Raw genomic sequence first — 71,120 nt, 5'->3', positions numbered from 1 at the left:
TGTCTCCCTGCGTTTACCATCGAGTTCCTACAAACACCAATACCCCTCCGAACAAATCACCGTCCCGGGTGCCCCGTGACGGGTTGCCGGTGGTAAAACATCAACAGCTGGCGTGCCAAGTAGGGGTTCTCGGCGCTTTGTGTTCGAGAGCTCGGTGGACCTCAAGATCAAGATTTGCCTCGGTTCTCGTCGGCCTTGTCGACTAACTCGCTACGGCTCTCATCGGTCCTCGTCGACAACTCTCATCATTATCGGCGTGGTTCGTGTGTCTTGTAGTCGCACGTTCCATGCATGCAAGATCCAATATACATGCAAGAGTAACTGGCGTCGGGCATGCACGTACCATCAAGACACACAAGAAAGCAACATGTGCCTGTTAACATCCACACGACATGCACATATAAAGCTCATGTCCGCAACAACTCAAGCTCTCCAAACAACTCGAGTGCCACATCCAGAGTTCCAAGTGTCGGCTCCAACTCCTTCACGCCGAATCAGATTACGCCCCTACAACAAGTAAATCAACTCGCCGAGTCCAACACTACCGGTGCCGACTTGATCGACTTCAACTCACCAAGTCTGACTAATCTCCAATCTATTTTTGTCGAGTCTGATTCTATTTCTACCCGGTAATTAGTTGGGTCAATCAAGGATATATACCAGAGGACAGTTCAAGACATTCAAGCTACGTATTTGTACTGTGCACATATACTCATGGGACTTGGTGCGTGTACTGGAGCTAGTGTGCATGTGTACTCGTGTGCCTACAGCCAACAAGCTTATAGCAAGCAAGCTAACAAGAAAGCAAGCTCATGTGGTGCCCAAACTGAAGAAGCAAGCAAGACCAAGATATATTGGGCTTCAATTTACAATCAGCCAACTGCTAGAGTCTAGGTGCCAACTCTGACTGACTCCACGCACAATCAAACAAGGACATGTCAACAGCAGATAGCAAATCAATTTCCAAACAGAGAACAAATCTCCCCATATGCAGTAGCCACACATGACTTACTAGCGGCTTCGAGGCAACTCATCCCTCTACCGTTTCGAGTCCAACCCAGACACAAGGATTGTTGTACATGCGAAGAAGACTCGTACAAGATCAACTGTCACAACGACTACGACAACTCGTCGGCTACTCCACCAAGATCCTCAATAAACTACTTCCAACTACTCGGGTGCGGCGATCGACAACGTGGCCACGAACCAAGCTAAGTCATGCCTCATTTTTTATATATTCCGGATATTATTCGTATGCCTCTGTGGCCATATCATCTTCCCTTAACGGCTGCTAATTTTCTCGGATAGTAAGCCTTAATTCGTGAAGCTTGTTTTCTCGAATGGATGGTCACGTCAATGAACCTCTGAACCATACGGATGGTCACATCAGAACCTCTGAACCATACGGGTGGTCACGTCAATGGACCTCTGAACCATACGTGAGATTCAAGTGCTTAAACGTAACAGGCTACTACCCAGAGAATTAACCGACCTAGCAAGGGAAGACACAAAAAATCATCATGCGAGCAAACATAGTGCTCTAAAGTCAAATCATCATGCGAGCAAACATAGTGCTCTAGGTCTTCTCTTAACGGTCGCCGAATTCCTCAGGTAGAACACGCCTTAATCCGTGAAGCTTGTCTACTCACATGGATGGTCACGAACCGAGTGCCAGGCTCACATGGTCACATCATGAACCTCTGAACCATACGCCAGAGATTCAAGTGCTTAAACGTAACAGGACACTACCTGAGGAATTTGCATGGCCTAGCAAGAGCAAGATGCAAAAAGTTTATATACATTTCATAATGCCGGGGTCCGCCCCTGATTGATTATTCAAATATGGGACATGCTCCCGACTTCATATCCGGAATGTCATTTACAATATATTTTTTTATGTTTAACATGCAGGAGAGCTACATCTATACCATGAGATCGGGGAAAACACGCTCTTGAGAGCTATTTTACTCAGACAAGTCCAGAAACAACCTGGATTGATAAAAAAAGAACCCCGACAAGGTGCGGCAAGGACCAAGATAAGATCAGAAAGAACCCGGATTGATAAAAAAAGAACCCTGACAAGGTGCGGCAAGGACCAAGACAAATTCAGAAAGAACTCGGATTGATCAGAAAACAACCCGGATGAGGTACAGACAAGATCAGAAATGACTCGGATGAATAAAAAACAACCCGAATGAGGTACATACAAGTTCAGAAAGAACCTGGACGAAGTGCAAACAACCTGGAAGAGGTACATCAAGAACCAGAGAAGTCTAGAAACGACCCGGATGAATAAAAAACAATCCGGATGAGGTACATACAAGTTCAGAAAGAACCTGGACGAAGTGCAAACAACTTGGAAGAGGTACATCAAGAACCAGAGAAGTCTAGAAATGACCTGGATGAATAAAAACAACTCAGAAGAGCATCACGGCTTAGTCAAACACTAAGCTCAGGGGCTCGGCATTCGCTTCAACTACGCCCGGGGGCTCGAATTCAAGGATGAAAGACCAAGAATACAAGTACTCAAGACTACAACAAAGACAACACATCAAGACCCTTCATCCGATTTCTATTCTAAAGAAAAGTACTCGGAAAAGGCTCGGGGGCTGCGGGATACATACCCCCCCAAAATTTTTTAAAGACAAGAATCTGGACCCTCCAACTTTTGTAAGCAAAAGCAAGAGGCTCGGGGGCTACACTCAGTGAGTGCAATTTTTACGAAAAATTGCACCCACCAAAAAGAACTCAGAGCAACCAAGAAGACTAAAGGGACCCTCTGGCTTCTTGTCCCAACAAGCAAGAGGCTCGGGGGCTACACTCACTGAGTGCACTTTTGTCCAAAAGTGCACATCAGCCGAAGAAAAGACAAAGAAGACCATCTCAAGGTTTCACTTCAAGAAGAACCTGGAATGGATTAACAACAACTCAACGAAGACCAAGAAGAACAAGAAGGCTTCTGAAGCTCATCCATGAGATGCTCGGGGGCTTGTCGATACGGGACCCATGGGGTTTCCCACGGAGAAGAGAGAAGAAGACCTAGTCCAACTAGGATTCCCTACATGTAATCCTACTAGAATTAGTTGCACGTAATCCTACTAGGATCTCTACTTTGTAACCGACTAGGACTCCCACCTCTCCTAGACTATATAAAGGAGGGCAGGGGTCCCTAGATCAGGACAGATATATAACCAACAGAACTCACAACCACAACATACATCGCAAACACAACAAATAGCGTAGGGCGCAATATACTATCCACACCACACTGGACGTAGGGCGCCGTGATTTTTTGGCGTACCGAACCAGTATAAATCGTTGTCTCCCAGCGTTTACCATCGAGTTCCTGCAAACACCGATACCCCTCCGAACAAATCACCATCCCGGGTGCCCCATGACGAGTTGCCGGTGGTAAAACATCGACAGTTGTCTCTGTTGTTCCTTTCCAGGAATCTTTCTTTCGTTTTTTCTTCTGCAGTAATCATCTTTTCTACTGTTCTTCTGAATTCTTCGTTATTTCTTGGGTTTTCTTTGCAGATGTCTTGGAATTGCCACCTAGCCATGATTCCATGAGAGAAAGCTTCGATTACTTCTCGTTGTGTGATGTCATGTACTTGAGCTCGTAGTTCGCCAAATCGTTGATAGTAATTTCTAAGACTTTCACCTCCTTTCTGCTTGAGTCCTTTTAACTCTACGTGGGTGATTGGATGTGTAATAATTCCCGCAAAATTTTCATAGAAAGCTCTTTGTAAGTCTTCCCAATTTTTGATTAATCTAGGATTTAATTTGTCAAACCATTGAAGCGGCATGGTTTCTAGGGCCATGGGGAAGAATAAGGTTTTGATGTCATCGTCTCCTTTGGCTAATTCAATCGATTGAGATAAGATCCTGAGCCATTGCTTTGGTTCGGTCTTGCCATCGTATTTGGAGTGGTTGGACGGTTTGAACTTATGAGGTAGTCGAATCGAAGCAAGTCTGTTTGTAAAATAGGGAAATCTATCGTGCGTTCTGGCTTCTGTATATTCTGACTCTGCGCCCCCTTCTTGCCAACTGTCGTCTTAGTGAGAGTAGCTTTGCGTGGCTGTCCGAGTAGGTGCTCTGCTTCTGTCCTTTCTTGGTTGCTTTACTTGGTTATTTTGACTGTGATTTCTTCGGCTTCCTCCGTTGTGACTTCCACTTGGTCCTAGTCTATCGAAAGCAGACTTCCTTTGATTTTGATCTTCCTGTTCATGAGATGTTGCCTTTCCATCATTTGTCTTAAAGACTGTTGATCGGAGGAAATCTCAGAGCTATTCTTGTTTCTCATTGGGATGTGAGGTCACCCTGAGTTCTTCTAGTGCTTCCCGGATCTTATCGTAGGGAGTATTCGTTGCTCGTCCTTCTTTGATTTCTCATTCTGATTTTCTTCTATTATACTCTGCCAGGTCTGATTCGTATTTGATCCATGTGTCTTTCCGCTGTTTCACACGACGTTGTCATCCTTGTTTCAATTTGTTCTTTCTTTCTCTTGCTTGCCTCTGGCTCTTAGTCTCACCATCGCATCCCTGGATAAATGGTGATATATTGGACTCAGATTCGTCTAAAGATCTTACGTCGAGTGCTTCTAGGGGGATCAACGGTGATCGAAGATGGCGAATCATGAGTACTTCTCTAGCGTGAGTTGTTCTGTCATCGTTGTTGATTTCCGTACTGGCAGAGCTATTGATGACCTCAGTAGAGGTCTCAAAGTCATAGATGGAATCTCCTTCTTGGTAGGGTAGAATTGCTGTTGTCGTGTCATCGACTAGTTGGGCGTCGTTATCCTCAGGAACGGTTTCTGGCCAGTGAATGATGCAGTCTTGAGATGTTATGGTTAAAATGAGACCTTCCTGGGCTCCCTTCAGTGGCATTCTAAGCATGGGATAAGTGGATCCTTCGTGCCATGACTAATAGGATGTTGCCATGTTGTGGAGTCCGAACGGAAGAAGACCCGACTTCTTTGAAGTATTCTGGGCGTACTCCGAGTAGTATTCTTGATAGGTTGACGTCATGTCCCAGAGCTTTGTTAGAAAAGAACTCGGTCTTCCGAAAGAACTCGGATAAGACTTCCTTTCGGAAGTGGAACTTGAGTTTGAATCGGATATGTGATCTTACGAGAACTGAGTCGGATTGAGCTGTGCGAATCTTCCGGCAAGTTGATCTGTCATTATCGTCGAAATAGGATGATCCTGATGATGATCTGATTCTTCAAGGAGACAGCCTTGGAGCTTGCCGTCGTCGCCTGCCTTGCAGATCCATGAACCGAAGATGAAGGTCGATCCCTTTGAGAAGATTATGTTGTCGAGGTCCATCAAGCTCTCGGATGCAAAGTCGCCGAAATCCCCTACCTGGCACGCTAGCTGTCGATGTTTTACCACCGATAGCCTACCATGGGGGTACCTAGGGCAGTATGTTTAGGCTTTGGCGTATGCTGAACTCGATGGTTAACGTAAGAGACAGTCGATTTATCCTGGTTTAGGCCCTCGATCACAGATCGAGTAATAGCCCTACGTCCAGTCAGTGTTAGCTTTTGCGTTGGATTGATTATGAAGTCTTATGTCGTACAATTGCTCTGTCGAACTCCCGATCCATGGTGCCCTGTCCTCCTTTATATAGTCAGGAGGCCAGAATCCTAGTCGGTTTACAATGAGAGTTCCTAGTAGGATTATAGAGTAATACTACTACTAAGATTACAGGAGAGAAAACCTAATTGGTCTAGGTCTTCTTCCTCCCTTGCGAGGTATCCTGTGGGTCCCATACCGACAGGAGCCCTCCGCCTTTAGCGCCGGAGACACCTGTCAGCCGAAGCGGGGCGGCGTCCGCCTGAGCGGCCGGAGATGCCCATGCTCGGCCCGGGCGGGATCCGCGACAAGCTCGCTGATCCTCATACAGTGCCCTACAAGCATAGCCAGGAAAGTTCCTTTAGTCAGTGCTAGATCTCCGCCCTAAGACGGTCGAAGGCGCCTTGCCGTCGGAGGCCTTCGCCACCCGCCGAGGCTGTGTTACAACAGTTCCCCCCTTTTGAGACCACAGTTCGCCTGAGCGTGCCGTGAGCTCAAAACGCCTTGACCAAAGGCGTCTGCGGGGGCGGAGGCCACATGCATTGGCATCTCCGAGCGAGGCCCCGCTACTTCCCCCCTGGCCCGCTCTAGCATGGCCGCTGGTCTCGTTGATAGTAGCCATTGGGTAGCAAATCTAGTCATTGTCCTACACTGTGGCCGTTTATGCCGTATCGCTTTCCGTTGTATACCTTGCGGCTTCTTCGGAGATGACTATTGTGCGGCAAGCGAATTCTCTGGAGATGACCGTTGTATGGCGGGAGCCGGACCACCCACCCACGGCCTATATAAGGGCGGGGTTGGTGGCGGGGTCCCTCCCGCATTGCTCATTCGCTCTCCTTGCCTCTAAGAAATCGCTCTCTGCTCTCTTCGCTTTCGCCTTTGCTGCCTTCGCGCGTTCCGTCTTTCCGCCTACGTCTTGCGCCTAGGCTGCCGCCGCGGTGGCTTTCTTTTCTGCCTCTGCCCATACTTGTCGGCCTGCCTTCTTTGGACCCTATCGCCACCTTCTCGGCGTTAGGGTCGCCAGCTGGGGTGCGCGCTTTGAGGAGTGCATGCTTGCCTCCGCCTCTGCGTTGGAATTTGAAAAGCTAGTGGAGGATGATTTGGGGAGGGTCTCTGCGTCCATCGGAGACATGATCGCTGCAGATTCCAAAGACATGGCGATAAAGTCATGGGATTTTGGCCCCTCCTCCATTACTGAAGAGGCAGTCACAGAGATGTTGAAGGAATCGTATTTTCCTTCTTCGAGGGTAAAAATCCCTCCGCCTGGCCAGACTGTTTCAAAACCGGAGGAGGGATATGTGGTGGTGTTTTGGGACTTCTTCACCTGCAGCCTCCGCCTTCCTTACATCCCCTTCCTCCACCGGGTGTTGGAGACCTTCAATGTCTAGCTCCATCATCTGACTCCTACTGCCTTCCTCACGCTCAGCAAATTCTACTGGGCGTGTGTTTCTTATGGTGTCGAGCCAGATGTGGACACCTTCTGCGCTTACTATGAGCTGCAGAAGCAGCCGAAGAAGAAGAAGGAGATGCAGAAGGGCAAGGAGGTGGAGGTGACCTACCACTATGGTAGCTGCACCTTTATGTCGAAGAGGAACCAAGGCGTAGATCGCCTGGAGATTTCCTTTTGCCAGAAGGGCAAGTGGGACCGCGACTGGCTTGAGCAGTGGTTCTACGTGAAGACCTATGGGGTCCGTGGCTCTACCGAGGATGGTGTGGAGGTCACGGAGTATCCATTGACTTCAAGAATGGAGGAGATGGCACCGCATATGCGCATGGATCCACCGAAGGAGATGTCTCCGACGAGGAAGGCTTGCGACCGGGCTTTTGCGGTGGCGTGCCGCTACTCCGGGGGCCGCGACCTGGTGGAGGAGATTATGGCCTCCAACTACTGGCCCCTAGGCAAAGACAACCTAGCCTTTTAGCTAGAAAAGGTGAAGGTTCCTATTTTTGGGCCAAAGGCTGGGATTCCTTTCCCCCGCTTTGGCCGGTCTTTAGGAGAGGGGGTGATGGAGGACAGCTTCGTTGCCGACGTCGAGGAGGCCACCGTCAGGTTGGTTGGCAAAATTTCCGAGCGTGAGTACATGTCTCAAAGAGCCATGGCAGGTACCATGCCATGGCTCAATCGAGTTTTTGAGGAGCTCAGGATCGTCTACCGGGAGCGTGAGGTTCTCGCCGAGGTCCTGACTTCGCTTGACAAGAAGAAGAAGAAGAAGGCCTTCGCGAAGAATGTTATGGCACAGGCCAAGTCCAAGAAGAGGAAGGGCGCCTCCTTTGCTCGGGCGCCTGCGAAAAAGAAGAAGAAGAGCGGTGCTCTAGTGATCGTGCTGGCCGCGTCTTTGGCCGGTAGTGCGGGCGTTGCCTCCGCTGATAGTGAAGACGTTCAGAGCTCCTCTGTCCCGTCAGTGGACGTGCGGGTCGCGAGCAAAGAGGATCGCGGCTCTCCTGGAGCTCTGGTGTGCCCTGTGAGCAGCACTGTGAGTAGCGCTGTGAGCGGTGCTAGGCGTCCAGAGGCCAGCACTGCTCCGGCGCGCACCTTGCATGGTGCTACGAGTGTCGGCGAATAGCCGGAGGCTAGCGCCGCCGATCCTATGCCCAACATTTTTGGCGAGCTGTATTCAAGTTCTGAAGAGGGCGCGGAGGCTGTCTTGCGGCATGCTCCTTCATCTCCCACCGTTGTTGTGCCTTCGCCCGCGGCAGCGGCCGACGTCGGGCAGCTGGAGGCCGTGCTTGCTGAGTAGGCCCCGGCGGCTCAGTCTTCTTCGAGCCCTCCACTCGTCAGGCTGCTGGCTGAGGAGAGCCGGCCCTTTGGGCATTTGCCGCATGATATGGTGGAGACTTCTGCCTAGGGGGCTCGGCATGCGACCCAGCCTGGGCTTTTTATGAGTAAGTTTGTTTGGTGCACATTTTTGTGTTTACTGTCTTCGCCCGGTTTATTTGTTTATGTATTGTACCAAGTGCTAATACCATGTACTTGTTGCTTTGTAGGTGATATCATGGCTGGACTCCTCACCCCAGAGGAGCGAGCGGCCGCTGCCGACGTCAGGTTTGGTCTGGGGCAGCCAGGGCTAATGGCGCTGGGTCCAAGTGAGTATAGAGTGTTTTTATTTTACTCATCTTTTGGCCTGTTGTTATTGCCTATTTTTGATCGGCCCTCTGACCTGAGTTGTTGTTTTTTTTGCTACGTAGGCTCCTCCGACACTTCTATCTCAGGTTGGGAAGAGTGCTATCTTGGGGTTCTTGGAGACGTCGGAGGTGGTCTTTGGCAGTTGGTGTATTTATTGTGAGATTTGCTTTTCTCACCTTATTGTTTTGTGTTTGTTTGTTCTTCTTTGAACAGATCGCTTCAAATAGCGTCTGAGGGACATGGATTTCTTCCAACTTCTCCATGTTCATCTAGAACACCAGAGCTTGGTGCGTCTTCGGTGGTTTGCCTTTTTTGGTGTATGTTCGCCTTTAGACTTGTTTTTGTTTCTATTGCTTATCGCCTTGGTCTTCTTCTTTCTGATCGTAGGGGTATCACACGGCCGTTGTTATGGAAGAGTGCTGCACTCGCGAGGTCTCCGACCGAGATACTGCGATTGAAGCACTCAAGGCGGAGAACGAGCGCCTGGAAGGTGAAAAAGGGGGTTTGTCCAACTCCCTTGCAGCTCTCTGCCTTTGTCTGGCAGAGAAGGAACAAGAAAAGGATGGTTTGAGGGCCAACCTCGCCAAGGCCCAGGATGCAGAAGTTTTGTTCGACGAGCAGGCCCACAGGGCGAACGAGTTGGCTGAGGGTCTCCGGCGAGAGCTGGCCTCTGAGAAGGAATCCGCAGCTGCAGTGGGGGAGCAGCTGTCTTTGATGACGAGGCATTTGGACTCGGTCAAGGGGGTCCTTGCTGCAACCATTGGCCAGTACCGGGCCATCGTCGCCGAGTTCGAAGGTGAAACCTTCGCTCCTCCGGAGGAAGACATCGTGTACGCCCTCACCTCCTGGCTAAAGCATCACCTTGAGAAGCTCCCCGGTCTGATCAATGGCTGCACGGACTACGGGGCACTGGTGGGAGTATCGAATTACGCCAAGCTTTTGGTGCGCGGTGGGTGTACGTATACCAAAAGTATTCCAGAGGGAGCACTGCCGGGTCCGGAGGAGCTTGGTGAGACTTCTCTTGGTTTGCGAAAAACCTTGAGAAATTTCATTGGGTACTTTTGGGCTCCATTTGGGAGACCTGCTGCCCGAAAACTGGCGGAGGAAAAGAGGGTGAAGGTATTTCTAGTCTTTGTAGCCGCTATTTTTGTCTCCTTGCTTTTTGTGAAGCTGCGAAGGCTTTCGTTGCCTGTGCCCCTGATATTTTAGCCTGTGCTACAGGATGCATAGAAGAGTCTTGCGGGTAGGCCTCCGTCGGTTCCGTGCTCGGCGACCACGGCGTTGCCTCCGCCACCGCTGGCGCTCCTGTGGGCGCTACGATCGGCGGTGGTGATGGGCCGCAGGCGCCGTGCCCACCCACAGTTGATGCGGGCTCCGTTCTAGGGACTTCTGCTGTGGCCGATGCGCCAGAGGTCTAGGCTCTTTGTAGCACTTAGTTGTTTTGACTTGTATATTGTAGTCCAGTTGGACTCTTGTAAATAAAGTTTCTTTTGTTCTAAATGGTTTTGTGGGAAATTTTAACCTTGCGCAGGTTCCGAATTGGGAGCCTGCGCAAGATGTTGCGCCTTTGACTCTCTACAACGACGGTATTTATGTGAGCGGAGAGCTTTGGGAGTATTGGCGTTCGGCCTTTCCCCACAGCGTTGCACGCGACGTGTTTGAGTCAGTTAAGTTTCACATAGACGACGAGCGCACTGGGTTTACTCACGCGCTTGCTTGGCGTGGACCTCTGCCACAATAGTTAGGATTTTATTGTAAGTTTGTGTCCTATAAGAATGCTACTTGACGCTTTATGGAATACAAAACAGGTTCACTTTCTTGATTGTTTGTGTGGGAGCTTATGTCTGTTGTGCTAGTTTACATATCTCGTCTAGTCCCAAGCTTGCACACCGTTGGCCTTTGTTTGGGTGAACATGCGCGATACAGAGGTGGTGGCCAGGACCTTCGCCCCATGTTCTCTCCTTCTCTATGCTTTCTTGATGGCCGGGGTAGAAGTGTTGGCAGTTTTTTGGCCGGCGGAGGCGTACTTGAAGTCCGCCTAGTGAGGCTTGCTGAATTGGTGTGTGATCCAATAGGAGGTTTGGCGCAGCTTGTGCAGACGGCGGAGACTTTTGGTATTTCTTTAGCTAAGTGTTTTAGCTGTCTAGTGGTATGGGCCTCCGACGCTGCACACTCGTGGGACATGTTTTATTTGTGGAGATGGCAGGTTAGGTCTCCGACGTCAGGGGGATGTTATGAGATTTCATGCGATATCCCCCTTCTTCCGTAGGCCTGCGCTGTTCATCACCATGCCGTAGTTCCTGTCTCTTTTCCCACTGTCTCCGACCATCTACTGGTGCCTCCGACCTTATGAGTTTTCGTACAATATCTACGGCCGACTTAGATATCTAAGGAGACCCCTGCCTCCATGGCCGTTGCTGTGGCTTATGCTTCTGCTCAGCCTTCTTCCCCCCTTGCGCCTTGTGCTGACTGAGGTTTTAAGGGCGTGGGGGAACCCGTTTTATAGCGGGGTGGTGGCTTTTGGTTATTAAATTTTTGGTACATTGTTTGTTGGAACGTATCTTGGCTTTAATGGCCTATATCTTGCTTGAATTATTCGTGTCTTTTGAGATCTTTTGAAGTAAATAGGCCTAGTGCCTAAGTGATCGGGTTTTGTCAGACCTTTTCCTCGTTTTGCTATTTTCGATGGTGGAGACCTTCTCTTGGTTCTAGCGCCATAATGGTGTTGCCCCTGATGCTTGGGTTGTTTTTTTGTTAATGTTGGAGGCCTGTTTTGGCCAAGGTTGTTTTTGCCTTGATGCCTGAATCTGGTCAGGTCTTCGTCAAGGGTCGTAGGCCTGTTTGGCCAAGGTTGTTTTTGCCTTGATGCCTGAATCTGGACAGGTCTTTGTCAAGGTCAAAGGCCTATTTTGCCAAGGTTGTTTTTGCCTTGATGCCTGAATCTGGACAGGTCTTTGTCAAGGCCGAAGGCCTATTTGGCCAAGGTTGTTTTTGCCTTGATGTCTGAATCTGGATAGGTCTTTGTCAAGGTCAGAGGCCTATTTGGCCATAGAGGTCGTTTCAAATTGCCAATGCCTGTGGCCGGCGCTTTGAAAGGACCTGTGCTTATTTTTGTTCACCGAATATTGTGGCGCCAGAGCTGGCCGCTTTTGGTTTTGGACTTTTCAAGCATTCTTTTGGGGAATTACCTCTTTATACTTATAGAGGATTTTTACATTGAGCCTGCCTCATTAAAAACCTCACCTCTGCTTGGAGTTGCCCTATGAGGAAAAGAGTACAGGCTCTTTTACATTTTTTGGGTTGAAGAAAAAAAAACTGAAAGGTAAATGAACGAAGGGGCCTCCGCTTATTATTTGCGGAGGTTGCCCTTTGGTACATTGCCTAGATGTAGTATCTACGGAGGCTGTCAATATTCCAGGTGTGGGTTGTCGTGACACCTTCGTTGTCGGTCAAGTGGAAAGAGCCAGGGCGGCCTGCTGCCGTTGCTGTGTATGGGCCTTCCCATTTTGGTTGCAGTTTGCCAACAAGTTGTGCGTTGGGTTTTCTTCTGAGAACGAGGTCTCCGTGTTTTATGTCTTTCCTTACCACCTGAGAGTCTCTCCACTTCTTGGTTTGGGACTAATATTTTGCAATGTTTTCGACTGTTTTCAGTCTTATGGCTTCTATTGTTTCTTTTGCATATTCTTCATCTTGCAACATTAGCTGTCTCGTTGTGCGGAGGCTTTCGTGCTTGATTTCTTCTGGCATCATGGCCTCTTCTCCATAAAGCAGTTTGAATGGTGTGAATCCTGTTGTTCTTGAGATAGATGTATTGTGTGACCAAATCACTCTGGGTAATTCATCTACCCATTTTCCTTTGTGTAGGCCCAGCAATGTTTTTGATATTGCTGAAAACACTATTATATTTGCTCTTTCCATAGCACCATTGGACTCTAGGTGGTATACTAAGGCAAAGGCTAGTTTTGTCCCAATGTTTTTGTAGAATTCTTTGAAGTTCTCTGAATTAAATTGTTTTCCATTGTCTACTGTCAGAATCCTCGGTACACCGAATCTGCAAATGATGTTTTGCTAGAAGAATTTTCTAACGGTTTCTGAGGTTATCTTCACCAGCGGCTTTGCTTCTATCCATCTTGTAAAATATTCTACCGCCACTACTGTGAATTTGTTTCCTCCTTGGGATGGTGGTAATGGGCCGACCAGGTCCATACCCCATCTTTGTAGTGGCCATGTCGGAGGTATAAGCCGGGTCTCCAACGATGGTTTTGACTGCCCAGGAGAGAATGTTTGGCAGGCTTTGCATGTTCTAACTGTCTGCTCTGCGTCTTGTATGTGTGTTGGCCAATAAAAGCCTTGCCTTATTGCCTTTGTTGATAATGCTCTAGAGCCAATGTGCGACCCGCAAATTCCTGAGTGTATTTCTTGAAGCAACTCTATGCCTTCGCTCTGCGATATGCATTTGAGGAGAGGCTGGTGAAGGGACCGTGATGCTTAAGAGGGGGGGGGTGAATTAGGCAACTTACAACCCTAACTCCAAATATGGCCTCTTTTTCTTATCTTAGCAAAAACCTATGCAAAAGATAAACTATCTAGATGTGCAACTAAGGTTTTGCTAGTGTATTGCTATCTCTACCGCAAACTTAATAAAGTAATCAATGTAAATGCGGAAGCTAAAGAGCAAGGTAGAGATATGCAAACTCTCGTCGATGACTTTGGTATTTTTACCGAGGTATCGAGAAGCGCGCAAGCTTCCCCCTAGTCCTCGTTGGAGCCCCTCGCAAGGAATCCCTCACAAGGGCCAAGCTCCCGGTCGGGTAACTCCGTGGATAGCCTCGGGCCTTCCCCACACGCAAGTGGGTCTCCGATGTGCCTCTCGGCAAGCCTCTCCTAAATGCTCCCCACCGTCTTCACTATCAAGCTTCTGGCCGAAACGCCGCGGGCCTTGTTCCCTCCAGTACATGGTGGCAGCCACACCATAAACGCGGTTGGTGTGATCTCGCAAGACTTCAAGACCCTCCGATGTACAACACTTGTGCTCGCAAGCACGGGGTGGCAAGAGGTGTATAAACCTCACTAAACACTAGGCAAACACCTAGAGCAAGCGCATAAGCGGTGGTCTAATCAACCTAAGCACTTCGCAAAGCACTTATGCTAATCACCTAATAAAACACTAAGCACTATGCAAGTGGAGATCACTAAAATGGTGTATCAACACCCTTGGTATGTTTCCTCAGCTCCACACTTCTTAAATGGCCGGTTGGGGGTCTATTTATAAGCCCCACTGAGAAAATAGCCGTTGGGGACGAAATCAAGCTTTTCTGCTACTGACCGGACTCTGACCAGCGTCCTGTCAGTACTGACTGGACGCGTCTGGTCACAAAAATAGCTCTCTAGAACCTTACTGATGTTGACCGGACTCTGGCACTCAGCGTCCTGTGCAGCGTCCGGTGCAGCGTCCTGTGCATCGGAGCGTCCGGTGCAGCGTCCTGTGCAGCGTCCGGTCATTGCTGTTGACTCTGCTGTTGCTTGATCGAAGCATCCTGTGTAGCGTCCTATGCAGCGTCCGGTGCAGCATCCTATGCATCGGAGCGTCCTATGCAGCGTCCTGTGCCTTCTATGAGCTCGTTTCTTCGCGATCTTGCGTCCGGCTTGGTTTCTATCTTCGTGCTTGGACTTTGCTTGATATCTTGTGTCTTTTCTTATGCTCCTAAGGTCTTGCTTATGGTGTTGATCATCGGTTCATCACGTCGCCTTCGTCCAAGTCATGTCTTGCACCCTATTGCACTATAAAACAAACATTTGCAAAATCATTAGTCCAATTTGGTTGTGTTGGTCATCAAACACCAAAATCCAAAGTAAATGGGCCAAGGGTCTATTTTCCTTACAATCTCCCTCTTTTTGGTGATTGATGCCAACATAACCAAAGCAAGTAAATAATAAGAACTTGGAAGTTAAAAACTACCTACTTGCTAGGATGCAATACAAAGGGCAAGGTTATATGATACTAATTGATAGATACTAATTGAAACTTTACTTAAAAGCTTGTCTTGCCCTTGCAAATGTCCCCATGTGATATTATGGATTAAAGCCTAGCTTTCTAAAAAAAATCTCCCATTACTTAGACTAACCCATAATTTACTCCCCTCCCTTTCTCGGACCATTACTTCTTGTAACTAAATGCTTGTCTTTGGTCCTTCAAATTCTCCCCCTTTGGCATCAAACACCGAAAAAGGAAGACATTAGTAGCACAAGGGAGGGTCAAATTTCGTGATCCTTTGTGTATAGAGTGAAATGGATCACAAAATTTGACTCTCACATTATATAGACTAAACTCCCCCTAAATATATGCATACATATGGTAGAAAGCAAAGCATATGCATAATTTGCAATTTATTGTACAAGAGAGTTTAATCTATATAATACATGGAGAAAGCATATAAATATGAAATGAAATCAACATGATGATGCCAATTGAAGAATGATGCTTAACTCTGAGGACTCCAATTTCCTTACAATGAGACTACTACACATGTGATAGGTTTGAAAAAATTGATACCATCTGAACAAGTGTTAGTCTTAAAGCATCCAAGTTGTAGATAAAGCTCCCCCTAAAATTGTGCACACAAGTGTTGAATACTTGTCAAATTTGTGCACATTGATTTAAGTATCAAAATACCACTTGAAAGATGATATTTGGGAGAGATTATCTATAATTTGGACTTTGGCACATATTAGATAATTAATTGTAAAACAAGCTATGTGTCGTGCGCCTAAACAATTTTAAACCATGTAGGTTTGCTCCAAGGGTTGATAATGAAACCGAGCAAGCCTACCATATGATATACCTATTGAATGCATGACAAAATATTTAAGCATGTAAATGCAAACATTAGGCATGAAAGATAACTAGATGCTTTAAGAGTATATCTATTGAGAAACAAAACCAATTGAAATGAATACTAATTGAAAGTAATGACATCTAGTTACCTAACATGGGAAGGGGAATTTGGGTCCATAGTATTCACTAACCTACTTGACAATGACTTTGTCCATCATGATGTACCCCATGAAATGCACCCAAACTTTGCCAAGTCTCCAAATTCCCCGATTTCCGATGGACTTCTTACTTCCCTTTTGGAATCCAAACCTTCTTAGTGCTCTTCATGTTGGAAATGATTTCCTTTGGCACCCAAAAGCGTTTGACCCCATTGTTGGCTTGCTTGTTCATCTTGATGGCCACCACCTTGTCATTTTTCTTTTTCTTCAAGAGATAAGGTGTGGAGGCCTTCTTGTCTACCTTGTTGGTGTAGGTGTTGGAGAGCTTTCTTGTTTGCTTTTTCTCCTTCTTCTTTGCTTCTCCCCCATTCTTCACCTTGCACCCATAGGACTTGTGACCTTCCTTGTGACACACGTAACAAACCACAGTTTGTCCTTCATCAAGCTTCTTCACTCCCTTGACGGTGTTATCTTGATGAAGTTGGGTTTGCTTCGCCTTGCCTTTTACTTGAGTCAAGTCCTTGGTGAGGCGAGCTACTTCTTGCTTGAGTTGCTCATTTTCCTTTGCAACCTCTTGTGTGCATGTATCTACAATAACTTTCTCAACACAAACTTGGTTGCACAAAGGTGAGTCTAAACATAAATCATTACAAGAAGTAGAGGCATCCTTTTTAGACATGTTAAAGATAGAACTTTTCTTTTTAGATGCCTTGGTGGGGTTTGTGCTAACGGCTTTAAGATTAGCAACTTTATTAGTTAGCTCATCACAATGTTTGCACATGGTTTCCATTTTAGCAAGCAAACTATTATCTGCTTCTTGTGAGCTAGCTAACTTTTCTTTTAATATTTCATTTTTCTTTAAAAGTTGCTCATCATTGATTGTGCATGCATTTGTTGTTGCACTAGCCTCAAGTTGTTCAATTTTAGTAGATAGTTCAACATTGAGATTTGCAAAGTTTTCATATTGTTCAAGCAAATTTTTGTATGCTTCTTGTGAACTACCTAGCTCTTCTTTTAAATTTTTGAGCTTCTTTTGTTGACTAGTGCAAACTTTAGCATATTTAAGATTTTGTTGCACAATTGTATTATAAGAAGGCAAATCATCATCACTATCGTTCTCACTAGAGGATGAGCTTTTATTACCTCGGGCCATAAGGCACACACGAGAAGAGCTTGATGATGAGTGCTTGCACCCTCGCCTCTTGTGATGATCTTCTTCACTTGAAGAATCATCCCATGACCTTATTGATGTGAGGGCTTTGTTCTTGCACGCCTTCTTCTTTGCCTTGGGTGTGGGCTTGTTTGGATAAACTTCCACAAAGTGCCCTAACTCGCCGCATCCATAGCATCCCCTCTTTCTTTGCTCGTTTCTTTGATTAGTGAAAATGAGGTCTTGAATTTGGATGGGCACACCCTTGACATTGAGCCTTACGATCATCTTCTCCACCTTTTTGATAAGTTTGATTGATTCTTCATCAAGGTCAGAGGTGGAGGAGGAAGATTGATCATCATCACTTGATTCTTGTTCATCATCATCATCATCCTCATCTTCTTCTTCTTCACTTGAGGAGCTTGAGCTTGAGCTTGACTCAACTTTCTTGCCCTTTATCTTTTTCTTCTCGCTACAAGCGAGAGCTTTGCCTTTGCTTGATGAAGATGCTTCTCCTTGACCCATCTTACGTGACATTTCAAATGCCACTAGCTTGCCAATGACAATGCCCGGGGTCATGGTGCTCAAGTTCTCTATGTTGTGAAGAATGGTGATGATGCTTGCATATTTCTTTTGTGGTAGAATGGAGATGATCTTCCTCACGATGTCCGCATCATCTAGCTTTAATAATCCTATTGAATGGAGCTCATTGATAATTAGATTCAATCAAGAATACATATCACGAACAAGCTCATCATCATTCATAGCAAATGAATCATAGTTTTGCTTAGCTAGACAATGTTTTTGCTCACGGACATTACTTGTGCCGTCATGGAGCTCTTGGAGTTTTAACCAAATTTCATGTGCCGTATTTAAGGTAAACACTTGGTTAAACACATCCATGCTAAATGATTCAAACAAACAATTCTTAGCTCTAGCATTAAAATGCATTTCTTTTTCGTCACTCTTTGTGGGCTTTTCGGGATTCTTAATGGGTTTCATCCCATCACGAGTGACTCTCCATACACCTAAATCAACTGCCTCAAGGTGGCAAGCCATTCTAGCCTTATAGTAGAGGAAGTTAGTGCCATCAAATTGAGGAGGCCTAGCGGTATCCATCCCAACCACTCTACAATAGCGTCGGCTCAACGGCGGTTAAGCCAAAGGTCCAAATATGAGCCAACCGGCTCTGATACCAATTGAAGGGACCATGATACCTAAGAGGAGGCGTGAATTAGGCAACTTACAACCCTAACTCCAAATATGGCCTCTTTTTCTTACCTTAGCAAAAACCTATGCAAAAGATAAACTATCTAGATGTGCAACTAAGGTTTTGCTAGTGTATTGCTATCTCTACCGCAAACTTAATAAAGTAATCAATGTAAATGTAGAAGCTAAAGAGCAAGGTAGAGATATGCAAACTCCCGTCGATGACTCCGATATTTTTACCGAGGTATCGAGAAGCGCGCAAGCTTCCCCCTAGTCCTCGTTGGAGCCCCTTGCAAGGAATCCCTCACAAGGGCCAAGCTCCTGGTCGGGTAACTCCGTGGATAGCCTCAGGCCTTCCCCACGCACAAGTGGGTCTCCGATGTGCCTCTCGGTAAGCCTCTCCCGAATGCTCCCCGCTGTCTTCACTATCAAGCTTCTAACCGAAACACCGCGGGCCTTGTTCCCTCCAGTACACGGTGGCGGCCACACCATAAACGCGGTTGGTGTGATCTCGCAAGACTTCAAGCCCCTCCGATGTACAACACTTGTGCTCGCAAGCACGGGGTGGCAAGAGGTGTATAAACCTCACTAAACACTAGGCAAACACCTAGAGCAAGCGCATAAGCGGTGGTCTAATCAACCTAAGCACTTCATAAAGCACTTATGCTAATCACCTAATAAAACACTAAGCACTATGCAAGTAGAGATCACTAAAATGGTGTATCAACACCCTTGGTATGTTTTCTTAGCTCCACACTTCTCAAATGGCCGGTTGGGGGGTCTATTTATAAGTCCCACTGAGAAAATAGCCGTTGGGGACGAAATCCCGCTTTTCTGCTACTGGTCGGACTCTGACTAGCGTCCTGTCAGTACTGACCGGACATGTCCGGTCACAAAAACGGCTCTCTAGAACCTTACTGATGTTGACCGGACTCTGGCACTCAGCGTCCTGTGCAGCGTTCGGTCACTGCTGTTGACTCTGCTGTTGCTTGATCGAAGCATCCTATGCAGCATCCTATGCAGCGTCCGGTGCAGCGTCCTGTGCATCGGAGCGTCCTGTGCAGCGTCCTATGCAGCGTCCTGTGCCTTCTGTGAGCTCGTTTCTTCGTGATCTTGCGTCCGGCTTGGTTCCTATATTTGTGCTTGGACTTTGCTTGATATCTTGTGTCTTTTCTTGTGCTCCTAAGGTCTTGCTTATGGTGTTGATCATCGGATCATCACGTCGCCTTCGTCCAAGTCACGTCTTGCACCCTATTTCACTCTAAAACAAACACTTGCAAATTCATTAGTCCAATTTGATTGTGTTGGTTATCAAACACCAAAATCCAAAGTAAATGGGCCAAGGGTCCATTTTCCTTATAGCTGGACTACTCCTTTCTTGTACAGTACACCATCTATGATTGTGTAATTTCTTGCCCTGGCTTGTATTCTTGCTGCTTTTGCTTCATCTTCTTCGGTGGTTTTGCCTTCTAAGAATTCTGTTATCGCCTTTCTCCAATCTTCATTTTGTAGGTGTAGTATGGGCTTAGGTGTCTTGGATGTCTCCGCAGTTGCCAGAGACTTCAGGATCTGGTAAAAAGTGTTTGGTGGCAATGGCAGGTTGTTTGCCGCCACTTTAGCTTGTTCATTTGCCTCTGCATTTTCTGATCTTGGGATGTGCTTTAGGGTGAAGCCCTCGAATCTTCGCTCCAAATTTCTGACAACGAATAGGTATTTGATGAGTTCTGGCTCTCTTGCTGTGTATTCTTTCTCTACTTGGCCAGTGACCACTTGAGAATCTGTTTTGACTGTCAATGTTTTTGCTCCTAGGGCCTTTGCTTTACTGAGCGCTAGGATTAGGCCTTCATATTCTACTATGTTGTTTGTTGATTTAAACTCTAGCCTTGCTGCGTATTTCAGTCTGACACCGGAGGGTGCCGTTAGGACGGCGGAGGCTCCTGCTCCAGCTTGGCCCTAGGCTCCATCCGTGAATGCTATCTAGCCTTGAGTGGTTGGTTGTACCTTGGGCTCTGTCGGAGGTGTCCAATCTGCTACAAAATCGGCTAGTGCTTGTGATTTGATTGCTGTTCTGGGGACATACGAGATACCAAACTATGATAGCTCTGTAGCCCATTTGCCTATTCTGCCGGAGGCTTCTTTGTTTCTGAGCAAGTCTTGCAGTGGCAGCGATGTTGGAACTGAGATTTTGTGGGCTTGGAAATAATGCTTTAGTTTTCTTGATACCGTCAGTACTGCGTAGTCAACTTTTTCTACCTCAGTGTAATTTAGCTTGGCTCCGGACAATGCTTCTGAGATAAAATAAACTGGCTTTTGAGTTTTGCCTGATTCTTTTTCCAGCTCGTGGACTAAGACTGCGTTGACTGCATGGTCGGAGGCCGCCACATATAGCAATAGGTGGCTGTCTGATTTTGGGACAGAGACCACCAGTGAGTTTGCTAGATACTCTTTCAAGTTATGAAATGCCTCCGACTGCTTGGACCCCCACTCAAAGTTGTCTCCGCCCCTCAGTGCTTGGAAGAAGGGGAGGCTGCGTTCTGCTGATTTTGAGATGAATCTATTGAGTGCTGCTATTCTTCCCGTCAGCTTTTGCACTTCTTTCTTGTTTTTGGGTTCTGCCATTGTCATTATTGCTCTGGTTTTGTCTGGGTTCGCTTTGATGCCTTCGCTGCTTATGATGTATTCGAGCATCTTTCCTTTTGTGACTCTAAATATACATTTTTCTAGGTTGAGGCGGAGGCCAGCTGTCCTGAGGTTGGCGAAGGTCTCCTGTAAGTTGGAGACATGATCATCCTTGTTCTTGCTCATGACCACTATGTCGTCGACGTAGGCTATGATGTTTCTATCTAGTTGTGAGCCCAAAACTTCCTTTGTCATTCTAGCAAAGGTTGTCCCAGCATTTTTGAAGCCCTCCGGCATTCTGGTGTAGCAATATGTCCCGAATGGAGTGGTGAAACTTGTCTTGTCTTCGTCTTCTTTTTTCATCCAGATTTGGTGATACCCAGAGAAACAGTCAAGGAGAGAGAACCTCTGGCATCTGGCTTCCTTGTCGACAGAGGCATCTATTATTGGCAATGGGAAATGGTCTTTTTTGCAAACTTTATTCAGATCTGTGAAATCTATGCACATTCTCATTTTGCCATTCTTCTTTGGCACCAGTACTACGTTTGCAAGCCATTCTGAATACTTGACTTCTCTGATGACTTTTGCATCTAGCAACCTTTGCACCTCCGCCTTTGCTGCCGGGATTCTGTCCTTCGACATTTTTCTCTGTTTCTGCTTTCTTGGCCTCATGTTTTCATTGATATCCAGTTCATGCTATATGATGTCCCTGCTGACTCCCTGTAGGTCGGAGGCTGACTAGGCGAAGATGTCTTTGTTTTTTACTAGAGTTTCCATGAGCTCTTCCTCCTCTGCTTTGCTCAACTCTGAGCTGATTGTTACTTTTTTGTCTGGTAACTCCTTTTCTAGAGGAGTCACCTTTGTCTCTTCTTGACCTGCCATATCTATTTTTCCTCTGGGCATATCCAAAGGCTCTAGTTCTTTGTGTGCCGAGTCGACTGCATTGATGTTTCTTTGGGCTCTGTAGATTGCTTTTTCTATGTTTCTTGCTTCTTTCTGGCTACCTCGGACTATGATAATACCATGGAGTGCTAGTATTTTCATGCACAGGTAGGCCATATGTAGGGCTGTGTTGAATTTGGTTGTGAATCCTCTGCCCAAGATGGCATTGTATGGGTAATACAGATCGACGACGTCGAAGGTTATGTACTCGGTTCTAGCATTTGCTTGGGTTCCAAACGACACTGGGAGTGAGATTTTTCCTAATGCTTGTATCTGCTTGCCTCTGAATCCTATCAAAGGGGATTCAGAGGGCTATAGTTGATTTCTGCTGAGCTTCATTTGGTCGAAGGTATTTATGAAGATGATATCTGCTGAACTGCCAGTGTCAATCAGTACTCTACTTATCTCCCATGCTACTATGTTGGTCTTGATTACCATTGCGTCTACATGAGGGTAGCTCTCTAGCTAGAGATCTTCTTCTGTGAAGGTGATTGGGACTCTGGACCAATCTATGTATTTCGCTGGGCCTTGGACTGCTACGTTGTTTACCAGGTGGAGGTGATCCTTTTTCTGTTTTTTCGTTTGAAACTCCATTGATGATCCTCTGGTGATCGGTAGTATCATGCCTATTGTTGGTAGTGGTCCATGGGGGTTGATTTGGTTTTCTAGGTTTGGCTCATTTTTTGGTGCTGGTGGTTGGTTGTGAGGTGGCGATGGAGGCAGTTGCTGCATGTGGTGCTGTTGTGGCGGAGGCTCGAACCTGATTTGGTTTTGTGCCGGTGGGTTTGTTTCGAGGTAGGTTATATGGGGATGTTTTGGGTTTATGTAGGTCAGGCTTGCCTCCGAACTGTAGTTACCCGCCGGAGGCTGTTGCGAAGGCGCTGACCGCCATGCTGGTAGGAAGTTTGGGTAATAGGTAGAGGCCAGTGTGGAGGGATGTATTTGGGTTGCGTTTAGCGCTGGGTACATTGGGCAGTACTGCTGGTGGCCAGTTGTGTAGGTGGTGTTGACCTCTCTTGCGCTCTGCTGTGTCGGAGGTTGGGCAGTCTGCTTGTTCTTCATCCTTTCCTGTGTCTCTTTTGTCTCCGAACAATCTTTGGTGCTATGCCCTACGTTTTCGCCATGAAAAACACAATATGGCCTGTGTTGTTTCTGGCTGTGGTTTTTGTTCTAGTTTTTGCCTTGGTAACCTTGCTGACCTTGGTTCCTGGTCTGGGTCTCCGGCCGTGCTGGCGCTTCTAGTTGCCCTTGCCCAGGGTGAGGTTGACCCTCGATGCTGAGCACTTGCCCCTGGCCTGGTTTTTTATTTGATGCATTCTAGTTATTATAGGTTTTCTGGGAGTTTTTGCTACTGTTTTGCTGTCTGTTTTGACCCTGCTCCTCCAGCCTTTTTCGGAGGTCATTATCTGATCTGCAGTATTTCTCGAACTCGTCATACAACTGCTGTATGGAAGTTGGTTTCTTTCTTGCTAGGTGTGCTGCGAATGGCCCAATTCGGAGGCCTTTGATCGTTGCTTCGATGGCGATCTCGTCTAGGACATCTGGTGCCTTCGCCTTTAGTTGCACGAATTTCTGGAAGTAGTCGTATAGCGTCTCTCCCTGAATTTGCTTGCACTGGAATAGATCTATGGAAGTCAGCGACTGTGCTGTTAGCCCCTTGAAATTTGCCAATATCTTGTCCCAGAGGTTTTCCCAAGAATAGACTGTGCTTGGTTTGAGCATAGAATACCAAGCCAACGCATCACCTTCGGCTGCAATGACAAATGACTTTGCCAAGATGGCGTCGTCTCCACCGGCAGAGGCTGCTGCTGCCTCGTAACTCATAATAAACTGATGGGGGTCTGTCTTGCCGTTGAACTTTGGTAGTGTGATTGGCTTGTACACCATTGGCCATGGTGACTGTTCTATGCCTTCAGAGAGTAGGGACTTGGGATTGATAGGCCTCCGCATCACCTGAGATGGCATCATGGTCGGGCTGATCGCTGGCGGAGTTGTTGCTGCAGAGGCTAGGATTGCGGAGGTTGACGCTGGTACTGCATGTTGCATACTTAGCATCTCAGCATGTAAGACTACCAACTACAGCCTTATTTCTACTGCTTGTGCTGACGCTTGAGTAGCTTGCTGATTAGCTGCAAATGCTGCTGTCATTCTATCCCTCTCTTGTTACGCTCTTTGCAACTGTGCTTGCAGCTGTTGTAGTTCTTGCTCGAGTGTTGTGCCTAAATTTGGTTGGGCCTCCGGACCTTGAATCTCTGGTTCTTGGGGTTCCAGTGGTTGACCCTGGGCATCTGCTCTTGTGTCATCCTCCATTGGCGAGGTTGCATAGGTGCTACAAGTGGTGCGCCTAGGCCTTCCTCTCTGACCCATGGTCGTTGCTGCTCTGGTGGTGGTTTTTCTTTTCCCTACCATCGTTGGTTTGCCTTGGCCAAACCACGATGGGCGCCAATGTTGAGACTAGCGGTCTCAGACAGTGTGGAGGAGATAGAGGCCTCCGCCCGCCAAGCGTTGCCCTCAGGCGGAGGCTCGGGGAGTAGGCACGACAGGTGGGCGTGTAGGGAAATGGCACGCAAAACTAAGGTTTCATTAATTCATTCTTCAACCTCGTGTACTGTTACAAGTGTTCCCTATTTATAGGACTCAACTACCTCTTGACAAAATTTATTACAATGCCCCTCAACTGCTACAGTACATTCCTGGAATATTCCGCCACCAGTATCTCGTTTGCGGGGCAATCTTGCCACACTGTCTTCAAGTAATGGGCCTCCATAAGCGGCCGGCCCACCGTGCCTCGGTCTTCGACCCAGAGGCCTGGGTTCCCGACGCTAGCCTCCGTCTTCAGGGGCGCGCAGCTGCCTACGTGAGTCTCCGCTGGTCCGGTCAGAGACCTCATCCGTAAGTCTCCGCCCGGCCGTGCGGGGGCCATGCTGGCACGCTCGCGTGGACCACGGGCGCCTGCACTTAGGTACCTGCACACACTTAGGCATGGTTGTTTGTTTGATTAGTTCGGGGGTAGGGCGGCCTCCGCCTTTAGTGCTGGAGACACCCGTCAGCCGAAGCGGGGCGGCGTCCGCCTGAGCGGCCAGAGATGCCCGTGCTCGGCCCGAGCGGGATCCGCGACAAGCTCGCTGATCCTCATGCAGCGCCCTACAAGCATAGCCAGGAAAGTTCCTTTAGTCAGTGCCAGATCTCTGCCCTAAGACGGTCGAAGACGCCTTGCCGTCGGAGGCCTTCGCCACCCGCCGAGGCCATGTTACAACATGAACCTTTTCCATCAATGACAAAGAATGTGGTGATCAAAGTCTTACTTTCGATTGTCAATTCGACATTCATTGCCCCCTGGTCTTAGATGCATTAACCTCAAAATCCTTAAGCATCATGTCGGTCTCAATCAAATCTTTTGGTCCCTTGCCAAGTTTATGAAAAGTAGTATAAGGCACAAGATTGACAGAAGCACCTCCATCCACCAACATCTAGCTCATCGTCTTCCCATCAATGAAACATTTTACATATAAGGCCTTTAAGTGTCAATGCTTGGCTGGCTTATGGAATATAGCTTGTTGTATCACTGACAACTTGGCAACTACCTCATACTCCGATTCATCGAAATCTAAATAGACTTCTTGATCTGCTGGAGCTCTAAATTCTGACGACAACAGAAAAGCTATTTGAATATTAGCTGATGGTTGACCCCTATCGGTTGTTTATTTAGCACGCCACACTTGAGGCCTACCAGATACCTGAGTCTGTTCTAGCTCTCTATTCCTTAGGCGTTGCACCCTTCTTTTCTTGCTTCTTGTCAAACCTCCTGGACACCATTGCCCTTCCTGTCATACATATTCTTCTTCATTATCTTCTTCTTCATAATCCGCCTAGTTCTGATCAACAACTCGCTTTTCAAGCTGATCATAAACACTTCTATTTTAAGCGTTGATCTATATTATTATGAAGATATTCATCAAGAGCATGGATAGACCGACGATTGGCTTGAGATTGCCTAAACTCCTAATATTGCTCACTGCACTCCGGGCAGTTATTTCTGGTAGGCAATTTCAAACCTTCGTTCCAGCAATGTCTGAAGAAAGGGCAATTCCAATGTGATTCGACTTGTTTTCTTTCATACCTCTCTTTCTCCTGTTGACGTTGGTATTCTTTCTCTTCTAACCAACGCTGATGATCCTTTTCCTTTTATCGTTACCATTTATTCAACAAAATTTGAGATGTGACACGCAGCCTTATTGCCATGTTCCTTGATGTCTCTCCCTGCTTGCATCGGCTCTTCTGTTGGTCACAACACCTTCTAATCTTTCTATATTTATCAGCCGATATTTGCATCTTTAGGTCAACGGTTCTAGTTTCTTTTGCCCTAGTTGATGTTAGGACTTTAGTCTTCCCTTTGAGCAACCTAGCATCAACCACGTTTTGATCTCTTGGGAAAGGATTATCATCAACTTTCATCTTCCGAATTGTATGGAATTTGAGTTTTCCTTGCTGAATAGCCTTCTATATTTGTTGCCAAAAAATTCTACACTCGTTAGTAGAATGAGAAGTAGCATTATAAAATTTGTAGAACTTCTTATTCTTCAACTGATTAGGAGGTAACATAACATGATTGACAAGCAACTTGATTTGTCCTTTCTCAAGCAAGAAATCAAAGAGCTTGTCTAATTTTGTGACGTCGAAATCATAGCTCTCTTCAACTCCTTTTCTCCAAGGATTTGGCACCATTACTGTCTTCTTACCCTAGTTCCATTCAGCCACAGCAATTTCTTCTTCTTCGTCGTCCTCATAGCCGTCATCAATTGAATATGGATTATAGGCTTCGGTAATTGTGACATTCTCCTAGAATTGGGTATCTCTGCGTATATTCTGGAATTGCCTATTGAGCGTTGCCACTCGTTGAGCCAACTGACCTAAATTGTCAAACTCTTATCCCAGCAACTTCTCTCTCCACGTTGGCAACATTCCTTGAACGGCCAAAGCTACTAGCTGAGCATCAGTCAAGTTCAATGAGAAGCACAAATTTTTGGTCTCTTAGAATCTCTAAAGAAACTCGATGCCCGATTCATTAGTTCTCTACCTTATGGTCATCAAATCGGTAATTTTCTTTTCTCCTGTCCTAGTGTAAAAATATGTATGAAACTTCTTCTCTAGGTCAGCCCAATTGGTAATGGAATTAACTGGCAACGATGAAAACCAAGTGAAGACTGGTCCTGACAGAGACAAGGAGAAGAAACGAACTCGATGAGCCTCCTCAATGGATGCTTCATCCAACTATGTAAGATACCGACTGACATATTCTATTGTGCTTATGCTATCTTGACTAGTGAACTTAGCAAACTCCAAAAGCCTATAATTTGTAGGAAGAGCGATCAAATCATACCACTCTGGATATTGACATTTGTACGAAAAGGTTTGCCATTTTGGCTTCAAACTGGTCACTCTAACCAACAACTCATCAATGCTTGACTCCGGATTTCTCTGCAATTGTTGACCCATCTATGGATTAAAATTTTGGATACCTTGATACCTCGGATTTGGAATCATATGAAGAGCATTATAATCTGTGCCATAATGATATCTTTGTGGAATTCCTATCTGTTGGGTCCTTGGCTGGTTTGCTGCTTGAAGTCTCTAGTTGTAGATGCTAGGATCTATATCTCTACGAATTCTCTGGACTGATGGCGCTATTTTTTGAGCCAACAACAGTATTTGGCCTAATGTGCCAAAATTAACTATTTGGTCCTGAACTTGCCCTGTCGGCTGTTGCACATACTGCACTGCTAATCTAGGATTATTTTGTACTTGATTGGTGGTGGTACCTTAAATTTGCTCAGATGAGCTCTGAATTGCCTGGACATCATCATTACCAGTAAGTGCTGTTTCTTGATAGCTAGTACCAGCTTGATTAGTCTCCTGAGTCGACGGCTACGGAATGTTGTAATAAGCCAACCCAACCTGATCAATTGGAAATCCATGAAACACCTCATTCATGGTGTTGTGAATGTGTTCAAGAAAACTGTATTATTGTTCAATATGGTATCATGAACAGATTTGTTTATAGCCTCTACGAAGAAACGCATATCCTCAGCTTCGTCTGTATCTAACTGCCCATGCAATAAAACTCTTGGTAGTGGATATTTCTGAACAACTTTATTGTCACGTGTCTTGGTGTAGGACAACAAACACTTGTTCTAAAATTCTTCTATAGCTTTGCTGACGATATCTTTATCTTCATCAGGTAGGTTTTCATAAGGCACCATAAGGATGTCACTGTTGTTGTGAGTTGCCATGACAATTGTAGGGTCCCACCGGGCGTGCCAGAACGTGTGTCGACGCAAAAACATGTCAATGCGCCTAGCACATAGCAAGCCAGAAGGATCTGCTTGATGGAGCAAGGCTGGAGATCCACTTGGCTTCAACGCAGGGCTAGCCGATCCCGCGAATTCCCGAAGGCGTGCCAGTCAATTTGACCAGCAATTGATAAAGAGAGAAAGTTTATCAGTAATTTAAAGTGGAACATGCCGGTTTTTGCCCAGACAGTTCCAAGTGTGCCGCTTCGGGAGCAGCCAGACAGAGAAATCGACTAAACAATCGATACATGAAGAAATCGACTATTAAGGACTGTAAAGCTCTTGGGTTGCAATTAATTTTATGATGGCAAGTACAATACAAGCAAATGTAAGTAAAATCACCAGCTAGGTGGATATTACCAGTGTAAAGCATTGAACCGATGAATCTAACAAAAAATGATATAACATGTGAACAAATTGACTGTCTAGTATAAATGGATCTACAAACGCTCTGAATATAATCTGTTACTATCAACAGTGAGGTTCGATCGGATCGATGGCAGCTATAATGATAATAACAGACTAAAACCGAAGAATCCATAAAACTGTCTATACATTGATAGATTTTCTAAAAGATATACTATATGTGTGAAAGCACAAGCGAATCGGCCGAAATAGCCGATTTAGGTAGAAAAAAGACTACAACATGTGAACAATTGACTATTTAACATGGACAGACCTATAAACTCATCAGACCTAACATGTTATCTTTAACAGTGGGGTTCAACCGGATCGATGGCAGCCATGATAAAGACAACAAATCAACCCTTTAAAATAAACAGATCTATTCACATTTAACAGAATCATGGAGACATACTGTAGGCGTTAAAGCACAGGCGATCAGCTATTTAGCCGATGCGGGCATAGCAAACAACCAGGGTCATGCCTGGTTGAAAGCAAATCTACCAGCTAGCATCCTCCGATCTAAAGTACTAACAGTGGGGGTCGACCGGATCGATACATCCATAATAGCGAGCTATAGACCATATTCAATTAGCTTGTAAACCTTCTCAAGATCAGACATGCCTTGACCGCGTACTATGCATGACCAAGATCGAAGCGGAACAGCCGATGAAACATAATCCGTCATTTAAAGTAAGAACCGTCACAATATAACATAATAAACGATGGATTAAAAAGATGTGAGGCCGATCTAGATCGATCTTGATTGGGCAGGTTGATATCGCTGAAAACTAATGAAAATAAGAACATCAGCAAGATCGGTAACTTAATGAATCTACCAGAAGGATGTCACCTTTAGGTAGAGTCGATAACTTGACCTTAATCTAATTCGAGCAATGGAGGTCGAACTTAACCGATGCAGCCGTACTTGAACTAGATAAGGATCGATAACTAACTCATGCTAGAGCTCGCAGTGGAGGTTGAACTTAACCGATACAGCCTTACAAACCAAAGCATAAGCCATGACGATACTTACAGACAAGCCGGAGGTCGGCCGGACCGATGCAGCCCTGCTTGTTGAAGAACTCGCCGAGATCTACACTACTTCTACTCCTAAGGGTTGGCGTGAAGTCGAAAAAGTAATTTGTATTGATTGATTGGATGCCTTTTACAATAGCCGGGGTCCAATATTTATACCCGGAATCTAATCATGAATCCTACTCAAGTACGACTCATTATAACTTTTGGTATTAAGAGAAAACATTCCTAATTTAAGATAACTTTGACCATAATCTTTCCCTTTTTGTAGAGTCCGACATGTCTCTCCCGACGTCAACCGTAGCTAATTGGCGTTACCTGCTGATGTCATCCGAAGAGAGCCGATTCCAATGCTGCATCTGAATCAGCTGATATCGACCCTTACGCGATTGATTCCTTGATGACGCAATCTTGGAAGCTTCGAGTTTTCCCGCGTTTATCTTCCAAATTTTGGTGTAAACAGACACATTAACAATAACTTATATCTAATGTTTAGCATGATGATATGTTTAAGTACGGCTCTACTCAGCAGTTGACCTACCTCGTGAAGTAGTGGAAGAACACATTCTATGCTAGCCTCACTGGCTAGGGTGCTGGATATATATGTAGAGCCTGTATGCTAGTGTCAGCTATGTACAGCTCTGGTCACCAGGACACACGTCGTACAGCTAAGAAAAGCATCACAGATTGCAAGTCACACTATATATCCAAAACCGCGTGTTATTGAAAATCGGAATAGTATACCACTTCTGCTTCGTGTGTCTTGCGTGTATGGAGATATATATGTGGTCAAAACCGTGTTGGTGTTGATACATGTTTCTGACCAAGCTTTATGCATACATGTGTTGACTTCTGTGAGTTTTGGTTGAGTTTGGTTTCAGCATATGATTCCATGTACGACGTACAATATTAGTCTCCTGACTTTGCGTCTATATATATATAGCTAGAAGAGGAGGAATATATGTATATGAATGCAAGTTGGTGGCTTGTGTTTTGTAGCTCGTATATACCTGCAAATGTTTCCATACGCCAGCATGGTCCATAGGAACAGAATAAATTTTGAGGGCTTCATGCATCTTTTATCTCACCGACTCACAAGTGGCTTTCTGGTGGAATAGTTATGGTTCTCCATTTGCAATTTTGAATGAAGACTTGCGTCACAAGGGAACCCACGCAAATATTTTTGTATAGTTGTATCATGTATGCATGCTTCTCCCCAAAGTCAATTGATTCACACTTTTCTCTAGTTGGTCTCTGGAAGAACCCTTCTCAGAGATAAAGTTTGAAATCCACAAACAACGGCAGTGGCAGAATCATGCAAAAATGCAGTGATTGAACTTTTTTTTTTTGGACGAAACAGTGACAACTTTGCAAGCATTTTGTTAAATTCAGAAGGAGAGCGACAGATTATCCAAATATTTGACTACAGCGGGTTCCTCTTTTGTCCAGCTACTATTCATTCACCCATGAACTGTCACAACTGTTGAGAAATAATATATATGCTACCCAGCAACATCATTGATCGTTGTGGGAAGAAAAGGAGAGCCTCCAGAAAGTGACGCACGGCCTGTGCAATTCTCCAAGGATGCTGTGATAAAAAGAGGTGGGAGTGCCGTGCGAGTTACTCCCTGTGACCACTCCAATCGCCTCATGAGAAAGACTTGGATTTCAAAGGTTGTTATTCACATAATCAGAAATCACCCCACTACTTATTCAGGTGTTGGTGGCCAAGTAGTGAGGCCAACTCAGAGGATACTTTCTTGAGCAGTACAATATATAGTATCTCTCGCAGTAGCTGGTAATGTATACTTTTCCACAGCTGTCATATGGGTCCCAGCTCCCAAACTAACTTAGCTTTTGACAGCAAGGAGAGAGCACTTTTAGAAGGATATGCAAGATACACCACCGCATTTGGTGACAGATGACAGATACGGCTGAATCTGTTGTACTGGCATACATCAAGCCTTTCAAGGTAAACGACCACAAAAATAAGCTTAATTATAGCTGACAACGGAAGGGACAGAAAGCTGTAACCACTAATCAGCATAATATGATGATTCAGTACAGCAAAGTCTAACATTTATATCATTCAAACTGAGTGATGAGGAACACCCATGTTATGATGAGGTGGCAAGGCAAATTTCTAGCCAACAAGGTAATTATGTGAGACAAGGTAATCACACTTCGCCCCAGTTGGCTAAATCGTCATGATCAGAAACAACAGCGTCTTCAGAAATGCTGGTCATGCTTTCAGTCTCATCGTCATTAACATCATATTCACTACTGGAACTATCTTCTTCATCAGATTCATAAACATCACTGATGTGGAGATCAGAAAATTGATTGGTAGCCAGATGAGGCTCTTGGTCCTTCCCTTGATCCAATCCCCCCATTTTAAGCAAAGAAGCTTCTCTACCATCACCACAAACAAGATCAGCTTTCTGGGATTGTGGATTTCCATAAAGTGCAACATGCCGATAATAAAGTTCGAGCTCCTTTTCAGATATTGCAATGAAACGCCGAACTGTCTCCAGCGACTGTTCATATTTTGATTTTTCAAGTGCCTGATGATCAAAGGCAGATGTAAGGGCATTTAAAAGATGTATGCAGATGCAGCAGATCTAGAATTGGCATGATGGCTAATTATCAAGACAAGAGGATTGCAAGAACCTGAGCTGTGCATTAGGTTACACGAGCTGGGAACACGGGAGGTATGATGCAGACATGAATTAAATCAATGAAAAGGTTTAACAAGTTTTACTAGTTTATTGTTCTGTGCATATCTATTGTGTTATAAAACATAAAGGGAGGGGGAGCAGAGAGCCATTGCATTTTGATAGCATACATAAGCATGCATCAATCTATCTACAGCAACGGCAAAACCTTTAAGTCTCAAGCAAGTTGGGTTACACTAGAGGGGGGAACCAACAAGAATAAACAAACAATTTGCCAGCTCTGAACGAGAGCTACTAGTGAAGAGGTATAAAGAGCTAAAAAAAAAAGGGGCAGACCTAGTGCCGGAGGCTCCCAGAGCTGTGGACCAATATATCTTTGGAAACAAAATCATTTGCAGCATCCATAAACAAAGATTCGTTGTTTCCATACCAACAAAATTAAACTAAAAACATCCTAATTACCTTTTTCTTTGACAGCGTATCAATAGGTGACATAACTTCTGGCTGAACATAGTTCTTTCCTCGATAGAAGACTATGGTGTCATCTCCAATGATGTTGACAGGGATACCGCCACTCAGTCGGGCTATCTCATTTGCATATTCCTGGATCTGCCCTGGTTTGCAGGGCTTACATATGACCTTCACAGTTTCATGTTTTTTCCAATGCAAATGCATGTTCAGAATTACGCCTCCAAACACTCCTCGCCTTCCAACAGGGACATAATTTGATTTTTTCTGTGAAACCTTCTTCAAGTAAAATCTTTCCTCGCCACTAAGATCATCTGGTTTAGCCATAGGGCCTTGAGCTTTGGCAATCTCATACTTCTTTAGTTTTTCGACCAACCTAGCTTCCTTTAGTTTGGCCTGAAAGAGAAAAAGGCTCATTTCAATTTATTTTCTCCTAAGAAACCAAATAAATAAAAGGGACAAATCAAACTGTCTTCATTAAACAATATAGTTTTCAATTAGGGTTCAAACAAATTAAATGGGCTTTAATACAAAGAACTACACTACATTGACTCATAGAAACAAGAGCAGAGAAAACAATTTTAAAGGACATATTCTGTAAGAAAACTGACTGTAAGGATAAAACAAGAATGGTGATTCAGATGCTGCATAATAATTAGGAATCTCATTTGCATAATGTCATTGACAGATACATCAAGAAATATGCATGAAGAAACGGATCAGCAAGACATGAGCCAAGCAAACCAGACCAATCCATACAATATGGTAGCATATGTACACTACCTTCTCGATCTTATATTTGAGCCTAGCTTCAGGTGTGGGAAATTTTTGTTTTATCTTCTTTCCCTTGGGCCTGATGCGCCGTGGATCATTTTTATTTGCCTCCTTCCTCTTCTTTTTTTCCTTCTTCCTCTGAACCTTCAAGCGCTTCTTTGTCAAATACCTTCTCTTTGTGGAGGGCTCCACCTCCTCAATTTGAAACTTGGGTTTTCCATCATCAGACAGAACTAGATTCACTGATCCATAGGTTGCCCATCTCACAGCCAATGAATGCCCAGACAGGTAAAGGGGGCTGAGGAATTTGCTGGGAGAAGCGATAGTAGATCTGTAATAAACAGAAGGAAAATACAAGGAGAACTAAATCAAACCGTCATGCATGAAAAAGGAATCAAAACCATTATGACACCCTTGCTAACACTTGACATGTTAAAATATGCTTCACATCTTGGATTAGTAAACTTCAGACAACAATTTGATTGACTGAGTGGGTAACACTTAATTAGTGAGCTCTCGTGATATATGTTCCAGAACTCAGCAGAAGAGACTACTTGCTACTTACAGAATAACTGGAGTAATAGCTTTGTGGTTTCATATTGCAAAAATCAGTTGTAACCTCTATGTCTAATCGAAAAGGGTAAAAAACATGTTGCGGCCTGAAAAGCCCCAGGATGTTGGGATCATGCAATTAGGCATAAATTCTGCTTATGTGGTGTTTCTCTTTCTCCTTTGGTGTATATGCATACAACTGGGGACTCAAAAGTGGTAAGAATTGAAACTGTTTCATTACCTGAGAGCTGGAGGGTACGGCGAAATTAGTTGCCTCTGGGATATATTCTGGAGTGTGAGCGAAACCAACTTTCTCAGATTTTGACGCGACAGGATACGGGTTGCCATAGCCTACAACTCGTTTGCCAAAGCATTATGAAATTTTGTTGTACAGTGGCATGTACTTCATAGAATCAACCTCACCTGAAAGGAAAATGACGACATTAATTTCTTTTAGCCTCGATGTCAGAATCCAAGGTTCATAAGTTATGTTCGATTTGGGTTGAACAAAAAGCAGATATGCATCAAGTCTTTGAATCTTAGCTACAGCATTTGGGAGGAAAGGAAGCAGAAAACAAGTGTGGCCCATTGCAATCGAAAAATCACTGCAAGATACAATCGTCTATGCATGATGTCATGAACTAGATTGCTACGAGATGCAAGATTCTGCACAGGCAATGACGGAACCGGATTTAATGATTTTTGTCTAGCAAGCCACGTTGCAGCTAACCCCTTCACACATCACACCCAACCTCCAATTCGGATGTAACGACTCCTGCAAGGCAAACAGTTTTTCAGCAACTTGGCAGTGCCAGTCAGACAGTCAGGTTTCCGCTCAGCAACTTGGTAAGGTAGCGTTCATCCCATCACGAAATAATTATCAAGGTAGCGTTCATCCCATCCCGAATTATCAAGGTAGCGTTCATCTCAGTTAAGGCTAGTAAACAAAATCCCCAAATAGCACAAGCTACAGACGTGCATTTGGATGAACAGAGGCGGACGGGATTTACATACAGATGAAAAACACACAACCAAGACTGGGGATGGAGGGTAAAATCCCATCGGCCCGCGCGCGGGGGCAGACGCACATGAGAGGGGAAAGGGAAACAGAGGCGGCGCGGTCTCACCGGGGCAGAGGTCGGTGACGGTGTGCCTCCGCTGTAGGCGTAGCCCCACCTTCCTTCTCCTCCACGGCGTCCCGGCGTCGGCCCGGCACTCCCTCTCCTCCGACGCGGCGGGAGGGAGAGCACGAATCCACACGGCGTTGGATCCTTTTTTTTTTTTTTTTGAGGGGACACGGCGTTGGATTTGGATCCGAGTTGGGGAGCCCTCGTCAGTTGCCGCTCCCGCGCTGCCTCAGCCCAGCGACCTGGCCGCCTCCGCCCTGCTGCAGCGCCCATCGCCCGCTGGTGCCTGCCTGCGTCTGCGTTGGGATTTTGTTTGGGAATCCAAAGGCCCAAGCGAGACATGTGGGCTTGTTTCACAGGTGGCCTATGTGGGCCTGGAACACGAAGCAAATAAGCAGGTGGGGTAATGAGACCACACTGGAAATGCTGGCCTCCATTTCAAACATTTCTAACGATTTTCAAAATGTCAGCCACAGTTGCTTCTGGCATTTGAGTTTTGATGCACATTTCTGCACGTTGTCAATTTCAACTCGCACTAAGAATATAATAGCCCACTCCACTCAGCCCTTGTTTAGTTCGCGAAATTTGGATTTTGGGGTTACTGCCTTCGTTTTTATTTGGCAAATAGTGTTTAAACATGGACTAATTAGACTCAAAACGTTCGTCTCGCAATTTCCCACCAAACTGTGCAATTAGTTTTTCTTTTCGTCTATATTTAATGCTCCATGCACGAGCCGCAAACATTCGATGGGACAGATATTGTAGCAACTTTTTGGAAGTTGGGGTGAAACTAAACAAGGCCTCACACTAAAATCCCGGCTGACGGACGACGCGTGGCCCGCACCTTGAGATGCATGGTGGAGTTGTAGTGCACCACCTCCGGCCGCGACGTCTCCATCGACAGCACTTCCGACTGCAGGTAGCAGAAGCCGTCGCCGGCGTTGGCGCCGTACACGAACTGCGCCGCAGCGCACCGGCACTCGTCCAGGCACGCCTACCTGCACGCGGCGTCGCTTACCCTCTCCAGCGTCCTTAGGCTGGTGGCCGGGTCGTTGAAGTAGCTCAGCCCGGACAGCGACACCAACCTTGCCGGCGGCCCGCCGCATGCAGCCAGCGCCGGCGCCGTCGGGACGCAGCCGCGGTTGGGCCCCCGGAAGTCCACCGCCCGGAAGTTGGCCGCGTCGGGGCAACTGCACTGCATGTCCGTGCACACGCCATACGCGCCGCACACTGTCGGGAACGCACAGTCGTCTGGGAAGAGGCGCAGGACGTCGAACACCGGCGCCCACCCCGCGGGATTCCACTCGTACAGCCGGAGGTGCCCGTCGTGCTCCAGCCGCATGTACTGCACCGTCCCTGCGCCGACGGGGGGGAGCTGGATGGTGGCCAGCGGCGTGGAAGCAGCAGGCGCCGCCGCCGGATAGAACACCGCGAGGCTGCCGTTGGCGTACGTCGCGTACGCGCCGGTGACCTTGCTGAAGCCCAGGTGGTAGTACCGTTGCGGCGGCTTGGCGTCGACGTAGGCGCTGAGGCTGTCGTCGGCGACGGTCAGGTATAGCCGGCTCGGGGCCCAGTTGGCAGCGGAGTTGGCGACGAGGCGTGCACCCGGGCGCAGCGACTGCCCGACGAGCAGCGCGTCAGTGGGGCGAATCTAGAGCTGTTTATCGGGTCCGTCAACCCCGACAAAATTTGTGAATCCTTTAGGGTCTGTTCGGTTAAGCTGAAACCTGACCAGGAATAATTCCAGCTAACGATGTCTATTTAAATTAGAATACGAATCCGGCTAGGAATATTTCTAAGGACCCGTTCCCCTTCAACCGGACGGCCCCTTAAAGTACTGTTAAAACTCAAACAAAATTATATCATATAATGAAGCTGACTCCGATGGTGTTTTTAGCTAGATTCGCCAATGGCTAGGTGCTGGCCAGCAAATCTCTCGCCAGATAAATCTTCGTTCCGAATAATAACTCGTTATTGCTATCTATCAACCGGTTAACTTAGCAGCGGTATCAACTGATTTTTGGGCCGTTCGTTGGCGTCCGCCGATGGCCCACGTCCGATGCATCCGCCATTGTTAGGTGTATGCATTCATCATCCGTGCGCGCGTAGTAGGTGGCAAAAGTGGAGCAGCGGCCGTCATGCCGGCTAGCTGGGCGCGTGCACGCAGGAGATCCGATCCAGGACACGTCGCATGCAGTTCGTCATGCACGCTTTTCGCTATAGAAAAAATTGTAAATTTATAAGCTTGTGAACAATTTGATGATATTTGTAAACAATTTGATATATACTTCTCTGGTATTTGGAATCCATATAAAAAATTTTGATTTTTTTTGAAAAAATTAGTATATATTTGTGTTATTTCCAAATTACATCGTTCTATTCAATAAATTACACTGAAGAAATCATTGTAAATATAGTAATAAGACAGTGTAAATATAACTAGAAGACTGTGTAAGTGCACGAAAAAAATTCAGTTGACAGGAGGACTACCAAAAAATGTCATTAACAAGTTCTTTTTGTGACAGATATTCAGAGAATTCATAAAATCTACCCTTTTGGAAACACTGTCCGGGCTGGCAAGCGCTTCTGACTTCTGAGGATGCAAAAACAAACATGCCACAAGACTCGTACTAAGATCCTAAGAAGCAATTAGCTAGACGCCCAACCAGCGAATTTGCTTATGCTTTTTTTTAGTGGTAGCGAATTTGGTTACGTGTGCTATAGATGGCCAAATGGGCCAATGCCCAATGAACCGGGCACAGCCCCAAAAGCACAGCCATAGCCCAGTATCACACGATGTCCATAGTGCTCGAGCTGGAATGGGCATAGGCATAGGGTCGTGTCTTGGCCGCGACTTTGGCCCACAGTGCCGGCATGAGCACGAATATTAGGATGTGTCTAGGTTGCAACTCTGGCCCACGGTGTTAGTAGGGGCACGGCATGACTAATAGGCTAGAATAATGACGACCCGATTGACTTGCAGCATTTCTCACCGTTAGATGTAGCTTTTGATTGATAGAAAACTTAGATATAAAATCAACTTCCTCCTCGTTCTCTCGCATTCTCCTCCTTCCCAGCCGCCAATTTCTCTCGTTTGCCTCCAGCTCCAGACCACAAAGCCTCTTGCTCCCTAGGCCGGCAGGCGATGGTCCCAGGACACTCCCTGCCCACTCCCTATGCCATCTTCTCCTCTAGGTCACTTCCTACCCCTCCCTCAGTGGCGACGACAACCTTGCGTGAGGCGTGACTATGACGACGGCGGTGCGGCGGCATGATGGGCCAACTACAACCTGCGGCGACGGTGACAGCGCACTGCTAACTCGGGCCATCGTGCCCATCGGCACGACTTAGTCCCTTAGGGCCGTGTTTGGGCCGAGGGCTGGACACTACGACTCGACATGACACGAGACGAATAAGTTATAGTGCCTAATTAATAGTGTATGTCAATAGTGTCGGGCTACCTGTTCGGCCATCTATAATGCGTGCCAGGACCCTGAGGAATGGATCCCTTTAAAAAACTGGAATGTTTACACTTAAAATATCATATTATTTATAATTACATATCGTATAACCAACTAGTTTGGACTTTGGACTTTGGAGTGATAATAATAATGTCCTTGAGCCCTTGAGGGCAATAAAAAAACTGTGTTCTAATAATAGTAATAGTGTGTAGAGTGTAGTAGACGATCTCTCGTCATCCCATCGCACATGAGTACATGGCTAGCATGCACATGCTTTGCCAATTATTAGCCAGGCAGCTCGCGATCATTGTACACCATGTACGCACGCAGCAGTGCCAGTGCAGCACATCCTCATGCTGTCACGCATCGCCGATCAGTTGGTGGCGAGGCCGAGCTGCTGGAGGTGGTGGTCGGTGTCCTCCGGGTGGTCGTGCACCTCCCTGTGCCGCGGCGGCAGCACCCACCGGCCGTCCTCCGCCCTCACCATGCCCTTGTTCTCGTCCTGCCGCCACGTGGGCGGCACCATGTGCTCGTCCCGGAGGAAGTCACCAGAGCCGGGTCCCTGCCGCAGAGCCTGAACTCCTGGCCGCGGCCCTGGTAGGCGTCCAGCAGGTGCAGGTGCGCCTCCAGCGGCTTGTTCGGGAGGCCGTAAACGATCGTGGATTATTTACTGCTGGCTGGTTTGGTGTGAGAGAAAAACACTGTTCCCGGCTGGAAATTTACGATCGTTTACGAGCAAGCGAACAGGCTAAGGTTGTGGAAGCACGCCAGGTCAGCGTTTCTGCCTTGAGGTACGGCGACACCCTGTGGTCCAGCGCCAGCTCCGCGCCGATGTGCACGTACACGGCGCCCAGCCCCAGGTCATCTATCAACCGCAGCGCTGCCTCAGGGAACGACCTCTCGTCCAGGACGTAGAACACGCCGGGCACCATCGGCACCATGTCGTGCACGTTGACGACGCGCAACACCTTCACGCCCAGCTCCCGCTCCAGCCGCGCCTTGAACCGCGTGTTCCCCACTGCGGGCCGGAGAAGGAGAAGACGCGCTCCCGCTCCAGACGCGCCTTGATCTGCGTCTCACTTCGTTTTCCGTGCTTGCCGCTCGCGCCCCCTCCGCTCCCACGCGCATGCAGATGGGCCTAGTAGATGTAGCAGGCGGCTGCGGCAGGTGGGCTCACTGCAACATGTGTAACGTCAGATCTACCTTTACAACATCTAGATGAAATATTTACAACATACGTCCAAAATAGTTAAAACACTTGCAATATACGTATGAAACACTTGCAAAATATCAGAAAAACTTGAAACCACGTGTGTAGCCATTGCAAACATACAGATGAAAAGACTTGCAACATCCGTATGAAAACATTTGAAACACTTGCATATATATATATATATATATATATATATATATATATATATATATATATATATATATATATATATATATATATATATATATATATGCAACATCCAGATCTGATCTAGTTTTGCAACATTCGAATGAAATACTTGCAACATACGTCAGATGAAATATTTGGAACCTACACTTAAAACGTGAGTTTATAGCCATTACAGCATGTGTAACATCTCGATCTACTTTTGCAACAATAATAAAAATACTTGTAACATAGCTCTGAAACACCTTAAACACTTGAAACGTATAGTTGCAACATGCATTTTTTGGCGCTATGGAGGCTCATCAACGTGTGAAGGTCACTGGTGTGCTCGCTGGCGGTGCGGAGTTGGGCGGCGACGTACAAAGGGCGGGTGGGGTCGACACGGGGCAGCGGAGCGTGAAGGCTACCGGTGTGCTCGCTGGTGGCGCCTAGCTCGGTGGCGCAGAGGGCGGGGTGAGAACGGCGCGTTGAAGCATTCAAGTCCCGTCTTCGTGGTCTCTACGTCCAAAAACATTCAAGTCCCGTCCGTTTTGGGCCCTCAAGTCCACATTCGAGCCCCGTTCGTTTTGGGCCCCAAGCCCACTGGATCCTGTTCCTCGCCGCCGAGAAGAAGACAGCGCAGTGCTATCCACCCATCAGCGCAACGCTCGTATCCGCAGCGCCCGGAATGGCGGCACCCTCCCATGTCCTCCCCTTCCTCTCCCCCGCCAGCGGGTGCGCCGCCCGCGCCAGCTCCCGCTCCCACCCTTGCCGCCGCGCTGGCCTCCTGCGCTGCTCGGCCGCGGCCGGCCAGGCGGGCTTCTTCACCCGCCTCGGCCGCCTCATCAAGGAGAAGGCCAAGAGCGACGTCGAGAAGCTCTTCTCCGGCTTCTCCAAGACCCGCGAGAACCTCTCCGTCGTTGACGAGCTCCTCACCTACTGGAACCTCGCCGACACCGACCGTGTCCTCGACGACCTCGAGGAGGTGCCGCCTCACCTCTCCCTCCGACTCTCTCCGCTGTCTGCTCCGTCGGTTTGGCTCTGATGGTGTTCCTTGCTGATGAACGCCCAGGCGCTGCTGGTCTCGGACTTCGGGCCCAAAATCTCGTTCCGGATCGTCGACACGCTCCGCGAGGAGATCCGCGACGGCAAGCTCAAGTCGGGGGCCGAGATAAAGGTCAATTCGATCGGTCTCTCAGAATTCAAAATGGGTTTCTGTTTTCAGTTTCACTGAACATTTCCGTTGCTTAGCCGTTTAGAGATTTACATTTTACAGTGTTGATGATCGATGATGGTGCAGGCGGCTCTGAAAAGGTGCATCCTGGAACTGCTGACGAGCAAGGGCGGCAACTCGGAGCTCAATCTCGGCTTCAGGTTCTGCTCCCTCCTGCCTACGAGAATCTTTTGTTGATTGAGGTTTGCGAGGTCTCATTGCGCTCTGTCGTCATGCCAGGAAGCCGGCGGTCATCATGATCGTGGGAGTGAATGGTGGTGGAAAGACAACCTCGTTAGGTACACAGTTTGCTGCATTCGGTTAGATAAACTTTTGTCTGTCCAGCTTAATTAGGCACGGTTTTCAACTGAAAGAGGCACTCTCTCTGTTCCTAACTATGTGGTCGTACTTTGAGTATCAGTAGATCACATTTGCTTTGGACTGGAGCCACTGCTTAGTTTGGTACTCTGTTCTTTCTATACTTGATTAATTTTGAAAGGACGTTTTCCTTGAATTCAACAACATGATGTTATCAACTGGTACCATAGATTGATCATGCATTCATGCTTTTCATTTGTTATATTTTGCAGGGAAGCTTGCTTACAGGTTTAAGAATGAAGGAGTGAAGGTGAGTCTATTTTCTTGACATCTCCTGTTTTATAGGCTAGTTGAGGTGGGAAAGGGTCCATCTATATGTATTGCTTGATGACGTTGTTGCTACAGTGTATCTATAATGTAGTGCTTACCCTCTATTTATTGTTTTGGATCAACCATATTTTCCCACAAGTGAATTAATCAGTTTGCATCTCCTGCTTTGAACCATAATATAGGTATTGATGGCAGCAGGTGATACCTTCAGAGCAGCAGCTCGTGACCAGCTAGAAGTTTGGGCTGAGAGAACTGGTTCAGAGATTGTCATTGACAATGATAAGAAGGCACAGCCTCCAGCAGGTACGACCACATGGTCTGCCGAGCATTATGAAAGCACTTTGCTCTCTCATAGGGAGCTATGCTCTTATGTTTCATCTAATTTGACTTGTTTGGTAGTTCTTTCGCAGGCAGTAAAGCGCGGGAAGCGTGAAGGGTTTGATGTGGTTCTATGTGATACATCAGGAAGTATGGTTGTTGTTACAGACTTTGATTATCATCTGTTTAGATATTTACCTGTTGGGGGCTGAAATTAACTACATTGGAGCATCTTTTTCAGGACTTCATACAAATTATGGTTTGATGGAAGAGCTGGTTTCTTGCAAAAAAGTCCTAGCTAAAGCGCTTCCTGGTGCTCCTAATGTATGCTGTATTCAATGTATAAATATTTAATTTGATTTATTATTTGCTCATTTTTAGTTGGTAATAACTACATATTGTTCAATGGTCTACAGGAGATTTTACTGGTTCTTGATGGAACGACTGGCTTGAACATGTTACAGCAAGCAAGAGAGTTCAATGATGTAATAACTGAACCTGATAATTCAGTACTAAATTTCATCATCATTCGTTCAAGAGGATTATTGGTGTCCTCGATAAAAAGGAAAAAAAGGAGGATTATTGGTGATTTTGTACTCTCTTGGCTCTTTTCTAGGTTGTAGGAGTCACTGGATTCATCCTTACAAAGCTTGATGGCACTGCGCGTGGTGGCTGTGTGGTAGGCACAGCTTTATTGCATAAACAAACTGAAAAATGGCCATTGTTACTGTCTCACCTGGATTTTCTTGCTTGGCCTGTTGCAGGTTAGCGTTGTGGACGAGCTTGGAATCCCGGTGAAGTTTATTGGGGTTGGTGAAGGGATGGAAGACCTACAACCTTTTGACGCCGAGGCATTTGTTGAAGCCATTTTCCCATGAGTTCGGGTTTTGGGGAGATAAATCATACTTGTACTGTAAAGCTTTTTGACTATGTCGTTGCTTTGGCTCTTCATGTAAGTTATTCTTGTTGTGTCCATTGAAACTACAGTAGTGTAGGAAGCACAAGGCTAGGGTCAAGACGAATTGGAGTCGGAGCTAAGCTGAGACAGAACTTGTTTTCCAGTCTGTAACGAGCTAGGAGCTGAAGTTTTTGTTGGTGGAGTTTGTGGACGTGTGGTTCCCTTGTGTAAGAGGCTGGGAACTGGGAACTTTCGAATTGCACCGGGAGGATTCAGAGAAAGAAAGGGGAGAATATATTGGATCCTAATTTCTTACTCCTAAGTCCTAATGTAACTGAATTCTTTGATTATCTGCGATCTCACCAGTCACAGATGTGCTAAGCATGGGAGTGATAAGGAGATTCCGCACAACCATAACCAAATCTGTTTCATTTCTGAACTTCAGGTTTCTTCCATGCATCCCTAATTCAGTCTGCGCATGGCAAGAAGATGAGAGAGGCTACGTTAAATAGCATTGGGTAACTAGTGATATGCCGGCAAGAATTGTGGACAAGCTTTTGGTGGCAAGGATATGCCGGCGTGAAAATGGGGCTAATAGCGATCTCTGCTAGGATCTTTGTGGCATCGTTCCAGTAAAGTGAATCAAAGGGTATGCATGTACATACAAATTATCTCAATGGTTATAATCTACATCTGGAGTCATAAACGTCGCTTTTGAGATATCTGGATTGTATTACAGTACTAATCATGACATACACATCTCACAACATGCTTAAACTGCAAAGGTTGTGCAAATGCATACAGTACATCTCAATGGCATGATACTGCCATATTACTGCCAGTTGCCCAGTCCTCACCTCGTTCCAATTTTAGGTTGTTTTAGTTTTTTTTTCCTCAAGCAATGCAAGAGAGGTTTTAGTTTTGTTATAATTCAAACTTCTCTTGTTTTGATCAAGTTTATAGAAAAAATATATAAAAACATCTACAACATCAAACAAAATTTATTAGACATGCCATAAGATATATTTTAATTTCATATTTATTTGATAATATTTACGCTAATACATTTTTCTATAAATTAGATCAAAGTTAGTTTAAGTTAGAGAAATACAGGGAGACACTAGTAATATTATTAAACAATAAAAAAATTAGAAAAAAAGACGTTGCGCGCCACGGGCCGTGCCTGTGGCTAGTGGGCCAAGACTGCGAGACGCGTCAACGAGCAATGGCCTGCTTCGTATGACTTTTAGAGAGAGGAGTGTACACTGTGCAACTACAGTCCCCCCCATCCCCCCCCCCCCCCCCCCCCCCCCCCCCCCCCTCGACACAACCCTCCGCCGCTGATTGACACTCCAAAATTCTCCTCCCCGCCGGCGCCCTTCCCTTCCAACAACGGGAGCCCGGATCCTTCTCTCTCCGGCCAGTCAACCTCGAGGCGCCGGGAGGATTTGAGGGGCTCGTGCTTGGCAGCCCTTCCGGCGGTGCCGTCCACAGTCGCCCTGCTGGATCGATCGAGCTCCCGACCGGACGGATCGTACGTGATTCTCGCTGGTGCAGGTGGTGCTGGGCTGCTGGCGTCGTCGCCACCGCACGAGTCGCGCTCGCCCTTTCACATCCACCACCGCCCTGGATCGGGCTCCCCACCAGTCGATCGGATCGAGCTTCTGATCGGCCCATCGCCGCCACCACTACCCGGAGTGCTGAAGCCCTCGCGCCGCTGCTGCTACGCGAGAGCTATCCTATTCCTACATCCACCAAGAACAATCAGTCAAGCACGATAGATCAGTATGGTTGGACCAATAGCGAGTGTTTCCACAGGGGTGATGAACTCCCTGATGCTCCACAAGCTCACCACCCTGATCGAGGGGGAGTACAGGCACCTCAAGAGCGTCAAGGGCGGGATCCTGTTCCTGAGGGACGAGCTCAGCAGCATGAACGCCCTACTCGTGAAGCTGTCCAACAGCGAGGAGAGGCTGGACGAGCAGTCCAAAGAGTGGAGGAACAAGGTGCGCGAGCTGAGCTACGACGTCGAGGACTGCACCGACCTCTTCCTGCACGAGGTGAGGCGTGGCGGCGGTGGCACCGATGCCGCCACCAGTATCGTCCAGAACACCGCCCGGAAGATCAGGAACATATGGTCGCGCCACAAGATCGCCGGCGTGATCCAAGGGCTCAAGGCTAGCGTGGTGGAGGAAAGCGATCGGCGGTTGAGGTACAAGGTCGATGCTTCTGTCGTTGCTGCTGACATGAGTGCGACGACCCAGATCGATCCGAGGCTGCCGGCGCTTTATGTGGAATCTGATAGGCTCGTTGGGATTGATGGCCCAAGGGAGAAGATCATTCAGTGGCTGATGGAAGATGACTACTCGTCGACAGAGAAACTCAAAGTGGTATCCATTGTGGGTTTTGGTGGACTTGGTAAGACGACTCTCGCGAATCAAGTGTTCTGCAAAATCAGAGCCCAGTTCGTTTCCGCAGCATTTGTGCCAATTTCAAGGAATCCAAACATGAAGAAGATACTGACCGATATGCTCAAGGAACTAGGGGTGGAGTTGATGCGTCAGATGATGAGCGGCAGCTCATAGACAAGCTCAGAGCATTCCTGCAAGATAAGAGGTATATTCAAATCTTTGAAGTATATGTGTCAATGTTAAAAACGAACTGCCTTATGACACTAGAAGGGGCATATAACGATATAAGTATATGTGTCAATGTTAAGTTTTGTTGAATTATGATAATTTCACTGCATGTTGTTAGCTGCCCTGATATGCTTTGAAAGTGTGCATACTTTAGCATTTGTGATTCTGATGTTGAGCTTTTGAATGTATTATTCCTTGCAGGTACCTCATCATCGTTGATGATATTTGGAGCATAGCTGCATGGGAATCTTTAAAGTCTGCTTTACCTGAAAATAATATGTGCAGTAGAATAATTACAACCTCAAGACAAATTGATGTGGCTCAATCCTGTTGCACATATCCTTCTAAACTTGGTGATCATGACATGAGAGGTACCAGGAGTCTTTAGAGTCATCTCTCACTCTGTTGGCCAAACACGAGCTGAAGTCGCTGGAAATTGACTTTGGAGATTACCCAGCAGCAGATAAACTGATGGATTCAATATGCATGTTGGCCCACAGGATCACTGGCTCAGGCGAGTGAACCACTCAGCCAATCTTACCGAGCACCCGCTAGTATTGCCGAGCACCCACTAGCCGTGCCGACCACGAGTAGACGTTGCCCGTGCCACGCACTACGACCAGAGCTAGAAGAAGAAGGGAGAACAGAGCAAGCACGCACAATACAAGACACCAGCGTTGGCCGAAGCCCTGTCTGTGTGATGGCAAATATGAACTCTCTTTACTGAGTTGTCGTGGTAGTCTATTTATACAACTCTATCTATTTAGTCCTAGTACAGCCCACATGCTGTAACAGTAACTAGATAACATACAGGGCTGACTCTGCGCCGGCCACTGCATGGCTACAGTGCTGCAGGTGAGCCGTGCGGCGCCTACACCTGCAGCGGCTACAGTATCACAGCAGGGGGCCTTTTCGACGCCGCCTTCCCTTGCTGTATTCACACAAGGTAATAGTAGATTAGCTAACAATCTTTCCCTAATCCTACTGCTAACCCTTGTACCCCCTCTATGCCGATCATCTCCTTCAGCTCCGTGAGTCGAAGTCGTCCGAGCGGCTTGATGAGGACGTTCGCGAGTTGCCGACCAGTTTCGACGAACTCGATGATGATCTGCCCTCCATCAACACAGTCCTTGAGGAAGTTGAACTTCACGTCGATGTGTTTACTCCGGTCGTGCAGAACCGGATTCTTCGTGAGGGCGATGATGGGCTGGTTGTCCACCATCAGTGCTGGTTGGTGAGCTTCCACACCGGTCAGCTCGCCCAGCAGCCGGCGTAGCCACACAACTTGCACGCCGCCGTGGCTGCCGCTACGTACTATGCCTCGCACGTAGATAGCGCCACCACCTTCTGTTTCAGCGATAGCCATGAAATTGGGGCCGACCCGAGGAAGACAAGCACGCCAGAGGTGCTCCATCGTCCGTCGATGTCCCCGCCATGTCTACATCGCTGAACACCGTGAGCTGCAGCCTACTCCCACCGGTCTTAGAGAAGATGATCCCATGATTCACCGTCCCCTTGACATAGCGCAGTAGCCGCTTCACCGCAGCCCAGTGATCCTCTCTGGGATCCTCTATGAAGCGACTGACGTAGCCCACGGCGAATGTAATGTCTGGCCTCGTGTGGACTAGGTAGCGCAGACCGCCGACGATGCTCCGGTAGAGTGTTGCATCCACCTTCGCCACGGTACTGGCCTTCGTCAGTTTTAGTCGCTCCTCCATCGGAGTCACGCATGGCTTGCACTCCACCATGACGTTCCTCTCCAAACAGCTTGGAGGCATACGCGCTCTGACCGAGCGTGAGTTCCTCCTTCCCCTGTCTCACCTCGATGCCGAGGTAGTAGGAGAGCGCGCCGAGATCGCTCATTCGAAAACGAGCCACCATCTCGCGCTTGAAGCTGTTGATGTCCTCTGTGCGCGCGCCGGTGATGATTAAGTCATCCACATACACGCCAACCACGAGCTCCTCCTTCCCCCGTCGTCACGTGTAGAGCGCGTGCTCGGTTGCGCACCTTTGAAACCCAAGCTCGCCCAGCGTGGCGTCAAGCTTGGCGTTCCATGCTCGAGGGGCTTGCCATAGCCCGTAGAGCGCCTTACGCAGTCAGAGCACCCTGTGCTCCTCTCCCTTGACAGCGAACCCTGGAGGTTGCCTGACGAAAACCGTTTCCGCCAGCTCGCCGTTGAGGAAGGCCGATTTAACGTCCAAATGATGGACGCGCTAGTCCTTTGTTGCTGCCAAGGCTAGTAGCAAACGAACCGACTCCATGCGCGCTACTGGTGCAAAGACTTCCTCGAAGTCGATGCCCTCACGCTGAACAAAGCCTCAGGCGACGAGGCGCGTTTTGTGCTTGACAATGGCGCCGAACTCGTCCCTTTTGACCTTGTACACCCACTTCAGGCTGATCGGACGGCATCCTTGAGGAGGATCGATGAGCTACAAAGTCTCGTTTTCTTCGATCGCTTTTATCTCCTCCAGCATCGCCCGTCGCCAGTTTCCATCGCACTCGGCTAGCGCGAACGTGGGTGGTTCCTCTGCGCTGACGAGTAGCAGCTCTGCGTCGTTGAGCAGCCTGCCCGCTAGACCTGAGGGACCTGTGCCGCCGACGATGTCGTCCAGCCTACGGAACCGCACCTCCTCACCTTCGTGGTAGGCGTCCACGAACTCAGTGATGTCACTTGGAGGTGAGGCGAACTCGATCGGCGTCGATGGAGCTCCCTGTTCCGCCGGAGTGCTCGGCACAGCATCTGAAGTGCTTGGCACTGCTTCTGGACAGCTCGTCATTACTCCTGCAGTGTTCGGCCACACTATAGGAGTGTCCAACCTCAGTCTTGGAGTGGTCGGTACCACTGCAAGATGTCTTGGCTCCGCCACGGGAGTGCTCGGCACCCGTCCTGGAGTAATCGCCACCACAGCAGAACCTCCTGGCACCACTCCTAGCGTGCTCGGCATCCCTCCGGAAGTGCTCAGCACTGCCCCAGGAGTGCTCGACTCTACCGTCGGAGTGCTCGGCACCTGTTCTACAGCGTCTCCACCACCGTGGATGACTAAGTGTTCGATGACGAAGGTGTTGGTGAAGCCGCCAGCTTCCCCCGTGCTTGGACTGCTCCAGTCCCAAGGCCACCTCCTCGTCGAACACAACGTCGCGCGAGACAAGCACTTTGTCTTTGCGTGGGTCGTAGAGCCGGTACGCCTTGGTACCCTCCGCGTAGCCTAGGAACACCATCGATGTGCTCCTGTCCTCCAGCTTGGTGAGGTTCGGCTTCGTCTTCCCGACGTGGCCGATGCAACCGAATGTCTGGAGGAATGACACGTTCGGCTTGCACCCATACCAAGCTTCGAACGGCGTCTTGCCCGTCAGGGCCTTGGTCGGAGCGCGGTTGAGGATGAACACCGCCGTGGTCACCGCCTCTCCCTAGAACTTTGTCGGCATGCCTTTGGCCTTCATCATGGATCGGGCCATGCCGACCATCGTCTGGTTTCGCCTCTCCACCACGCCATTCTGTTGTGGCGAGTACAGCGCGGTGTGGTGTTGGCCCACACCCTGATCCGCGTAGTACGTAGCGAACTCTACCGAAGTGAATTCACCACCGCAATCAGTCCTCAGCATGCGGAGCTTCTTGCCCCTCTTGGCCTCCACGCGCGTCTTGAACTTCTTGATCGCCGCCGCCGCTTCATCCTTGCTTGTCAGGAGTTGCAGCCACATGTAGCGACTGCAATCATCCACGAGCAGGAGGAAGTACCACCAACCACCGCATGTAGCAGGTGTGATCAGCCCGCAGAGGTCGCCGTGAACGAGCTCGAGAGCTTCCTCCGTGCGATACTTGGTCGCCTTTGGGAAAGGTAGCCTCCTCTGCTTCCCGACCAGGCAGCTGTCACATAGCTCGCCTCCGTGCTTGATGTGGGGTAGTCCTCAGACCATCTTCTCCAGCCGACCAAGCGCGTCGAAGCTGAGATGTCCGAACCAGGCATGCCACATCCATGGTTCCTCGGAGTGCCTTACCGCTAGGCACACCGGCTGCTCTACCTTCAGGTCGAGCAGGTACAACCGGTTCAGGGACCTCTTCACCTTAGCAAGAAGTCGCTGCTCCCGGTCCCTGATCCTAAGGACGCCATCCTTGATCAGTACTTCGCTACCACGCTCATCCAGCTGACCAATGCTGATGATGCTGGAACGCAGCTATGGGATGTAGTATACATCCGTTAGCGCGCGGTGCTCCCCGTTCTGGCATCTGAAGATGATGGTGCCACGCCCTTGGATAGCCACCCTTGAGCCGTCACCAAACTTTACCGTACCGGTAACATCGCCGTCGAGCTCGGAGAAGGATTCCTTGGAGCCCGTCATGTGGTTGCTGGCACTAGATTCCAGATACCACCGCTGCTCCTGGTCGACGCCCACACGCCCGAGGTGAACTTGGGCACACGGTTCGTTGAGGTTGACGGTCTTCAGGGCCCTCCCAGGTCCTTCCACCATCGTCGCCTCTTTCTTTCCCTCAGCCTCGATGTCGTGCAGTGCACAAAACGTCGCCATCAGGACAGTGGCCTCATTCTCATCATCGGCTCGCGCCAGGTGAGCTTCAACCTTCTTCTTCTACTTGTGATTTGGGCACTCTCGTGCCCAATGGCCCATCTTCCCGCAACGTCGGCAGGCGTTGGGGTCGACCTGCTTCTTCTCCGAAGAAGCCCTGTCGCGGTGCTTGCCCTTGCCACCGCGACGGGAGGAGGCTGTCTTTCCGGAGTTCCTCCGAGCAGCCCACTCCTCTTCCGTCAGCAGGAGTTTCCCGCTGTCCTTCGTTGCTGTCGCCTGCTCTAGGCGTTCGTCCACCGCCCGCAGACGGCCTGTCACATCCTCAATGGTAAGGGTGGACAAGTCCAGCATCGTCTCTATGGAGAGAGCGATCTGGATGTACTTGGTTGGCACGGAGTGGAGGTACTTGGAGACCGCCTCCTCTTCATCGATGGTGACGCCATGGCTCTTCAGCTTGCTGATGAGCGTCTGCAGGCGGAGGGAGAAGTCCTCCACCGTTTCACCATCCTTGAACTTGAGGATAGCGTACTCCTGCTTCAGAAGCTGGGCCGTCGTTTTCTTTGCGCGGTCGGAACCGACGCGCATCGCCGTAATAGCCTCCCACGCCTCCTTAGCCGAGCTCTTTGTCCCCAACGGTTCCCTATACTCCACCGATACAACAGTGAGGATAGTCTCCAACGCTGACATGTCATCCTCCTCATTGTCGGTGCCCTTGTCAACAGCATTCTAGAGCCGTCGGGCTCTGAGCTTGACCTTCATGGTCACTGACCACTCTCCATAGTTGCTGCGAGTCAGCGTCGGCCAACTGGTGCCGCTGATCTCTCGCACCGTGCGAACAACGACCTCCTATCGTGGCTGGGCAGCCACAGCAGTGCCACTGCTGTCGCCCAACTTGGCGACGACACTTGTACGGCTCTGATACCACTTGTTGGCCCACAGGATTACCGGCTCAGGCGAGTGAACCACTCAGCCAATCTTGCCGAGCATCCGCTAGTGTTGCCGAGCACCCACTAGCCGTGCCGACCACGAGTAGGCGTTGTCCATGCCACGCACTACGACCAGAGCTAGAAGAAGAAGGGAGAACAGAGCAAGCACACACAATACAAGACACCAGCGTTGGCCGAAGCCCTGTCTGTGTGATGACAAATCTGAACTTTCTTTACTGAGTTGCCGTGGTAGTATATTTATACAACTCTATCTATCTAGTCCTAGTACAGCCCACATGCTGTAACAGTAACTAGATAACATACAGAGCTGACTCTGCGCTGGCCACTGCATGGCTACAGTGCTGCAGGTGAGCCGTACGGCGCTTGCACCTGCAGCGGCTACAGTATCACAGCAGGGGGCCTTTTCGGCGCCGCCTTCCCTTGCTGTATTCACATAAGGTAACAGTAGATTAGCTAACAATGCAGTGATGCTCGATGTCTTCAGAAGCTCATATGCTGTCCTTCTCTTAGTAGACTTCCACAAAGGGTGTCATATCTTGTTAGTCTTGCCCACCTTGGCGTTGGTGTCACTAAAATTAAACAGGAAGAGCTCTGCATACTCTCAGGCATGCCCTCACTGCTTTACGTCAGTCTGATTTCAAGTGAAGCCCCCGGTGACAGGCTCACCATCGGCAGGCATCTATTCTGTTGCCTGAAGGAGTTTGTTTTCCGGACCAAAGGGATTGGCGGGCTGAGGATGGTTTGTGAAAGGGAAGCAATGCCAATGCTCAAAAGTTTTAACCTTGAGTTTAACGCGGAAGAATCAGAGTCTGATATGGGTTTTGAGTTCTCCTTTGAGCACCTTGCAAGCCTGGAGCAACTCAGTATTGACATTTATTGTTATGGTGCTACTAGAAGTAGGGTAGAGGCTGCAGAGGCTGCCATCAAGAACACAGCCGACATCCATCCTGGACGTCCCACACTCCAAATCAAGAGATGGTCCGAAGACCTAATGGTCGAGGACAAGGATGAGAAGGAAACATGGCTGAAAGATTATACAGCAGAGTGTAACGAGGTTCAGCAAGTGCATGCCTAGCACTTTCTGTCATCGGAGTTAAGAAACTGCAAGGCTGTGAGGTACCAGATCAGTTCAGCATACGAGTTTGCTTATGCTAGCATCAAAGTCAATAATATTTCCCTAAATTTGGGTGACGATGACCTCGAAGATCTTTATATCTTTATGTCCCCAAATGTCCGAGGTGAAGAACATGAGAGAAATCCTCATAATGTTGCACCTTTTTTTAATAATGGAAAAGTTCCAGCTTCAGACAAGACACCTCTTCATAATGTTGCACCTAAAGCTGACAAAAGTACCATATGTGGTGACAGTTTGTATATGGGAGGGTCTAGCGCCAAGACGTCCGGACAAAAGCTCGCGTCCGGACGCCCGCGCCGCGCTCGCCACTCACGAGAATATTATCGTTGACTAGCACGCTTTTTGCGTGCTCGCTCGTGCCTACCGCACCCGCGTAACAAGAGGACCGTTACCCCATCGGACCAGGAGCGCGCCCCCCGCGCCCTCCTCACCCCACCTGCAGATACGCGATGGGAGGCGTCTGCCGGCCCCAGGCGCCTGCACTGTGACCCACGGGCAGCGCCCCAACAACAGTAGCAGACGGCTATGGCAGAACGCTGTCCGCCAGCCAATGGGGCCATTGCTACATGTGCTCCCTCATATCTGCTTTTGAAACATCCAGTAGAAACACTTGCAACATACGACTGAAAACAGATGAAACACTTGAAACATACGTTTGAAACATGCTTGTATAGGCATAGCAACATATGCAACATCTAGATCTAGTTTTGCAACATACATATGAAACACCTGAAACACTTGGAACATGTGTTTCAAACATGCATGTTGTGCAACATCATGATGAAACACCTGAAACATACTTTCAAAACAACTGAAAGACTTGAAAACATATGCTTGCAACGTGCGTATATTGTCATTGCAACATATGCAACATCCGAGATTGACTTTTACAACATTCAGATTAAACGCTTCAAACATAAGTCTGAAGCATCTAAAACACTTGAAACACGATGTCGTCGGTGGCCATGGCCTATCTGGTGGGGGATGGGGCGCGGCCTCGGCCGGGGCTTGGCCGGCCGGTGCACGGCGCGGCGTAGGGCTGCGAGCTGATTTTGTCAAGCTTCACCTGCTCCCGCGCCGTCGCCCGTCTATCCACCCGCTGCGTCGACCCGTTGCTCCGCCGCTTCGACGCCCTCTTCGCCGTGCTCGTCAAGCAAGGCTCCTCTGGCGCCGGCAATCCGCACGGGCTACGCTACGCCACCCAAGATGGACCGGAAGGCGCGCAAGATGCAGCGCCCGGTGGCTACCACGGCACACGTGCCACGAGCTCGACGCGCTCGCCGAGCTAGAGCAGCCCGCGCCGACGCCGATGCTAGCGGCGCTGCGTCAGGGAGCAGCCGGGCCAAGTGCGTGCGTCGCGTGGCTAGGCAGCTGCCTCCGCGTGTCCGTCCCGTGGATGAGAAGGAGCCACATCGCTAATTAAAGAACAGTGCGGACGAGCCAGTGGGTCGGTCAGCGGGTCCAGCTAGGAGTGTCCGGGGGCGCGGACCCGGGCCGGCCGGCCGCGGAGGAGTATTAGGGTTTGTATATATTTATCTTGTATAATATATTATTCTGATGTTTCTTTGGGATGACGTGGGTAATGTGGGCGCTCAGGTTCAAGAGTCAAGAATGATGGAGGGGCAATTAGATGTAGTCGGGTATGTGACACCAAAGATGTCGTTGGGCTGGACTGATTTGGGCTGCGGTAAAGGGAAGCCGAGAGGGAGATTGGGCTGCGCCAAGGAAGATCTCGAGCCAGATTGGACATTGGATCCCATATTGATGTTTAGACTTGTGAGGCCCCCTCTGGAACATAGAAAATTTTCCTATTTCATGCGTGTTTCTTGTGAAAATCCTGTACAAATCATGTGAAATTTCTGCGTTCCAAAGGGGCTAAATGTGTTTTATTTTTTTTTTATTTCGTGAGATTTCCCTGTTTCCATTTCCATGTTGTTTCAGTAGCCAACGAGCCATGGGGTTAACAGATTGCCGAAGGTAGTTCTTGCTGCCTTGGGTTTGATCTTACGTTTTGGTTGCCTGAACTTGGCATCGTATGCATTTTGCTGCTGCTGCTACAAAGATCGTAATGGACCTGAAGAATATGTTCAATATGCCTCTAAATGTGAGCAAGTATATTATATATATTCAGCTTTCGTTGCTTTTTGCTGACACTAGGCAGCTGTAGATTTTAGGGCAAGCACTCCTAGCAAAAGAACCAAACATAACATATTTGTTGTACCTAACTTCGATATCGTCCTCAAATAGTAGACAACAATTTTGCCAACACTATACATGTCAGCAACAAAACGGCTGAAACAGTCGCAACTCGCAAGGGTAGATAAAAGCAGGTAAGGACGTGGTCAACCAAAGTGATAGATAACCTATTGATTTCTTTATAATCAAAATCCATTGATTGCAATTGTATTCAATCCACCTACAAGTCAAAATTTTACTCTACAAAACGGTGGATTCACAACAGAGTCGAGTATGACCGTAATTTCACAAGTTTTGCAAAGATCTTCTTCAAGATGAAAGCATTAGTAGGTAAAAGCTGGGGTCGACAATGCAAAATTCAGAGCCATCCCCATGAACCATGAATCCCAGTCGGTGACAGGGTGGTGCAAGTGAAACATCTCATGCTGTCGATCTCTTACGCTTCTTGAAACTAGGAGAGTGCCCAGGTGCTCGAGCCTCACTATTTTGCATCTTGCTGGAGGCACCGCGCCTAGTTCTTTTTTGGTTGCTGCCACGCGATTTATCGCCTCTGTTTCCTTGGCTATTTCCTGGTTGCCATTTTGACTTCGGCTTGAAATTAGTCCTATCACCTTTGCCACCTGAATCTCTGCTTTGATGCCTTTTTGCAGCATGAGGGTTGCCTCTCCCTGTCCTTTTCTTCAAATGAAAATCCTTGCCCTGCTTCTTCCCAGCTGACCAACTATTTGGTGGACGACTAGGTGTTCCTTCTTGTCCAGTTTCAGCATTAGAGTCAACCCGTTTCCTCCTGTACAACAATAAACCATTAAGCAACTTGTTAAGCACCGGAAAAAAATGACTCCGGGCTAACCTTTTGCCATCACGTTGCTCGTGTTCTTTTGCCTCGAGATGTGCACCATCAGTTTGGTTACGATTTCCTTTGCGACCCTGAAAATTGCAAGTACATGCTATTTTGAGATGATACATACGGAGTAGAACATAAGGTACAAACGATGTATCTGTATTCGTGTTAACTGGATGAATATAGTACATACTAAAAAAATCAGTACAGGATGTTTCTACCACCTGAGTATACAAAAATAGTATTTAATGATCTGCTTCATATCATATGCCTTAACCAGGCATGCTGTTTACAAATACATATACAGGGCTACCAAAATATATGTCACAGGTACACAAGCAATCAATTTTGCTCTTAGTCATTACCAATATAAAGCTCATAAAAGAACTCACTAAAAACATGCCCCATTGATCAAACAAATAATATATTGTTTCCATGGCTAAGTGGCAAGTTAGTATAATGTGAATCTTACCTCTTGAACACTTCTAACAAAGCCCTTGAACTTGTCAGGTGTAATTAAGTTGATAGCATCAAACCCGCATTTCCTAATCAATATTTCTAATATTAGTACAACCTGCAAATATAAGATTACAACATGTCATTCATACCCCTGTACAGAAAACAATAAAATATGGGAATTAAACCTTGGAATATTTCTACCAACCTTCCCTTTGAAATGGTGCTTCGTAACCAATGACCATGGTAATATCCCACTTACGATATCTGCTTGCAAGTTCAATAGTTTTTGTGGTTGCAAAGAAGTTACCAATACCTTGACAAAGCCCAAGGCTGCCTAAAATCGAGCATACCAGACCCTTAACAATAGGAATTAGGAAAAGAACTGAAAAGATGGACATAGGGAATCACAGAACTGACTTTAGTTACTTCAATGGCTTTATGTTGCAGCAAAACTAACACTGACTCTATCAGATTCGGTACTTCCATGCAAAAATTAGCGTCACTGTATATAAGCAATGATAGTGCAGCAATTGCTCCACTCACTATGTGAGGAGATGGACTTGAAAGATATCCCATTACCTGAATAAAAAGAAGATAGTCAATAAGCTTCAGTAATAAAACTTGTAAATGCAACTTACGCACTTAACATATAGAATTACACTGATTATTTATGCCGTTCACACAAAATAATCCATGTGATTTATAGATGTTACAAGTTTGCAAATAGTTGTGAATTGGAAAAAGAAAAGGCTATGCATTTGATTAGCTACTGTTACAGCTCCATTGCGATCTTCATGCGGTTTCGTTGCTCATCACATAATTTACAAGGTGTAAGCACCATGGATACTACTTATTCAAAAGCCTCCATAGTTCTATAGTTTTTCCATGAGAATTGTGTAGCAAAGTATAACCTGCTATCCTTTAGAAGATGCCTCCCTGTGCTCCTAATAGAACAATCGGAGTGTTTTGTGATATTATTAGTGGTTTAAATCTTTTTTTTTTTTGAGAATCAGTGGTTTAAATCTTAGTGATGGTGATTGTATATCTTCAAAGTAGACTAAAAATGGAGTATTCTAAAACTTTTACCGAAGTTATACAAAAAATATATTAACATCTACAATACCAAATAAGTGCACTATCAAGAAATATTTCAGTGGATTTGATGAAATCATTTTATGTTGTAGATATTGGTGCACTTTTCTATAAACTTAGTCAAAATTGTAGAAGTTTGACTTAGAAAAAAACTAAAACAACCTACATTGTGGAATGGAGGAGTAATATGTTTGGATTTGAGGGGATGTATCCAAATGAAGCCTAAAGATACAGCTGGACATGTCACTCCATATAACTGCAGAGGAATGCCAAGAAAAATGTTCGGCAGAAATAACTAGCAGCAGGAAACAAAAGGTAACTGTCCGACAAGACACTATAAATAAATTTCAAAACCAAATAAAACAAAGGGAAATATGTTAAGAATAGAGTATTTTATGTAGCTAACCATTGTGAACAGTCGTTGAAGATCTGACTCTGCACTATTTGACTCTGAGCTCCTCAAGTTTGTACTAGTTGCCAGGAGCACATCATATGCTAGTTTTCTACTTTCCTTCTTAGACTGCACCAGAAAAAAAGAAAGGAATTTTGAATAAATAGAGCACATTGGCATCAGAGAAAGAGAGTTTCTCATGTTACAACCTTTTCCATACACCATTACTGTTCAGATTTCCATACAGGAATGATGTACTTTTGGCAGGATATTATCTAATACACATTTAATAATTGTTTAGCATGTGAAGGTAAGAAAGGAAAACCTTTAGTGCAACTATTAGCTCATTTAGAATCAAGAATGCCTTCTTGCTGGTGTTCTCTTCATTAACCTTGAAATAGTAAAAATGTATGTCAGAGAAATACAAGACAAACCCAAACTATATAAAACAAAACTAGCTAAGGCAATTCATGAACACAAGCGCAAGATAAGAAATGCAGTCATATTTCAATAAACATTGTTCATCGCTCGTGACTCAGTAGCAGGCACACCCAATTTCAAAACGACATCGTGATGTCTTAGTGAAGTAAATCTGATCAGATAAACACATAAAGATGAAGAATGAAGTTGTTATTGAGTTGCATATCTATTATAGGCACAACACACATGCACACACACTTTGCAAAAGTACAAGTCATTTGTTCATGTGCATGTTAAGTTCGATTGAACACCTTAAAATCTTATTGAAATTTACATTGTTGCATATTATAAGAATGAAATTTTGTAGTGTTAGCATTTGGTTAAGGTTCTGACAACCAACAGATTTTGTACAAAAGAGTGCAGCTCAGAAAACAAACTTGTGTTTTTTGTCTAGTTTCTGTAATTGAAATGTTTAGTTGTTTACTTGTCGAGTACAAGTTTACTAGATAAATTTGAAACAAAAGCAACTTGAGTACTGTAAATACCCTGCTTTTATTTATTTTTATATTTCTGTGTAGACATCACTGAGATGTAACAATATAAGCATAGTCTGCAGGCATATATATACGAATAAGCAAGGAAAAATAGACTCTGGCTTTGCATGATGTCCAGAGAAACCCCATAATGGTTTCAAACAAAGCACCAGTGAAACACAGGCCCTCTCAAAGCAAAGCTCTAGATACTAATCACATTATGATCAATTGGGAAAAAAATACCAACTGTCAACCTACCTTAATCATGTGAACCAATAAATGCTGGTAGCATAATAGTTGGCTTTCTAAAACTGTGCTATCCAAAGCTGACTTCATTCCATGAAGCAATAGCATCATTTCATCCAAATGAGCCAAAGAATATTCACTATGTTCCTGAAAGTAAGAAAAAGATGAGACATTAAGGTCATCTCAAGCAAGAAGAGGAAGAAAAACATCAAGGTGTCATGACTGACAGGAAACTACCACTAACCTTCACAATTATGCTTAATGCAAAGAGAGCTTTGCTGTGACAAGACATGCTGCTGTCCTGCAGAAGGAATAGATAAAGTTTATGAAAAAAAAGAATGTTTACTAAGAGTTGGGGTCTTGGGGGTAGCAGGAGCAGAAAGAAATAGAGAGTACCAGCAAACAAGACTTGATAAATCCAAAAAGTTTATCAAGCAGATCCTCATCAGCAACTTCAACAAATGTGGAAAAGAGTTCTAATAGAAGAGACCTGCACAAGCAAAACTATAATCATATAATGTATAAATCCTAAGCTAGCACAAAGTAACAAGATGAGATTGAGCATCATCAGAAGAGACATGCACAAGCAAAACTACATCATCAAGCAGTTTGTGAGCTCTTTTTGAACAGACACCGACTGAGCATGAAAAATTAATCTTGTAGGTGAGCGAAAAGAAGCAACAGACCTCTTATTATTTAGCTCCACTGTTGCATCAGTACTTTCTTCATCCTTCCTATCTATCTCATCAGTTTTGCATTCAGTACTTTCTCCATCCTTCCTATCTACTTCATCAGTTTTGAATTCAGTACTTTCTTCATCCTTCCTATCTTTCTTTTTGACAAGTTCATCCATCCTATCTTCTACATCGGTTTTGCATTCTGGCTCCAATGGAGTATCTTCTAAATCAAACCTTTGACTAGTGAAACAAAAAGGTCACATATGTTCATGCTACCAGAAAGTTGAGCCAGGCATCTCAAAGCTACCTGGAAAGAGATAAATGGGCCGGATCAAGCACAAAATGTGTAGTAAAAAATATTGCCTATAAGCACAATATATTAACAGAGAATTTATTTAAGCTCACACAACATTAGCCAATAAATGGCTTGTCAAATGAAAGTTATTACAAGTTAGAACTGATCCTGAACAAAAGAGGGAAAACTGGACTTCCAAATGTTGCACTATGCATATATACACCAAAAATGCTAGTTTGTAGGTGGAAACTACTGCAAATTTTGGAAAACCCAACTTTATTCTGTTTGGTACTTAGCATTCATCCATTTAGGGTGTTAACTGTTCAGAAAAACAATTTTTTTTATCCTTCTTCTGGAGTCTAACCCATAACAGATAGAGCTGTTTTTTTTTTATTATAGCAGGGGGTCATTTCAGAATGAAAATGTGAAAGTTTGATCTTGATCATGGTTGGCATCAAAATCTCTCCTTAGTAAACGTTGCACATGAATAAAAGAAGTTCTATTATACCTCGGTAGTAGTTACCTATGTCAACCAAACAAATTTAGTTCACAGTTAGGAAGTACAAATCTGACAAGTGACAAAAAATAGGTACGCTGTAACAAATCAAACTCTTGTATAAAAAATAATGAGGCTAAAATAGGGTGCAACAAGATGATTTTTTAAGACATAACTAAATTAGGTATTATAAGATAAGATGTTTCACAGCATGTACACTACAGATTTAATACTTAAAAATTCAAATAATCACAGGCAACCAATTAAAAAATTGAAAGAAATGAGTAGGAGACGCACCTTCAAATGAGCACGCTTTTCAGGTGAGGAGTCAAGGAAATAGTCCGTGAAAGTGCAGAGAAGACTGGTAGTAGAATGTGATGCTAGAACTTTCAAGTTCTTGCGGGCATCTTTTTTGGAGCACCTATCTAAACGTGCGCATTTGAAGCTATCAGGTTTTGAGGAGAACAAGGCTGAAAGTTCCATATAGATTTCAATATCTTGACCACCAGTACTTAATCTTCTGGTCCCATCTACAAGTTGCTGAGAAACAATAAAAAATATATAAGATATGGCCTGAACCATCTTTATAAATTCTCTGAAGGCAGAAATATCAAAGGGATCATATAACAAACAACAAAACAGCATTGTATGATAGCTGAGCATCCAAACCTGCAGGGCTTTAACAGCAGATTTGTATAGACAGTCATCAGACTTTGAAATCTCCACCAGCAACTTGGACAGGGAACCAAAGCTATGATGTACATCAATAGGATAGCGGCAGAAGGAAGGAAGCAAGTTCCACAGTTGATCAGTCCAAGATTGCAAGTCTTTACGTTTCCATTCTTTCTTGACTGAAATAAAAGAAAAAATATATGAAATTGGGTTTTGTGTGCTTTTGGATGAGTTGTTTGTGTCTAGTTACTTACCCCTGTTAGATGCATTTTGTACAGATTTTGCTAGTGGCACAATATGCTCTAGGAAAAATTGCAGCGGAGCTCCGTATGTATACTTGTCCAGAATAGGTAGAAGCCAAGTATTTGAGCATGTCCGGTTTTCATGAAAAGCTATTGGAAGTAATGAAAGTACTTTATCTGGTCCCATAGCAATCACTGCTGCTCCAATGCATTCTTCAACCTGCAGGTGATATAAGTGCAACAAAAACTAGAGTTTAAGCACTTATATATAATTCTGTCACGAAAGAAGTTGAGAAATGTTTATATTGAGGGGCATCACAGTAAGCAAGACAAGGCAAATACCATTATACCAATAAATGAACTTACATTCCTCAGTTGTGATTCTTTGTCCACTTTCATAACGAACTTTGCCAAAGTAAGTAGGATATCTTTCATAAAGAAAAGAGCTTTCTCCTGGAAAAAATAATTCAAACAGAATAGTTAATGGATCATTTGACAGAATGATAAGATCATACAAAGAGCAGGGCATTGGCACATATGCAAAAAGGATTCACAACAGATTTGAAAGTGTGTGTTCATCTGTCTGTCTAAAATGATTACACAGGTTCTCCTAACTTTGCAGCTAACACATTTTTATCATTTTATGGTGCATCATCTAACCTTTTGTAGTGTTTCGAGTGCTTGTTTGTATCAACAAGCACATTTTGCATATGATATGTAGAAAAGGCACATGCAGTTTTATGTGGAGGTAAAATCACATTCAAAAATCAAGATGGTGAGGTTAATTATTTCTAGGAGTTCAACATCTCTGCAATAGTCCAATTGAAGATAAGAGATGCCACTGCTGAAAAAACTGAAGACATACCAAGTTTCAGAAATAAACCCAATACTACTGTTAAGATACTATCCGGAGGATAAGCACATGTGTGAAGTCTGCTGTTGATTGTTAAACAGACTGATTTCAGGGCACTTTGATCACTCAAACCCTCAACGCCACTGTTGGTTAGCTGTGGTCCATTAGTGACCAAAACATTTTGGTCAATATGAGAATCAATACAGTGTTGCACCACTTTTGCTATATCATCCGAACATTTGCTGCCCAGAATTAAGTATCCTGCAAATTGAGAGTTAAACATAGGTTACATTGTTAATTATTTATATTGAATATATAAAGAATAATCAAAAAGAGAAAAGAAACAGTTGCCACTAGAAGGGTGCATAAGCACGATCAACAAACTACAGATTCTGAATGATGCAATATTCGAAGAAACCTAAGTAGACAAGTACAAGAAATGGTGACAGCATACAAGATATACTCTAAAAATTTGAACAGTTAGGAGATACTAAAGGCATAATTCCTTCCTATTGAAGCATTGAATACATTGGAGGAAGCATGGTGCCATGGTGTATTTCCAAATATGGTCAGCCAATTATGTCAATAGGAAAAACTTTTTTCTGGATGGATATGTATACCATAAACTCATAATAAAAGCGTCAGTATATATAATTAGACAAGGCTGGTGCATAAGACATGTAAACACACACACACCTGAAACTGCCTCGAATGCAGTTGGAAGAGCTTCCATCCACAATTTTGAGTGGCCAACAAGTTTATCCAAGCAACTTTTAATTAGGTGAAATGCTAAGACAATGGTATCATCAGGCTTCTTCTCATCATAAGGCAGGTAAGCAACCACCAAGGATACAAGACTCCCCACCTCGGATTCAACACCTTCAGCCTTCAGATGATCCAACAAGGTTGCCAAAAGCCTTAGAACGTGCCTCGTAAGTGGGGTAAAACAAGGGCCCAATAACTGATAAGCATCCAAGAACACCTTCTTCCTTGCCTTCTTTGATAGATATGGAACTAAATTCACCATTGTACCTAGCATATGAGCCGCTTCTGTCTCTTTACCCTCCCAAATATCTGAATTCAAATGGATAAGACTTTGGGCTGAAGAAATGTGCTTCTCAAACATGCCAGTTGCAGCATTGCTAGCTTTCTTCGTGCAATCACACTGCCCCAAGTAAGCAAACAGCTTTTCAACACTCTCCTGCGCACATTTGCGAACCTAGAAAGCAGCGATTGACATCCACATGAGCGAGGTTGCTAAATGTCTATTGCTAATTCAGTAATTCCTAGTACTACTAGGCTACTAGCTGTCTCACTCACCTTGGCCCGCTGGTCCACAGAAGCCGCGAGGAGAGCTTCCAGAGGCGCCGCCACAGCATCCCAATCGGCTGCAGCATCGAGATGGAGGGTCAAATGGCCGAGGGACTTGACCACCGAGCGCACGGTGCCTGTCGGGAGCCGGGAGGCGTCAGGGGACGACAGGAAGGCGGCGAGTGCGGAGGCAGATTCGGAGGCGGCGTCTGGCGGGAGGGACGAAGGGGAGGATGGGATGTGGGGCAGCAGGATGACAAGCAGAGAGGCAAGGGCGGCGGTGGCGGCGGGGTCTGCAGACCCGGCGGCACGAAGGGCGGAGACGGCCGCGGGGAGGTAGGAGGCTGGTGTAAGGGGCAGGCCGTCGTCGAGGAGGATGGAGCGGATCGCGGCGGCTGAGGCGAGGAGGTGGCGGTGCTGCGGGGCGGCTGAGCGGCCGTAGCGAGCTGTGAGGGCAGCGCAGGCATCGCCGGAGAAGGACTCGAGGGGGAGCGGGGTTTGAGAGGGCTCGTCGGCGTCGGAGTCGTGGTCCGCGTTGGCGGTGGCCACCGAGGCTCTCTGCTTCCGCTTCATGGCCGCGGTGGTGAGAGGCCGCCGGAAGGGGTTTGGGGTTTGTTTGTTTTATGCCACGTTCGTTTCAGCAGGAACGAGCCCCGGAAGAAATCCTGGCTGGATTTGGATTGTTACTCTAATTTATTTATGTAGGGCTCATTCGTTTGACCTGAAACAGAGGCAGGAACCATTATGCCTGGAGGAAGTTTATATAAATTAGAGGGTGTTTGGTTTGAGCTACTAAACTTTAGTAGCTACTAAACGGTTTAGTCACTTTTAGTAACTTTAGAGTTATTGGAGAGGACTAAAGCTCTTTTAGTAGCTTTTAGTCATAGTATTTGGTTAAAAAGTTACTAAAATGACTAAAAGCTACTAAATTTAGTAGCTACTAGGCGAACTAAATAGGTCCTTAGACTCGTAATCCTGGCTGGATTTGTTCCCGGCCACAATCCCCTAGGAACCGAACAAAAGCGTAAGCTTTCACTACCGAATTGATTCCTGGCCTCCTAAAGCCGTAACGGAATGAGCCCTTAGGCTTTTAGCTAGGCTGCTCTAGGATTAAAATTTTGACCATTTATTCCTTTTTTTTTGGGAGCTGGGGGCTGAGGTTGTTGACTTGTTGCCCTAGTATGGATTAAAATAAATATAGGATACAATTTCGGAATGGCTAGCTGCCAGACGCTAGCCCCGTTCAGACGCCTGTGTTGTGTTTGGGCGCTTGTCGGCTGAGCCTGCCCCCACACCTGTTGTTGCGCCTACTCGACGTCCGCGACTCCGCGCTCGTGGGTCGAGCTCGAATTGCGACCGGAGATGGAGGGAAGGGAAGGGAGGGAATGGGAGGAGAGGAGAGGGCGAGGCGCGCCGTGCGAGGAAGGCGCGAGGTAGGAGGCGAGCCCTGTGGCAGGTCGCCGTCCTCCAGCCACCGGCACCATTGCAGAATGTGCAACACCCAATCTATTTTTGAAACATCCACATGAAACATCTGCAACATATGTATGAAGACAGATGAAACACTTAAAACATGCATGTATAGCCATTTACAACATGTGCAACACCAAGATCTACTTTTGAAACATCGAGAGAAAACATTTGCAACATACGTCTGAAACACCTGAAACATAGTATTGCAACATGTGTATTTTGTCATTGCAATGTATGCAACATTCAGATCTACTTTTGCAATATCCAGATGAAACAGTTGAAACAACAAGTCTGAAAACGCCTAAAACACTTGAAAACATACGCATGCAACATGTGAGTATTGTCATTGCAACATATGCAACATCTTAGATATACTTTTGCAACATCCAGACCTGATGGAGAACTGCTATAGCCGGCGAGCTTGGGTCAGGGAGACGTCGGCCTAGCGTATACCTTCGCTACAGGACGTCAGCCCGTCGCTCCTCCTGCGATTATCCCACGCTTGCTTGCTGCCCAGGCTCGCGCTAGTCGGCACGGCTTCTCCAGCGCTGTCGCTACTCGGTTGTAGTTGTCCAGCCCCATCCGCTCGCTAGAGATGGGACGCGGCACGGCCAGCGATGGGGTGCGATGCGGTGGGGAAAGGGCACGACGCGGCGGGGGACGGGCAAGCGGTGGGGGAGGTGGCGCAGCAGGGACAGAGTGGGGGCGGGGCGTATGTGCGGTGATGCTGCGACACTGATGCGAGTGGGGAGTGGGGAATTTTTCCAGAGGTGGAAGAGAGGTAGCGGTGTTGTTGGATCTATACGCTGGGCAGGCTCGGAAAGGCTATGTCCGGACGGGACGAACGATCGTGGCAAGCATTTTCGTTACAATTTGGACCATTTACTCATTCGTTTCAAACGATCTCGTATATTTTTTGAAACTTTTGTAGCAAGGACACATTTAAATTTGAAATACTATATGTATGTATAACTTACATAGATTTATTACTATATATAATATATAATATAATTTGTCGTTTTCTCCTATTTTCTCTATATTTTGGCGCTCCTGGCCACCCACCTCTTGTGGTTGTGGCTGACACCATACTCTTTCCATCTAACACAATCTCATGTACAAACTTTTCAAATTTAGATCATTGTATGAGCAACTAAACATGAACAGTCATTTTCTCGCAATGAAATTTGACCAAAGTTTCATCCAAAATGTGACCATGTTTTTCACTTGTCCTGAAATTTAATAAATTAGTTATACTAATCAAATAAACCATCTAAAGTTTTACCAAGTTTTATTAAAAGAACAATAATATTATGGTATTATTAAATAGATAAATTATGAAAATACATTTTATAATATTTCTAACAAGTCTCATTTTATATCGTAAATATTTTTAATTAGTTTCAATAAACATAGTCAGATTTAGGATGGTTTGGCTTAGAATAATTAAACTGCCACTATATTTCAGGACATAAAGATAAAGAGTATGTGAGAGAGCATCAGCTTACTAGTTCATGGGAGTATATATAGTCGCAAGCGTATGCATTGCTTGTGTAGTTGAAATAGATAAGCATGGGAGGCGGCGCGGGGGGTGGGGGGTGGGTTTGTCATTCTATGGGTGAGTATTTTTAGCCCAATACCTCTTCTGTTGGATACTAATGGGCTGGCTCGAAACAAACATGCAGGGCGCAAGCCGCGATGACACGCTCACTCACCACTCAAAGAAAAACTCACATTGCACAAGCCCACGACACAAACCATCGCGTGCCCGCTAACATATATAGAATTAACACATAGCAAGGTGGTGGGCATGTTCGGCTGGTATTAAAGCCGGCTGATAAGCCGGTCGGAGCTGATTTGTTGTGAGAGAAAAATACTGTACATTCTAGCTGATAAGCCGGCTGATAAGTTCAAGCGAACAAGCCCGATACACTTCGATTAAAATGACATCATATATAATTAATACGTAGCAAGGTGAGAATCGAACCCTCGTTGATTGGAAGATAGCCATCCCCCACTAGCCAATAAAACTCAAGGGGACAAGTGGTTTTGAGCGGCAAAACATGGGAGTATTTTTCTTTACTCTTTTATAAGTTTTCTATCGCTTGCCATTTTTTCGTCTATACTCTCCTGCTAATTATTAAAATAAATGGATCCCGTGGGTTGAGAATTGAACCTTGTATGGCTAGATGACAAGCACCCTATTTTATTCCTAAGGGAAATCCTAAATAACATCAAATTAACATTAACATAGCAAGGATGAGAATCGTCGTTGGTTGGAAGATAGTCATCCCCACTAGCCAATATAGCTTAAGGAGACATGTGGCTTTTCAGCGCCGTCTCTGCCAAGATGAAAGAAGAGTCAAATACGTAATAATACGACGCAAAACGTGGGAGTAAAATTATTATTTTTTTGCTCTTTTATAAGTTTTCTATCACTTGCCAATTTTTCATCTATACTAGTCTCCTCCTGCTAATTAATAAAATAAATAGATCTCGTGCGCATTCGAGATAAAAAAAACTCGCTTTCCCCGAATTAAGCATTCATCAAATATATATTTCTATACCTACAACTCTACTGATTGAAACATGAACACATCATCCGGTGAAGATATTAATGCACAAGCACTCGAATTCATCAGAACATTCAAAAGCTAAAATTGAAAATTGAATTATTTGACTAACATATCTTACCGATATAATTGGCCATGCCTACATCCCAAAGAAGATTATTACAGACTACGACTCTGCAGCTGCAACAAATGAACAACACTGCCTTGACGGGCTAAAGATTATTAAAGAGAGTAGGCTACCGAACTGAAGAATTTAACAACATGAAATAGTAGTATTCTAGCAGACTTGTAGGTGCCTTCTGTTGGAGAGAGTGGAGTATGCAGACATCAAGCATACAGGCTCATTCAACCGTCAGCTGGTTCAGAGGAGGATGCTTCATCATCATCGTGTTCTGAGGAGGAGGATTCTTCGTCATCGAGTTCAGAGGATGATGATTCATCAGATTCAGAGTCGTCATAGAGTTATCCCAGATGCCCCACTTGCTGAGCATCATCATTTCGTACAGTTTAGAATAGTGGATGGACTTGCAGTAATTGGTGATGACCTGGGTGAGGGTGAACGGACGGAAGAAACTTTCTAAGGAACCATAAATCCCAGCGAACTCGACGACGACATTGTCAGCGACGTGAACAATGGTCGTGTCTACGGTGTCGTAGTAGTAGGATCCAAATATGGTTGGTTCCAGAAAGTAGACACAACCGCCTTGGATGGACGAAAACTTGTCAGCGTTGATCGAGAGGGACCTGACATGGCTAACGAAAAGGGTATGGCTGCCGATGCTACTGACCGGCTCAATCACCCGAGTCTCCGTGTTCACCCTACGAACTGTTGGCCCCTGGTCTCTGGCACGGGTGAGCCAATTGTTCACCGACGTTGTCGACCACACACTATGACTATAGGTAGAAGCAGAGAGGGAGAACATAGCACACATACAACACAAGCATCAGCGTTGGCCGAAGCTTTGCACAGGAGATGGCAAAACTGAACTCGCTCACTTTACAGAGTTGTAGTGGGCTCACTTTACAGAGTTGCCGTGGGAAGCTATATATACAACTCTACCCATTGATCCTAGTGCACAGACATGTCAGGCTGCCATGCTGCTACAGTGACTAGATGTGATAGCAGGGCTAACTTTGGCGCCACCCCTACTGTGGCTACAGTGCGGCAGGTGAACCTTTCGACGCCTGTCCCTGCAGCGGCTACAGCGCAGCAGCAGGGGAGCCCTTTCGGCGCCTGCCCCTGCCGCGCCGTACAGAGGAGAGCAGCAGATTACTTAACAATTCTTTCCCTAATCCTACTGCTAACCCTAGAACCTTCACCATGCCGATCATCTTCTTCAGCTTCGTGAACCGAAGACGGCCGAGCGGCTTGGTGAGGACGTCCGCGAGTTGCCGACCAGTTTTGACGAACTTGATGATAATCTACCCTCCATCGACATAGTCCCTGAGGAAGTGAAACTTGACGTCGATGTGCTTGCTCCGGTCGTGGAGAACTGGATTCTTCATGAGGGCTATGACGGGCTGGTTGTCCACCATCAGTGCTGGTGGGTGAGCTTCCACACCGGTCAACTCGCCCAGTAGCCGGCGTAGCCACACAACTTGGCACGCCGCTGTGGCCGCCGCCACGTACTTTGCCTCGTACGTGGACAACGTCACCACCTTCTGTTTCAGCGACAACCATGAGATTGGAGCCGACCCGAGGAAGACGAGCACGCCAGAGGTGCTCCGCCATCCGTCGATGTCCCTCGTCATGTCTGCATCGCAGAACACAGTGAGCTGCAGCCCACTTCCGTTGGTCTTGGGAAAGACGATCCCCTGATCCACCGTCCCCTTGACGTAGCGTAGCAGCCGCTTCACCGTAGCCCAGTGATCCTCTCGGGGATCCTCCATGAAGCGGCTGACGTAGCCCACGGCGAACGCAATGTCTGGCCTCGTGTGGACTAGATAGCGCAGACCGCCGACGATGCTCCGGTAGAGTGTTGCATCTATCTTCGTCGCGGTACTGGCCTTCGTCAGCTTCAGCCGCTCCTCCATCGGAGTCACGCACGGCTTGCACTCAGCCATGCCGCTCCGCTCCAACAGATTCAAGGCGTACGCGCTCTGACTGAGCGTGAGCGGCTCTTTTCTCCTATCTCACCTCGATGCCGAGGTAGTAGAAGAGCGCGCCGAGATCGCTCATTCAAAAACGAGCCGCCATCTCGCGCTTGAAACTGTCGATGTCCTCCGCACACGTGCCGGTGACGATCAAGTCGTCCACATACACGCCGCCGACGAGCTCCTCCTTCCCCCATCGCCGCATGTAGTGATGGGAGGCTCCTACGTGACGGTGATTATCAGTTTTGGCATAGTGTCACATAGGCGTAATCTCTAGAGGCAAAAACCTAGTTCAGCAAACAAACCGCCAATGATTGAGTTACTGCAATGGTTCAGGGAGTTCAATTAGACTTGATAAAAAATTATAGAAATAAATTTTCAAATAAAAAGTTCTGAATAGTTTTCAGAATTACTATGCATTTAAATACTAAAATCTGATTTAATATTGTAGAAAACATACATGGTGTATTGTTTCCTTCTTGATTTAGAGAAAATAATTTTGGTTCAAGCAAGTTTTCTATACTGTTGGATTGGTTCTTTGATCCAGAAGGCTGCCTATAGAGGTTGTAAACTCTTATTCTGTGGACTCTTGTTAGTTTTTTTTTTGTCTGTCCAGCCAACAACCGGTTGATTTAGCCCCTTCCATCAACTGAATTTTTTCTATGCACTTACACTATCTTATAGCTATTTTTACACCGACTTGTTATTATATTTACAATGATTTTTTCAGTGTAGTTTATTGGACAAAGTGATGTAATTTGGGAATAGCATAAATATATGCCATTTTTTTTAAAAAAATATAAATTATTTCTATGGATTCCATACATCAAAGACATATATGTCAAATTGTTTACAAATTGTTCACAAAATTCAAAAAAAAAATATACAAAATGCACACAAAACTGCTGCAACCAGAAGGGGCGGCGCCAGGGACACATGTGCACACGCGTCCCTAGGCAAAACGAAACGGCGCCGGCCTCTCACGCAGAAAGAAACGGAGGAAGCAGCGCCTCTGCTCCACTGTTGGTCAACCAGCGCGGCCCCCCACGAGCAGTCCCTCTCTCCTTTGCTCACGTACACGTTGCACTACTCGGCGGTGGACACGCAGCCTAGGCGAGCAGGCCGCCTACGCGGCTCCCTCGAGAGAAGCCGTGGGGAACGGCGGGGGCGACCACGAGGCCGAAGTTATCCGATTGGTTCTCTATCGACGGCTGAGGGAGGACGGGCGAGGAGGATCGAACGCCATCCGATGGCAAAAAAAAAAAATGGTTGAGAGATGTCCCTAAATCAACCGGTTGACCATTAGCATTTCTCTCTTTTTTTTTTTTTGACATATATAGTGCTTTCTCCTTGTTTTCCTCCGCCAGTTGTAAATAGAATCCGGTTGACCAAGACAGTCGAATTTGAGATGCCCATGTATGCAAAGCATAGGTGCTGAGGTGTTGCAGTGAGCCGAGCACAATCTGATCTCGCGGACATCTTTTTTGCAAATTGATTGTTGTACAAGGATTTATGTACGTGTGTGTTAGGACGCCACATTTCAGTTCAGCTCTAGCCTTCTAAATTGAATCGAACTTCAAATTTTTGAATGGAGCGTGCAGTGAATTGAACAAGATTTGGCAGCCAAATAAACATGCTTGACCCAGGCATTGCCCTTGAGAGCTTTCTGTACTGTTATCAAGCCTGTGGAGAAACTAGGTGCCCGCCTCACTTGCAAAAGTGGTCAAGATTCACCAGCACTAGTTTGAGAAATTGACGAGCCAACGATGTGGTAACATAATTTGAATTCATTGACACTTCAAAGTTACAAGATTGCAACATGTATGTAGCTAAATAAGTAGATGAACAGAGACCCATGGATGCAACAACATACTCCTATGAAAGAACGCTAGCCTCTGAGAGCTAGTAGCTTGCTAGAGAATGTAAATTAAAGCCTCTGAGAGGTTCCCTCTCGTAGGTAACAGAGACAACTGTGCATTTTGCATAATGCATATGTATCCCTTTTCACTGATCAGATCAGATTCAGAGGACCCTCCAACCTCCATCAGATCCGTCGTCATCATCTGAGAAATAATCTTCGTCGTCATCAGAATCCTCC

At 46.4% G+C, this 71,120-nt stretch overlaps 3 protein-coding genes and 2 pseudogenes across 3 annotated transcripts; 2 read left to right on the top strand and 3 right to left on the bottom strand.

Annotated features, from left to right (window-relative positions):
- Nucleotides 1-31,424: 31,424 nt before the first annotated feature.
- Nucleotides 31,425-35,144, bottom strand: LOC136459948 (uncharacterized CRM domain-containing protein At3g25440, chloroplastic-like). The gene is made up of 5 exons (XM_066459791.1): nt 35,003-35,144; nt 34,117-34,298; nt 33,333-33,654; nt 32,544-32,945; nt 31,425-31,970 (listed from the first exon to the last, which is right to left on the bottom strand). The coding sequence occupies exons 2-5, from the start codon at nt 34,221-34,223 to the stop codon at nt 31,584-31,586; spliced, it is 1,218 nt and encodes a 405-aa protein (XP_066315888.1). The 5' UTR covers nt 34,224-34,298; nt 35,003-35,144; the 3' UTR covers nt 31,425-31,583.
- Nucleotides 35,145-35,804: 660 nt separating this feature from the next.
- Nucleotides 35,805-38,331, bottom strand: LOC136461386 (PAN domain-containing protein At5g03700-like; annotated as a pseudogene).
- A 2,150-nt stretch (nt 38,332-40,481) lies between these two features.
- Nucleotides 40,482-43,340, top strand: LOC136459947 (cell division protein FtsY homolog, chloroplastic-like). Its single transcript, XM_066459790.1, has 11 exons — nt 40,482-40,826; nt 40,914-41,018; nt 41,142-41,215; nt 41,295-41,353; nt 41,645-41,682; nt 41,885-42,005; nt 42,102-42,170; nt 42,262-42,344; nt 42,437-42,505; nt 42,637-42,699; nt 42,785-43,340. The coding sequence occupies exons 1-11, from the start codon at nt 40,530-40,532 to the stop codon at nt 42,896-42,898; spliced, it is 1,092 nt and encodes a 363-aa protein (XP_066315887.1). The 5' UTR covers nt 40,482-40,529; the 3' UTR covers nt 42,899-43,340.
- A 909-nt stretch (nt 43,341-44,249) lies between these two features.
- LOC136459946 (disease resistance protein Pik-2-like) lies at nt 44,250-46,396 on the top strand. Its single transcript, XM_066459789.1, has 2 exons — nt 44,250-45,534; nt 45,759-46,396. The coding sequence occupies exon 1, from the start codon at nt 44,706-44,708 to the stop codon at nt 45,501-45,503; it is 798 nt and encodes a 265-aa protein (XP_066315886.1). The 5' UTR covers nt 44,250-44,705; the 3' UTR covers nt 45,504-45,534; nt 45,759-46,396.
- An 8,117-nt stretch (nt 46,397-54,513) lies between these two features.
- On the bottom strand, nt 54,514-63,520 carry LOC136459945 (uncharacterized; annotated as a pseudogene).
- Between the last annotated feature and the right edge of the window lie 7,600 nt (nt 63,521-71,120).

Source organism: Miscanthus floridulus, chromosome 6 (assembly GCF_019320115.1).
Source record: "Miscanthus floridulus cultivar M001 chromosome 6, ASM1932011v1, whole genome shotgun sequence".
NCBI classification, from domain to species: Eukaryota; Viridiplantae; Streptophyta; class Magnoliopsida; order Poales; family Poaceae; genus Miscanthus; species Miscanthus floridulus.
The sequence above is the reverse complement of the archived record's forward strand: the minus strand, read 5'-3'. Positions and strand labels throughout refer to the sequence as shown.

What these genes read in the sequence shown, in the direction of transcription:
- LOC136459947 (XM_066459790.1), top strand. Translation starts at nt 40,530, where the DNA reads ATGGCGGCACCCTCCCATGTCCTCCCCTTCCTCTCCCCCGCCAGCGGG. An exon ending in TGGAAAGACAACCTCGTTAG is followed by an intron (nt 41,354 to 41,644) that starts GTACACAGTTTG and finishes TATATTTTGCAG; the next exon opens with GGAAGCTTGCTTACAGGTTT. An exon ending in GAAGGCACAGCCTCCAGCAG is followed by an intron (nt 42,006 to 42,101) that starts GTACGACCACAT and finishes CTTGTTTGGTAG; the next exon opens with TTCTTTCGCAGGCAGTAAAG.
- LOC136459948 (XM_066459791.1), bottom strand. Translation starts at nt 34,223, where the DNA reads ATGGCAACCCGTATCCTGTCGCGTCAAAATCTGAGAAAGTTGGTTTCG. An exon ending in CCGTACCCTCCAGCTCTCAG is followed by an intron (nt 33,655 to 34,116) that starts GTAATGAAACAG and finishes TGTTTATTACAG; the next exon opens with ATCTACTATCGCTTCTCCCA. An exon ending in ATACGCTGTCAAAGAAAAAG is followed by an intron (nt 31,971 to 32,543) that starts GTAATTAGGATG and finishes TTTGATCATCAG; the next exon opens with GCACTTGAAAAATCAAAATA.
- LOC136459946 (XM_066459789.1), top strand. Translation starts at nt 44,706, where the DNA reads ATGGTTGGACCAATAGCGAGTGTTTCCACAGGGGTGATGAACTCCCTG.